The 72,089-nt window shown below is 39.7% G+C and overlaps 2 protein-coding genes and 2 long non-coding RNA genes across 4 annotated transcripts; all 4 read left to right on the top strand.

Moving 5' to 3' along the window:
* The first annotated feature begins 11,974 nt into the window (after window positions 1-11,974).
* LOC119903583 lies at window positions 11,975-13,137 on the top strand. Its single transcript, XR_005444542.1, has 2 exons — window positions 11,975-12,106; window positions 12,421-13,137. It is a non-coding gene; the product is annotated as an uncharacterized LOC119903583 (long non-coding RNA).
* Window positions 13,138-38,885: 25,748 nt separating this feature from the next.
* LOC119903582 lies at window positions 38,886-40,019 on the top strand. The gene is made up of 2 exons (XR_005444541.1): window positions 38,886-39,053; window positions 39,382-40,019. It is a non-coding gene; the product is annotated as an uncharacterized LOC119903582 (long non-coding RNA).
* Window positions 40,020-48,956: 8,937 nt separating this feature from the next.
* On the top strand, window positions 48,957-59,003 carry cops8 (COP9 signalosome subunit 8). Its single transcript, XM_038719631.1, has 7 exons — window positions 48,957-49,091; window positions 49,811-49,881; window positions 50,099-50,147; window positions 51,179-51,311; window positions 57,078-57,185; window positions 57,414-57,476; window positions 58,358-59,003. The coding sequence occupies exons 1-7, from the start codon at window positions 48,999-49,001 to the stop codon at window positions 58,435-58,437; spliced, it is 597 nt and encodes a 198-aa protein (XP_038575559.1). The 5' UTR covers window positions 48,957-48,998; the 3' UTR covers window positions 58,438-59,003.
* trim63b (tripartite motif containing 63b) lies at window positions 51,319-54,695 on the top strand. Its single transcript, XM_038719630.1, has one exon. The coding sequence runs from the start codon at window positions 53,062-53,064 to the stop codon at window positions 54,103-54,105; it is 1,044 nt and encodes a 347-aa protein (XP_038575558.1). The 5' UTR covers window positions 51,319-53,061; the 3' UTR covers window positions 54,106-54,695.
* Window positions 59,004-72,089: the final 13,086 nt, after the last annotated feature.

Raw genomic sequence — 72,089 nt, 5'->3', positions numbered from 1 at the left:
CTGTGAGCCTCCCATCAGACAAAGCTTGGAAAAAGCTCCCACCCCTCTTACTTTACTTTCCTAGTTTCTCTCAAATCCTGGATGTCCATAGGATCATGATTATGTCATTTGATCCAAGAAACTCAACAATTGAGACAAGCTAACCTAATATTGCTGTTTCACTTAACTTTAGACTACACCAAATATATAAAAAGGTCTGTCGTGAGGCATTTATAAGATTTTGGATGTAAGAGGGTAGAAAAAACTGCTGTATCGCTGATCTCTTTAATGAAATCACACACATTTGGGCTATTGATCTCCTTATTAATGTATTTTGACTTGCATTCACTGAGCCTCCACTCCACAACTTCTACTCTACAACATCCAATCTATTGCAAGCAAAGCCCCTCCAGTCAATGACTTCATCACAGATGACAACTGGATTATTAATGTCTCATGGAAACCTGGCGGCAAAGAATGATGTTCTACAGCTAAATTCAGCAGATCTACTGGGATTTGGTACACACGTGAACTATGTCAGCTCAAGGCCTCACGTCGGAACCTGCAGAGGCTATGCACCAAGATGCAACTTGCTGGTCATGAACAAATCTATTTTTATATACCCCACTACAAACATTTTCTCTTAATAACTTAAACCTCAAATTATTAGGACAGATGAAGGGAATACTAGAATTTTCTTTTTCTTTTCTTTAATTTTTGTTGTTGTTTTCAGTCTATCTTTCTATTTGTTTTATTGTATTTGATGGTCATTATTTTTATTTTTAAATCTATAAACTGTCCTCATCCATATTCCAACTGAAAATCAAATTTTTGAACTAATTACTGAGTCCAATATCTCCACATGCCATCTAGAGCCAATCCCTCAATCATTAGTTAAAGCAGTTTGTACAGAATCAGAAAAAAACAGTAGGAAAGATCCATAGTTTCATAGAGTTCCACAGGGTTTAGTGTTGGTGCCACTTTTGTTCATTACTTACCTCCTCCCTCTTGGCAAGATCTTTCGGTACTATGTTGTGTGTCCACTAAGCCCAGTTCTACTCTCCCCTCCAGGACCCTCACTGCTTGTCTCCATGATTCAGAGATATGGATGAGAAACAACTACCTAAAACTCAACAGTAGTAAAACGGAACTACTCCTCATTGGCTCTTAATCTAAACTCTAAAAAACTAATATTTGTTCACCCATTGCTCAAGCCCCCCTACCTGTTTCCACACAGGTTAAGAGCCTTGGTATTATTTTTGACAGTACCCTTTCTTTCTCCAGTCATATAAACAATGTCTCCCAGATTGCCGCTTTCTGTCTGCAAAGCATGTCCAGACTGTGCACGATTATAACACGTTTAAAGTCCACTGAACATGTCACTGCCCTGCTGATTCAATTACACTGGCTCCCTCTGTCACAACGGATTAACTTTAAAATGTTATTACCATTTAAAGCTCTTCATAATCTATCCCCTGCTTATCTCACAGACCTTCTGACTGACACACCCTCTCGCTCCATGTGGTCTTCATCAGCAGGTCTTCTGGCACTGCCAGCCTTCATCCTCAGCACAATGGCTTTGAAACTTTTCTTAAAATCCATCTGTTTAAACTAGCATATTTGCTTTAACTTTATCAAATGCATCTTATTTTATACTGCACAGCTGATTGTAACTCATTGCTGAACTATGCTCTGTTGCTCTTTTTGCATATTGTTGATTGTTCTGTTGTTACTGGTGCTTTGTTGTTTATTGTTTTGTTTTTTTAACAGATCTTATATGATGTAAGGTGACCTTTGAGTGCCATGAAAGGCGACATTAAATAAATAAATATGTTATTATTATTATAAGCTTTTTCTGAGATTCAACTTTAGCCAATGGGCAACAGTGTGTATTCCCTCTCTGAACCTCTAGAGATCTGCTGAACAGCACTAGCATTTTATACCAAATTGTATTACCATTGCACATTTAGCATGTAAATGTACTTTGTCGCATACATGTTGCCACTGTGCAGCGCCCGGGGACCAACTCCAAATCTTATGTCAATGTCTGGTCAATACACTGACTGAAGAAACCTAACATGTTTTTGATGGTTGAGGAAACTCACACAGACACGGGGAGAACATGCAAACTACACACAGAAGGCCGCCAGGGTTTGAACCCACGACCTTCTTGCTGTATGGCCACAGTGCCGCCAATTGCAGTTGTTTACTTTAGTTATTTAGTAATTTGCACCATTTACTTTCAGAATTTGAGGGTGAAGTTTGGGGGGAAAAAACAGGATAATCATTGGCCAGATGTGTCTACTACTGCCCTGGCCAGTGCTACATCTTCAGAGGTCACAAGCAATTTTCTAGGTGTTTTCCTGCTTGTCCTTTATAGTAAAAGTCTTGGTACTATATTTACCTTATTGCTTAAGGCAGTCTTATACTATTATTTCACTACAAGGTTTGATGTCAGTAGTTTAATCTGAACATCAGTGTTGCTATTACATGCAGGCAGCCAGCCTGAAGCATCGGCACATGCAAATAATCTGCAAGCAATGTTTGACAGCAGTGACATTTTAAGATGATTAACTTGAAACATGCTTGGAAGAGATCCTACACTCTTTGATAGAGATAGGAAATGTGTGACAGAGGCGTAGTGACTGTTATACCGTGTTCTGATATGTTACACAGGGATGGATCAGTAAACTATCCAACTGCATGCAGCCAGAGTTTGTCCACGCAGCCTGGTGAATCTCAACATCAATAAGTAAAGTCCTGCTCTTCTGTTAGCTCACTTTGAAGGCTACTGCCTGCCTTCACTTGAAAGCGAGTATCCAGATTTAGAGAGAGGGAGACGTGACCTTTTGATGCATGAAAGGTCGAGGTGTGATAGGAAATGAGTCCCTGTCCAACAATCCAACACCAACATGTCACTAGGAAGTATGGGTCTGTACAGTGGAAGACAGTAACAACATAGAACAAGGCTGAGCTGGTGTGAGCTGAACATTTTGAATACTATAGTTTTAGCCACAGAATGTGCCAGCAAAGGCAGTGAAGAAGAAGACTGCAAGTAAGTAAACACAGATGGAGACAATGTAGGTTTCAAGAAAGAGAAAAATGGATTTGTGGATGTTTTATAGGAAAGGAAATTCCTTCAAAACATTTGTTAGACCCCAAACATATATATAATACATTTTGGTGAGTAACACTGAATATAAACATAACATTTGTTTGTTTACAACAAAGCTCCACAGTGCACCTTAACATTTTAACATATTTTTTCCCAGTTTATGTGTCTGCCAAGTCACTCACTCACCTGTCATTATTCACCAAACCAGCAGCAGCCTTCGGTTCCATTAGGTGTCTCAATAAGCCATGACTGTGAGCCAGCATATACAATCCCTGGACCCTGAAACTAGCTCACCTAAATAGAATGCAATCATTATTTTGACCCATTGACCCATCCAGTACAGTAAGGTTACTTCCTGCAGTCTAACTGTTATACTAAAGAGTAGCAACAATCTCATTTATAATATTCAGTCTAGCTCACTAACTGTTTTCGTTATCATCCAATAAATTCGGCTCACTTAAAAGAGCTGGCTCATAGTGCATGTGTGTGTGCGTGTGTGTTTGTATCTGTCCGCAGCCAATCTTGCATACTTCTGGACCCATCAGTCATCAATATTTTTGCATATTTGTAGTGCAATAGTCTGATCTTGAGCCTAGGCATAAGCATTTATACTCAAGGATCTCTTGAGATTGCAATTTTTGGAAAAACTATTTTAGTGACTGCCATTGACTGCTGACTCCTCACAAGTAGGCTTTAGGGCTGAACAACTAATTGTTTTCAAATCGAAATTGCGATTTGAAAGAACACAATTAGCTAATCGTGAATACAGCAATGTAGGTTAATTATACAGTACATCTGACCCATTTTAAACAGTCGTGCAGTTACAAATTCATTCCACAGACAGAACAGACAGTGTTGCAGTTTCGTCCAGCGTCAACTCACATTGAAGTGTTTCAGCAGCAGAGAGTTTAGATGCCCTACGTTGTTGACGTGTTGTTAATTTGTCATTTTGTGTGCTTCAACTATGGACAACAGCTCTCTATGAACTTGTTCTGTTCCGCTCTCCGCAGGCTACATTTCCCACATGTAGCATTTCAGAATAGTGTTTTCAGAAGAGTATTTTTCCTGCCTAATTTTACCGACTTGTTCAGATTTGTTGTCTGTTTTACAGTGCTTATTGTTGATAAACCATCGGGAGTCTGCACAGGGTGTTTTATTTTGAAAATCGACCAGATTCTCTATGCCGTTCTGTGTCTAACTTCCTGCCTGGTTCAGCTGCTCTGTGCTGCTTGATGTGGCTTCTGTCAAAAGTAGACTTTTATAATAGAATTATCTGAACTTTTTCTTAAAGATAATCACAAATTGAGTCGTAATCGCAATATGTGGCAAAAACATCGCAAATTAGATTTTTTCCCCAAATCGTTCAGCCCTAGTAGGCATACTTAGTAACCCTAGTTACATCAGTTTAGTTATGTACGTACATACATAAGTAAGTTACATTACCTACATGACATACATTGAATACACAATGTTACTATTGTATGGAAGTAAAAATAAATCAGTAGTGACTTTTGGATTCACATGGGACATGAACAGCCGCCTCCTGGGTGAAAGTTCTGTGTGCCTACACCCTGATCTCATCAATAAGCAGACTTTGTCACATACTATGTCACCTGACTTTGCACATTCGCACGTACAGTGACATGCCTTCTTTGCACAATTTAGGTCATGAGAGACTATGGCATAAAATGACATGCGAAAAGCAGAAAATGTGTTGTGATAGCACATGAAATGACTTAAGAGTGTCTCTCATACACCATTTGATGATACCAGGCCTGTCTTCAGGAAAATAAAGGAAACTCCTTTTCAGATCAGTGCGCCTCCCTAACCAATAGTGTTTGAGCCTTTTTGCTTGTTCTCTGCCTTTCTATGGGATAAATATCCTGCCATGTATCAAAACTGAAAATAAATTTCTGAAAGTTTGAAACTAAGTGTTTGAAAACTCAAAATCTTACAAAAAAAAGTTCTGCAAGAGTAAAGATTTGTGTAAAAAAAAAAAAAATTCTGCAAACATTGTGTTGTTTTTGAGTTTTCCTTCTTCAGAACTGAAACATTTTTTTACGTTGTTGCACAAACAATTTTTAAGAGTTTCAAATTAAAAAATCTAAAACATAAAGACACCTTAAGATTCAACTTTTCAAACCTAAATTTTAAGAGTTTCAAAACTTTTTTAACACACCAGTTTTCAGATCACCATTTACAAGGTTTCAAACCTGGAAAACAAACTAATACACTTGGAGAACAGTGACAAATTAGAAACTGAAAAATTGTTTGCGCAACATTGTAAAAAAACAACATTGTAGTTCTGAAGAAAACTCGGAAACAACATAATTTTTGCTGAGATTTTTTTAAAACATTTTACAAGCCTGCAATCTTAGTTTTCAATCTTGCAAAACTTTTTTTTGTAAGATTTTGAGTTTTCAAACACTGCCCGTGCCCACTGATCCCTCTGACTCTTTATAATCTGTGGCCCACGCATAATGCGCCTGATGTTATGTAACACAGATAACCGTTTTTCTTTAAAACCTGTTCTTATTTTAGTCACTTGTAGCCACTCTATTTTTGCCTCTTTTGATTGAGGTATATTAATACACTCTTTCCTCTGCACTGCATCTGTTTTTTTCCACTCTGATTTATATTTGATCATTTTTAGACACCAAATAAAGTCTAAATTTGTAGTTAGAGAGCAACAAATTCATGCAGGCTTCTAAAATCATTGCCCCGATGATGTGTACGATATTCCACTACAGTGACAGCAAAGCACTCTGACTTTGTCCACTCAGAAATTCCTTTTAATCTGTCTCATCTATTCCTCTGTGCTACTCTGCTCTCATTCATATGCAGCCTGTGTATTCTTTTACAGTATGATGATCGATTCCTCTTTGATCTATATGACAGAATTACTCCCTGCTGATGCAGCCAAAGCTTTGCGGAGCATGTTGGGGAGTAAATGCACAATGTCTTGGTCAGAGAGCAGTGCTATGTCAGTCCATACTTGACCTCCTGATGTCACAATCTGTCCATCAGTTTGCCGGGCTGAGTGCTGTGTTGTCTCTACCTTCCTTCAATCAGCTACAGGAAATACAAGAGCAAGGTGCATCTCTCCTTCAATTTGCCTTCGATCATCACTCATCTTTTCATCTATTCCCAGAGAAAGTCTGCATGTTTATTTGTACGTTCAGCAACTGTCACAGCTTCATTTCTTTTTTTCATTCTCTGCATTTCAATCCCTAGCTGAGGAAATGCTATTTACACACACGTTTGATGTGTTACACTTGAGCCAGCCAGCTTGACAGCCGCTCACAATCATTAAATACATCTCCACCTCCACTCCCCACGATGATACCAGACGGTGTTATTTGCCTCCAAAGCTTTCTTCAGTGACCACACCAACTGATGTGTTTTCTTGTTACCTCCCATACAGAAGATGGATATTAGTGTGAGATAGATGCAACTGTTCTCCTGTACAGATGTAAAGTGCTCGTCTTCCTTCATTGAAAGATTCCCAGGGCTGTCTGTGCTCCTGGTGGATGCTAATCACTGAATTTTTATTTATTCATGTAATATTGCCTTGAGTTTCCCTGAATAGAAAAGTATTATTGTAGTGAGTGTCCTTGTTTAAAAAGGAAAAAAAAGATTTCTAGACCATCTGTGTACACGAGTTACATCCAGCTTTGGCTGTACAGTAACAATAAACAGAATAACAGACACTCTCAATGTGAATTTTCCCCACACCTAATTAGTTAAATCAGACTACTTTGTGAATAACATAAGTGTAAGATTTAAGTTATTATTTCCCTTTCCTTTAAGATAATTGTAGAGTGATTGCAGGTCCATGATTCAACTTTATTGTCATTGTGCATGTCACTGGTACAAAGCAACGAAATGCAGACATCATCTAACCACAAGTGATTAAGCAGTAATTAAATAGAATATGAAACATTATTATACAAGTGCAAGGTATGAATGATATAATTATATGTATATATGAATATCTATTGCTACGGGAAAATACAGCCTATGAACAGGTTATGACAATGGCAGTACGGTATGAATAACTATACAATATGTACAATAGTGTAAATGTGATTATTGTGGGGATTATACAGTATACATACTGTACTGTACATGTACAGTAGGAATGTCTATGTCTAGGGAATGATTTACAGTAGTGCAATGGTTTGCTTAGATGAAAGGTGCGGTTAATAGTGCAGTGGTGTCAAAGTCCATCATCAGAATCAGAATCAGAAGGAGCTGTAGTGTTTAAGTAGTGTTTTACACATACGAGGAAGATGATGGCAGTGAAATTGTAGCTAGTGCAGTCCAGGGGAGGATGGAGAGTTTGAATGAATTTAGAGACTGTAACCCAAATGAAAAGACAGTAATGTACACATGCTCATCATCCTAAAATAATGAACGGTGACCTAAATTGTTATCATGAAAATACGTGATAGTTAAAAATATGAACATCATTTATTATTACTCAAGATGGCAAGATAACTAAGTTGTGTTCTTAGTGTTCTTACATCCCAGTCCCCTTATTTTTATATAATTACACATTTGTATTGCCAAATACATTTGTACATCTGTGCTTCACAACAGTTGACTTTCATTTTGTTACTGGTGTAACACCAGGAGATTGACCTGTTAACCTCCCAGCGATCCCAGAATGCAACATGCTGTTTACATGTGATGTCACAACACGGTCAAATTGCTAAAGACTAAAAATGAAGAAGACTGAAGTGGTGGGCGGATGTAGACACCAAAGATCAGGGTTCTCTCTTAATTAAGGTTCAGGCAACCTGTTCTCACACCCCGACTCGTCATATATGGACGCATGATCAAGACCCATCGGCGTCAGTTTGTAATGCACTGTGGATCCCTATAGCGTCATAGTTTAACGCACTGGGGGAATATATGATATTTAAAATAAAATGACATGGTTGGGTTGGATGGAGGGCCAGAGTCCCAACTTTGAACCAGGAGACTGGGGTTGAAACAAAAAGTCAATATTACATATTTTTATTAAAGTTACGCGAGTTATGTAAATTGTGTAAGTTACGCAAGTAACATCAGTTAACTTACATGTTAACTGATGTATGTAGTTCAACCCAAACCGTGATCTTTTCCTAACCAAGTACTTTTTGTGCGTAAATCTAACCAAATCGCAACATTTCACAAAAAAAAAAGCCAACGCTTTATTTTGAAAGTCTAACCGGACGTTGCATATCTTTTTCCTTTTGTTGCTAAGCATTGCTAACTTGACCGAAGAGCCTTAAATATCTATAATTGACACTAAAGGGGTACCCAGAGCGTTAGAAAGCAACACCAAAGGGCCTTGACCAAGTGTCAATATGTGATGAGTCAGAAGTAGGAATGTGTCTGTTCAGGAAAGACTAGTTTCAGTTAAATGTTGATTAACCACCACATGCCGCTTGCTTCAAGTCATCGCAGACCTTTTCTGAATTAAACCAGGACCATGATCTTTCCCTAAGTGTCTATACATAACCATAAAAAGTTAAATAATGCTTTAGTGGTTATGAACAGATTTTACATTGCAAAAGCAAATATTGTAGAGAACTGAACAGATTTTGAAAATAATCTAATTGGGATTTTTTTTTTACCAATATTGCGATTACGATTTAATATGCGATTCATTTTTAAGCTCTTTACCTTCTGTATTATTCAAAACAGACAAGCAGTAAACCAGTGTATAGTATGACCAACACAATATTAGATAGATTAAACATAAACTGTTCTTTCTTGTGGGTCAGACCTGTGTTATGATGAAATTATTGAATTATTATTATGAGCAATGGTGGAGAAGAAGTAATAATATTAGAAAGATCATTTGAGAGGCAAGTCATGGCACCAAATAATATGATATAATATCATCAGGTCGGCCTGCCGACAGACCACAAGAAAAACTAAGTTCACCACAGTGTCTTATACAGTAAGCACACAATACAAACCCCACAGTTCAAGCACCAATTAATGAATCCTTATCCCAGTTCAGATCTCCTAGGAGTCCATCTTTCTGTATCCCTGCAAGTAAGCAAACAAAAAATACTAGTTCAATTCAAAAATTGGCCAACGAAAATAAAACTAAATGACGCCTCTCATGTTTAATAGACAAGTAATTCTCTGACAATACCGGAGTTCCCCACGCAGCCTGCGATGCTTATAAGCGGCGCACTGGCTGTAACCAGACTGTAACTCAGGACAGACCGGGCCTCTTTCGAACTGGTGGCTGTTTGTGTGACACAAGTGCCGAGTACCACAATACGCTTACCTTACTACACTTGTGTTTCTGTTTTTTCCTGTCAGCGGATAGCCCAACACTCACCACCACCAAGTTACCGGTGGGTGGCGGGTGCTACTTTCATTCCCTGTTTGACACAAAAGTTTATGTAGTGCCACCTTCTGTCAAGCTTAAGGCCGTTGTACAACAAGATGGCAAGGTACAGCGTAACGTGTAGACGAAGCAACAACTTCGTCAGACTGCTTTCCCCCTGGGTGTCATGTAGTGTCGAGACCGAGACAAGACTAAGACTTTCAGGGGCTGAGACCAAGTCAAGACCAAGAACAGTTCCCCACATTACATGACACACAATAAAATGTGAAACGAGATCATAGGTACTTCTCAAAGTGATCTGGAAGATCCACATTCCTATTCCTAAGACATCCACATACAAACACCAAGAGCTGAAATCTACGTAAGCGTCTTTATTCAACATTTCTTTTCCATGCTTACCATCACAGGAAGGAGGGACAGTCATTAACGGGAACAATACGTTTAATTAGTGTTATTGGTTGCTTTCAAAGCAAAACATTTCCATCAAAGTTAGGATGTAAACAAATAAATCAGACAATGCAAAAGCAATTTATTCCCAAAGTTATCGTCTTGACTGGTCTTGAAATAAAATCCTGAGACCAAGACAAGACTAAGTACAAATGTGGTCGAGTCGAGACCATCAAAAAGTGGTCTTAAGAGTACTACAAGACTAGTAAGTTACAAGAGTGTAATCGCAGCCTTTGTTTTATTACATCGCGATAATATCGCAAATGCAATTAATCGTTCAGACCTACTTTTTACTGATACATTCAGTATCAATATTTTGCAACTTGCTCGACACATTAATTAACAAGCCTTTTAAAACATGTTTGCAGGTTGGTTGTCAAAAACAAATCTGTAATCATTGCTGCTCTCAACCTCTGTAATAAACACACATGAACCAAGATAATAATAATTGCTATAAACAAGGCAATTCCTCTTTCCTCTCTGCACAGAAACACTTAAACAGTTTTGTACATCATCATATGAGCATTTACTTTAGCGGACAAGGACGGGTGGGACCATTCGCTCTCTGGTAACAGGGAGTTGAGTGGGTTGACCTTCCTGCCTCCATTCTGATTACCTTTCATTCTTGAAGTGGAAGCTGATCTAATCAGAATCTAGCCCATGCAGCACCACGGTCTAATTCTCTTTTCATACCTTTCTCACATTACGAGTCTGTCTCACCATGCAACTCTTCAAACCTGTTTTAAGCTCACTCTCTGGGGCTGCTTTCCCTTACCTTTTTATACATCGCCCATTAATTTTGAATGAAGCAGAAGTCTCTGAAGATGGTTGGAGGAGCAGTGATGGTATAGGGCCACGGGTAGGGTGGTACATTGGGGATTGTGCACCTCCTTGAAAAGGAAATAGAGAGAAGGTCGTGTTGTGCTGCATATCCAAGTGTTCTCCTTGCAAACCAGAGATGAGTCACAAAGAGCTATGTGATAAACCCATTCTAATTCCTGAGGAAGTAATGCAATTATACCTTGCTCCACTTTGTGGAGATTTAAGTAAAATGCCAAAGCTGTATTTTTACTGCATTGAATATTTAATGAAATCACTCATGTTATGTGGACAGTATGTGACAGAGAAGTTACAGATTCAACCTTGAACCTCACAGCGAGGACCGAAATCACATTTCCACTTTTCTGTGGATTCTCTGCTGCGTTTGGGACTGGTGCCATGACACACTTCACTGTACAGTATGGGTGCATGGCTGACAGAAAATGATTAATGAAAGGGTTTATTTAAGACTTTTTGTAATTACGGAGAGAATAGGGGTAGAGAAACTAAATCCACTGAGGGAATAACCCTCGCAGTAAGACATCTGTGATGAATTGAGAACTGAGCCTCCGACACGTGTACCATAGAGAAATGATATAAAATTTAATGATGTTTGACCTAGTATTTGAGAACTTTCTGTATAATAAGAACAGCTATGGAAACATGATAACCATAGTGATTATATGAAAATAAAAGAACACCCAAGTGGGAGTATTTGGTAATACATTAGTCATTTTCATTTTATATTGATAAAATGTATTAAACCGCAGTGCCTCCCGTTGTTGAAACAGCCATGACTATGAAATGAATTTCAGAACTGTCAAATTGTAACAGCATACTTTAGTTTAAGATTCAGAAATGTATTTGAATAAAGCTAGCCTTTTAGAGAAGTTGAAACCCATTTGGTCTTTTACACGAATCACCTCCTAAAACTGACAGGTGGGATCCATCCACAGATCCACCCCTCAGTAATGTTCTCTATCTGATGTGATATTTTGTAAGATACATTTTAAACTGTCTTCCATAATCTGTCTGCCTCAGTGTCAAAATAATGTAACTCTGTGATACTGTGGTGGGGAAAGATTCCCCATGTGCAGGTTAATGTGTGGTGGTGGTGAATGCAGCCTTGACTTAACTCCTCCCCTGGCCAACCTCCTGATTAGGCTTAGGCTATATAAGACACCTGTGTTTGCTTGCATGCTGATCCCTGATCTGTCCCTGCTGTGCGTGTGGTTGGTGTTTGTGGCCCAAGTATGTGAGAGGGATAGTTTCATGCACATTTATTTCTCCTTAACAGTTGATTATGTTGCTTGCCTGTTCTTTTAGGAACCTCCTTTTCTCCTGACCTGTGACCAGTGATTGTTGTATGTTCATGAGCCATCTCAGAGGTGGTGAGTAGATGCATGGTTTTAAATGTATCTTTAATGCAATAAGGTTCAGCCTGGCTAATTGTTTCCCTTGCTTTTCCAGCTTCCTCCTTGTTTTAGACCACTGCTGTTTTGCCTAGTTTAATGTTTGGTTTAGTTCCACCTTTTTCCTTTTGTCTTGTATGTTATTTGTATTACTTTAGTTTAGATGTGATTTGTTGTATATTCTTGTGGGTTTTAGGCAATATAGGCTGCCCTTGTTCAGCCAACTGGGTTACTTGGTTATTTTAGGTTACTTGGTTACTAAAGTAAATTTTTTTTTTTTCTTTTGTATTCAGTTTGTTTTGAGCAGGGTGTCATCTTGTTGGGAGGCTTGGCACCCATGGCAGGATCCCTTAACTCTTCTGCATGTGAGTAATTGCATGGGGGTACTATATAGACTGCACCATTTTTTGAGGTTTTAGTGCTGCACTGGTTCACATTTCCTTTTCAGTAGTTCTAGTCCCAGATAGTGGTGGGTTTTTTTTTCGTTTTTTTTTTTTGCTTAGTATATACACTATTTTTAATGAATCACATCTCTGCCTCATAAGTAATGTTCCTGTGTGCCTTTCTCTTTATTCTCCAACTAATCAAGGTTTAAATGGTGTTTCCTGGGGTGCAATTCCCTAGGTGGTGTAGTTTGGTTTTAATTCAGTTGCCCCTTCCTGGTCCACTGTACTGTAATACCAATTTTTTGGTAACTAATTCTTAAAAACAAAGGAAACATTCACAAGGGTCAGTGAGTAATTTAAAGGGGCCCTGTGTGGCTTTGAGCAGAAATTGTAATGAGTTACTAGTATTACTCAAAAGCAACAATATTACTGGGTGCTAAAAGTAACTAGTTGTGTTACTCATTACATTATTGTATTACTTTCAATACCCCCACAAAGAAGTCTCTCTCAACTTTAGATGTGATTTGTTTAGTTGTATATTCTTTCATAACAGCAGCAAGATGATAGAAAAACTTTGTCTCAATGTTACCAGCTCAATAAAACAAGTCAATTCTGACTTTTAAACTACTGTTTTTCTGCACATGCAATAGGAAGAGCTGAATTCAGTGTTTTTACAAAACCTTAAATGTTGCTTAAAACCACACTCTCCTGATGAGTTTCTTTAAGTTTCACACTCTGCTGCTTCAGCAGACGGTTCAATAAATTAAATGTAGAATTACTGGGAAAAGTAGTAAAATTACATTAACATGCCTGACTCTGGTTTTGAGTGGCCTCTATTGGTGAGGTTTCAGATTGCACCTATCTTTCCAAGCGTGTGCCTGTATGCATGCTCGAAGTCATGAGCAAGCATTCTGGGGCAGCAATGTCAGCGTACAGTAGCTAAATTTATTGAATGATGTGTTAAGTGGTTAGTGAGCAAGACTAAATATTACAAATGAGATTACTGAAGAAAAATACTACAATATTTAGAATGCCTGAAAATGACTGTTCTCTTTTTTTTTTTTTTTAACCTTTGGCTCCATTCATTTTATCACACACATATGTTCAGCTACATACTATCACCATCAATTCTTCACTGTTCTGAACTGTCTTCAACTGCATTGTTACCCTGCACCTCTATTTTGTTACTGTGTATTATATGGCGACTGAAACGGCGAAGAAGCTGTATACCTGAGCAAAAGTATAAAGGCAATAAATGTGAATTGACTGTTAAGAAAATGATGCCAGATCAGCCAACTAAAACACAGAATATACTTTGTATATATAATTTTTGTTGGCAGTAATGTTAGCTTACCTGTCCATAAGATGAAATCCAATTCAGGGTTGGTTTTGATCTTCTGTTGACCTGTTTTTGCCCGGAGTACATCTGATTCTCGTTTGGCCTGCAAAGGTTCAGCACATAACTTTTTAGTTACTTTTACCCTTATGTGGAGTTTATCTTGGACTCTGTATTGTGCTGGGAGCTGATTGTTGTGGTTTTTTTTAGACACTCATTTTGTTAGCTGCACTGTTGTAAGTAGGGTACAGAATCACTTGGCAAGTCACTAAGAAGAGTATAAACATCACAGCCTACATAAATGGCTCAGATAGAAAGCTATATACATGTTATAGGCAACTGAGAAAGTCAGTAAATGGTTCATTTTTATTTTGTCCACTTTGTTCTCGCATTTGAGAAACTTGCAAGCATGAAATGCACACCGAATAGAAAGCTAACCGCAGCAGATTTATTTTTGAGTTGCTACAACGGGTCCTGTTTGGCAAGTCCAAAGCTAGCAGGACCCATTGAGCAACATTCATGGGAATTTTTTTTATGGTTTTACAATAGGTCTTACAGCAATTTGTGAACAAGACAAATCAAATCACTGACAGGATGCAACCCTGAGACCCAGTCGGAGAATCATTGACTCAAAGTCTCAGGTGAAATGAATACCTGTTGTAAGTGTTCAGTAAAGTAGTAAAAACATGTTCATATTTTACAACAGACTATGTACAAGGAAGTGGGGCTGAATAAAATTAAAGCCAATAAAGAGGCAAGGTTTAGCTCACCTGGCACACACTACATACAAGTTCTTACTGGTTTGAATCTAACCAGCAGCCCCCATTGGAGTTTTTGGAGCCATTTCACAACGTCGGACTTGCTTTATCATTTTCACATTCAGCCTGCAGTGCACATGGACACAAACACAATGTACTGCCAACTCATTTTGTTTATTTTTACTTCTAATTTAAGCTACCTTTCACAGCATTGTACTGTTCACAGATGATTACTTGTCTTGATTGTAGTTATTCTACTCTGGAAATGTGATGTTTACTCCTTAAGGGGAGCCACACAATAGGCCTCCTCTGCTATGCCTTCTGGCTCAGCTTGCACATCTGTTGTTGGTGTATGATTCTGTGTGTTTTGCTCTTGATACTTTTCATCATTTCCTCCAGGGGTGCTTAAAACCTAAACAGTTCAAAAGGAAATATAGCTGCCCCATGTTGTCTTTGCTTCACCTATTTAATTTTGCACTTATACACATCTTTATACAAATCGGCCTAGGTCTTTGGGTATCTTTCTAAAGCTTTACCTGTGCCCCTAGGTGGCTCATCAAAAGTCCTGAGACACAACCCATATCTTTAATCAATGGGTTTTCATCATCTCTTCACTTGTTTGTGCAAATACACTGAAATCAAATCAGCAATTAATTGTGAAGATTGCTTCCAGTGCAAACAAGTCCTTAAAAAGCTAACATGTTGAAGTATGCAGCAAAACAGGTGACAGACTGATCTTCTAAGCTTGGCTGATTTTAAATCCATTCCATTAAGATTTCAAATCCAAATGCAATGCGTTAAATTATTTACCAAACTAAGTGAATACTGGAAGATTAAAAAAGTAGAATTGCAGAATAGCAACACTACCATGTTAGCAGAATGCTCAAAATAATCAATTGGCTATGCAGTTTAACACACTTTGGAAAAAAAACAAAGCTAATGGAAGTGGACTCTTATTTTATGTTTATCCAATACAATATATCATTCTATTTAGCTGGGTGACATGCACATATATCTTTTGGCAAACAGTTGGATTTTTTTCCTTGGTACCTAGACCCTCTTCTGCTAATTGATTAGCACCCTGCCTGCAAATGGATCATGTATAAAGATGTCTGCTGCCCGGTTTGACACACTTCATTACTCAGTAGTAGTTCTACAGTACAATATGCTGAGTAAGAGCAGTTGACTGTGCAGCTCAAGAGCATAAAACATCCAGTGAATTAGAAAGGACTGTCACATATGCCATGGTTACTGACTACCGTCGTTGCTTGTGTGTGGGTGATGAAGTGGATGATCTTGTCGTTACTACAAAAACTTTACAATATTGAACACTTTGGGTCTTATCTTGGATCTTATCATGTCAACAACTTGAGGAAAACCCACAATCAGGTGAATCCATGCAAAGCTTGATACAGGTGACTAGAAGGTTTTACTAGTGGGCTGCTTGTAGTTCAATGCCATTCATCCCCAGACATCATCTGATGAGTCTCTGCTGTGCAGCCTTGCTAAGTTAAACAGTGGCCATCCATCATGATGACAGCTCGTTTGTTTCACTTGAGTGAATTAACGTTAATTCCATCCGTCCACTGGTAGACTGATAAACAAGGGTTTAAATGCTTCTTTCAATCCAGTTTGTGTAAAGATTTCGAATTCATGTAAAAATTAGGTACTCCTATATACTTTATAGGAGTGTCTATAAGAGCATCATCCTAACATTTACTTGTAAAAATCAATTGACCATGTGTTTACTTTCTATGCTGAGACAGATGAAAATGAAAACAATCAATCAAAGCTCAGATGTGGAAAGGGAAGATATACAGGACAAGACCAAAACAGAGAGGGGGAGAGGAAAAGCAGGTACTGCCCACTGTGCCCAGGATAGATTTAGCATTATGTCCCTGGGCTGTTCAATATAAACTGACCTGATTCAATTCAAACTGGAATTGCCACAGAGGTGTGTGTGTGTGTGTGTGTGTGTGTGTGTGTGTGTGTGTATGTGTATGTTTTGTGGTAATTACAGAGGAACTTCAAGGCTCAATTTAACAACTAGACAAAAAACTAGCATAATTAATGTCCTAATTGTATAAATATATTATACAACACATTTTTCTCATGTTTATGTAGTCATTGAGATGCATTTCTATCACTTTTACAAAATAACTGTAATACACTGTGAGCACAAGTGAGCAGTGACTGAGATGGAGACAGGCAGTGAAAACAGAGTGAGAGAACAAAGAGTAGATGGTGTCTACTTGGGAGGCCATGGCCCCAAACAATCTTTTTTTGAAAAAGGGGGAAAAAATACAGTTTAAATCTGGGCATGAAGCTACCCTGGGACTGGAACTGTTAAAGGCTTGTTTTTCGACTTGAGATTCATCAAGTTGTTCTATGGAGTCCTGTTCTACATGTCATAGTTATAATGCTGTCAGCAGACATTCTACAGAGATTCATTTTGGAGAATTCATATGGAGAAAAGGACACGTTTTTGGAAACAAAATATATATATTTGCTTTTGACTGTGCAGTGTGACATGATGGTTGAACTAGTTGAATTCTTCACACAGCAGCCAGCATTGCATGATGGTTCAAGTTATAGGATGACGCAACCTTGTTTTTATTTTTCAACTGTTTTAATGGTTAGATATCTGCACCTTTCTGACTCAAATGAATTCTAAAGCTTCAAATCCCCAACTTACTCAGTCTTCCCTGCAGCTACTGTTGTTCTGAATTTTTGTAGCTATTTCAGCGTGTTATGTTTACTTCCACATCCCACAGTCATGGAATGCAAATAAATTAGCAATATGCACCAGAGTAAATTTATGCAGTGCTAATATTCAACTGTGTTGCTATTTTGGGCTAAGTTCGTCTTCAGTGTTAGTATGGCTCTTCCTTTGAAGACAAACTCGGCACTGTGAAAACAGGTTGTCTTTCTAAGATGTGACATACAGGTTTAAAAGAAGTTTCTTAAAGATGGTATATTAGATTCTGTATGTCAGTTTGAATATTTTATTAATTTCAACTTAATTTATATAGTGCCAGTTCATTACAGAAGTTATCTCATTTCATTTTGATTATTTAGAAGGGACAAGTCCACTCCAGTGATTGCGTCCAGTACTGGACTGTGCATCTGAACTCGCACAACTACTGTGCTGTTACATTTCAGTGGTCTGTGCCAACTCAGAGAAATATTAACACACTTTCATTACAGTGAACTCAAAAGTGAGTGTGTGTGTGTGGGTGTGTGTGGGTGTGTGTGGGTGGCATGCACAAAATCAATCCTTTTAAATTTTAGGTAAAGCTGAAATAAAATTTGAATCCAGGATGTAACAAATTAAAAGTCCCTCCCCTGCCCATGAGTGTCGCTTTAAAATGAGTGTTCACAGACAAGATGCCTTAACGTTATTGTTTACTACTCAATGGATTGTGGCACTGTGTTAACCGTGTTCTGTGTTTGTTTGCTTCCAACAGATCTGTAACATATTATGGTGATTTATCTACCTTGTACGATATGAAATACCATAAGACAAAAGCATTGAGACTGCTTTGGGTTTCTTGCAGCATACATATACAGTAGTGATGTACCGGGGGTAGTGATTGTCCAGTGTATGAGACACATGCCTTTGGTGTGGAGACCCGTGTTCAATTCCGGCGCCATCTTTAAACATGGTTATAGAGCAGTGTTCCCCAACCCTCTCCTTGGGCAGGCTACCCCTTGTCCTGCATGTTTTAGATCTCTCCCTGCTCCCACACAGATTTTTGATTTAAGCAGCTTCAGCAGCTCATAATGCGTTGATCATTTGAATCAGCTGTTTGGGAGCAGGGAGAGATCTAAATGCAGGACAAGGGGTACTCCAGAGGGTTGGGAAACACTGGTAGAGACCTCCCCTCACCCCCACCCTCCCTACTTAACATTAGATACCCAGTAGAGACCTGCGCGGGACTGTTTTCATGATCCCGCTCTCGGGTGTTACTCTACCGCCCATTCCCTCAACATGTGTATGCACTCCCGCCCACACCCGCAAACAATAAAGTAAAAAAAAAAAAGGACACGAATGTTTGGGCTACGCTAAACGCCCGTGTGACGGAAACCAGCAAGGCTGTGCAGTGAGTAAACCTCAATAAATATCGATAAATTTGTTCCAAATTAATAACTTACTGAAAGTCTTAAAATAGTCTAGAGCTTTTCTGCTTGTGTTTTGGGATCAGACTCAAACATGTAGGCTACAGTTGAGCCTAAGCCATGGTTACCGACTGCAGTTTTTGATCACACTACCTTGCTTGTCAGGACCCGCCCTACTCTGCTTCTGATTGGCTAGTAGTCCTTAACTAGGTACTGCGCATGTGCAACTCCCAAACAAAGATCTTGCAAAGTGAGATGCATCACTCTATAGTGAAATCGGAGTGTTTACACACAGGGTAAAAAGAGGAGTTGCAGCAATGTACAACATGACAAAAATATGGTGGTGGGGTTTTTTTGTTTTTTATTAAACCATGTAAACGTGTTCTACCAAAAACCCTAAATAAAATTTATGAACCTGAAAATGAGCATATGACCTCATATTTCAAAATCGGTTCATATTTCTTTCTGTAAAGAAATGATTAACAACTCTGTATCACAACTGCACTGTAGGTGTTTTACCAAACACGTGATTGGAAGAAATGTTTTGGTATAAGATATCCATCTAGACCAACATTAAAATAAAGATGGCTGCAGTTTAGGCATTTGAAGCAGTTTTTCATGATTTGTCTTTATTCATACTTAACAGGAAACAGTACTGCAGCTCAGAGCCGGCCCGGAAAACTTGTACCTGCTTCCAGGTCCTTTTTTTCATATCACCTCCATCAAGGTTCTGTTAAGAATCGTGACTATTCACTGCATCATCATTGCGCGGCCAGACAGAGGCCATCGACAAAGGTTTATATTTTAGTTTTAATAGTTTAATGTAATTTCATCACTAAATCCACTTCTGACATGTTTTGAGTTGATAAATCAGCAGTGTAGATTTCGAATATTGACCGTTTCACAAAAGGTGATGGTGGAACAAAAATATGCTTGAAAGTTTTCGGAGATGAGGAGCCCCGCAAGTGGCAGCGGGGGAAGCCTGCGCCAACCCGCGGGAGGGACTCCGGAGGCCGGCCAGCCGCCCGCTCACAGAGCCCTCTGCTCCCACCGTCACACAGACTGCTGCAGCAACAACGGCAGAGGAAAACACAGCTGGAAGGTTTTCATCTGTCTTTACATTCTGAGTAAGGTGTTTTTTTGTTTTGTTTTTTTTATTTAACCTTTATTTAACCAGGAAGTCCCATTGAGATTCAGAATCTCTTTTACACGACAGACCTGGCCAAGGTAGCAGCCAAATCGCAACAAATGCATACATAATAAACACCAAGTTACATTTTCGTGATAAAAGAAGTACAAAATGTTAAACACAATGAGACTCTCAAGAAAAACAAGAATGTGATGTCTCCATCACAACATTCTTTACAACAGTTTTAAATTCATTAATGCACATAAGGGTTTCTAACTTTAGCTCTTTCTGTAGATTATTCCACCCCCAAGGTGCTGAATAAGAGAAAGCAGTTCTTCCCAATTCGGTTGCAACTCGTGGCACGTTAAAAAGCAACCACTTTGAGGAGCGTAGCTGATAGGTACCAGAGCAGACAGAGAGGAGGTTACAGAGGTACAGTGGAAGTTTGCCAAGTATAGCTTTATAACATTAACATGACACTGAAACGTTTTAAATAAAGAGAAAAGCTGTGTGGATCGCTGGGGTGTGTGTCGCATTGAATATTACGTCACGGCAGTTATGTGTGGCGTCGCTATGATGACCAGCTACATTGAGGGCTACTATCTCTGGGTACTATCTGCATTGGAAAACCAGAGCGCAGCCAAATCGATAAATGATTTACCCTGATCACAGCCTGATGGTCACAGAGCTCGACGACCAGCAAATCGGGCTTAAAATAGTTTAGTGTAAACTAGGCTTAAAATGGCAAATGTCACATTAACCCCTTTGAATCTTTCCTCTATTCTTGCAACAGTGCACCTCTGACACCTCACTCATCCTGAAAGTGCAAACCCTACCTGGCCGCCCAGCATTTATGTCCCAAAACTTGAATTTTTTGTCCACAGTGCCTTGCAGTATAATAGAATAATGACCCTTTGTAATGTAATAATCTGCTGGTGCATCATGGGGAGCTCTAATATTAATATGCTTTACATCAATAGCACCGGCTACTTGGGGAAATCTCCACTTGTCCCGAAAAACCATGGCTAATTAATTAGATTTCAGCTGCAGAGGGTGTTCTAATATACTGTGGCATCAGAACAGTGTTTATGGCCGTAGTAACTTCCTGTGTTATGAGAAAACAGGTGGACGCCAAGAGAGTGGTATTCCAGGTTTGTTGCCAGTCTCCAGATGCAGATCGCAACTCAAACCTCAACAGGCACTGGCTTTCTGAATCTGGTTGTGTTCTGGGTCACACAAATGTAAGAATGTTCTTTTTCACATCCTAAAGTTTGACAGCCATTCAAAGGGGGAAACGCCCCCTTGTGTCGGAACGTCTCCAATCGATCCAGGTGTGAAAGCACCCTTAGAGAATGGATTATTGTTAGTTATATTTATTACTGATGTTCTTGTCATGCATATATAGCTGTATAATCAGTAGGCTACAAGCAGAGTCAGGGTGCACCACAGCGGAAGCTGAGCCAGAGATGGGCTAACTCAGAGCTGAAGCTGAGGATATGTTATATTGTTATATTTAACTATTTTTGCACTCTGACTTTTTCATGCTTGCCTGACCTGGTGTTGTTCAGTGCGGTGGTGCCTTGCTTATACAAACTTAAGAGGCAGGTGTCATAAAAGGTTTCTTGAAGGTCTTTTCAAATTCCCGGGCTGAATTTTAGTTCTAAATGGCCAGTTTGATCACATGGAATACAATATCTGGGTCCGCCCTGGGACTGAAAACCTCCTCCACCCAGCAGTCCAAAGCCCCTGTGCTAGAGGTGTAAACACTCCCCTGGTGGTCCAAGATCCTAGTACGAGTAGGCTCCATCCCAATCTCCCCCCCTAAAGCCTAAACCCTCACAGACTTGGTTGACAGCAGCTAAGTTAGCAGCAGTTAGCAGTTACTTTATCAACAAGTAGCAAGGACATCAGAGGGAAAACCAGAAAATATCAGGGTAACTGCAAGCGTTACAGGAGTTTCGTTCTGTTGTACTGTCCGAATGTATTTATATATGTAAGGTTTTTTCCATTCTCATTCATTGTTAATTGGTAACTCCTGGTTCTGCAGAATCCAAATCCCTCATTATAAATATAATATCTTGGTACACAGCATCCAGCAAGTAGTATATTGTCAAGTCAAATTTCAACAGCTACAATGAAATAAGCTGAGTTCTTTTAATCACTGCACAAAAATAGCCCTAATGATATGCATGTTGCTCCCATTAGCACCATATTTAATGGATTAGCTATTGTATGCCAAGACAAACTGAACCCATGCAAACTAGAGCAAAGCTGCTACATACACTTTGAGCCTTAGACAACATTTGGGTCAGTTGCAAATCTGTTCTAAGCCATGGCTGATCTGGTGGCTTGGTTGGTTGTGTTGTCCTAAAATCCAGACAATACATCCAGCTGCCACAGCCAGTCTAAAATGTAAATGCATCTCAGTGAACTGAGGAGGTGGCTCCAAACAGTAAAACAAATGCAGATGCTCGGGCAGAACAGGTCAAAGAAAATGGAATTGACTAAACAATGTTCAAATTAAGAGGCTTACAGTTAGGCATGTAAAGAAAACAAATCCAGGACAAAGACAGGCAGGTCATAAACAGGCAGCAGGTCAAAACACAGGTATTGTATCAGGCGGAAAATCAGCAACAGGCACAGACAGCTGGAACACAAGTGCACAGCATAACAAACACATTCACATCACACTACTTCTGTGACTGTATTTATATAACTTGCATTATGTGCTCAAATGTTCTTATTTTTTTCACCTATTGTTATAGTAGGTGTAATATGCATTCATAGTGGACAGATGTTGCTCAGGATTTGTAAGTGTCACATGAAACATACTTTGCAACCAAAGTGTGGTTCAGTTTACTTGTCATGAAATGTACGACCCAGTTTGGAAAAAGCTGGTTCGTACAAAAGCACAGTCTGCAGCACAGGTTGCTGTTCCTGGAGAATGACCTTTAGGGCTGCTTTGACTGATTTTCTCCCAGGTAAACCCCCAAAATGTGGCTCCTTGGTGGATTGAACTGAAAGGAGATCTTCTGCTCAGCCAGCTGCTCCTTAAGATGAGAGGCCATAGAATGGAAGGCCTTACGCAGCTCTCACTTACCCCCAACAATGTTGGTGCCATTGTCCAGTTTGGATGGTTTACCACATTGGCCTATGAAGCATCTCAGTGCCATTAAGAAGGCTTCTGAATCCATGCTCTCAAGGAGATCAAGGTGCATTTGTGTTGTGGCTTTTTGAAATTGTGTTGTGGCATTTGTAATCGTGTTGTGGGATTTGTATTAGGCCTGAAACCCACGGGCCACCGTATTACAGACTACATGGAGATGAAATACAGGAAAAATATATTTCTAACTATTAGCTAAACATTATTTCTCTCCATATAACCACGTTCCAAATAACATAAAGCTTCCAAAGCATTGAAATATTGGTAAAAACAGTCAATATTCCTGTGACCTAAAGCAGTCCCATGCTTTAAGGCCACAGCTTGAGAACAGAACATCCTACAGCAAGTGGGCTGTACATATCCTGGATGTCTGTGTAGCTCCTACGGGTCGCCAGCATAGGCCGATAAAGACCGCCTCCGCCAAATCAAACTCCTCTTCTGTAGTTCAATCTGACGACAGAAATTAAACTTAGAGCTAAGGCGACGTCACCAAGATGGCGGCCCGCTGGCCTTTGTTGACACAAAGCGCCGCTGTTTTTGGACGGAAAACAGCTAGAACAGCAAAAATCAATTACATCCCGTGTATCGAGTCACTCCGTTTCCAGGTGGTTAAAAAAGTTTGACGTACTCACACTTTTAAATGTTGAACAATATGGTCATTAACAAGTGAGTACTGAGCATTAAATTTTAATTATTATTATTATTAAAAATTAGAGATCAATGTAGAGCCTTTTTCTAATGATGAATTTAAAAAAAAAATCCACAGAAATTAAACTGCTGTAACTGTATATATAAACTAGTGGTAAAATAATATACTATTATTATATGAAATTATAATGAATATAGTAATTAATATATTAACGTTATACTGACAGAACACTATTAACTATTAACAGTATAATTTCCTACATACATATAATTTAACCTACATACAGAAAACCCGAAGAGCAAACTACCCATTGCTGTAAAGCTAAGTGGTTGGGCTTTCAGCATTGATGCATTGAGAGGGAGACGGATCTGCCTACCTGTTTGGTGGGATCCGTTTTCTCTTTACTGCATGGTCTGTCGTGCTGCAGCTATCTCTCCTGTCACGGGGGGTTTGGTGACAGAACAGTCTTCACCCACCCCCTCTTGATACGCTTTCTGCAGGGTGTGAGAGGACAGCGACCAGTGTCGTGTTGCTCGGCGCCTCAGTAGGACTTGCTGCTTGTGCTGGTGGCTCTAATATCTGCACCTTATGAGCCCCTGGAGCAGTCTCCATTGAAAATGCTATCTCTCAAACAGCCCTGCGGCTGGCTCTCACCTCTGCTAAGAAGGCGAGTGAGCTTTGTACCTGTCCAAGAAGGGCCTGGCCAGCTGGCTTTGTGAGTGAATCTCCCAAGCCTGTACACGGGCGGGAACAGACCCATCCTAAGTGGTGCGTGCACATTCCACTCGAAGTGTGGAAGTGTCTACAACCCTTTTTCAGTGGGGTGTGTGTTGAAGAGATCTGCACAATGGCATCTTGGCCCTTACTGTGCCTGTTTGTGCGTTTCTATTGGATATGTCGGGTTCCTTCTCAGGATCCTGCACGCAAAGTGCGCCCTAGGATCTGAAAAGTGAGGATCTGGTGACTACTGGGTGTAGAGGGGGAACATACACTGGCAGTGCCTGATGTTCCAGTGAGTCACGGCAGTCCAGGTGTTAATGGTCCAGCAACCTTCTCAGGGGTGTCCCACCATTCTGTCACTAGGTGATGTGGTGGTCGGAGCTTTGGCCGGCCTGTGGCCGACCAGGATGGTGGTGGACTTTGGCTAGTCGCGGCTAGGGCGGACAGTCATTGGACTCCACCCACTGTACCCATAGAGTCCAGTAGAGGGCTCCGCCTGTGCTTATAGAACTAGGGTTATCATATTGTAACCTTTGTTCTATCTCAGCCCTCTAACGATGAGCTCTGCTGCTCTGCCGACATCTGCTGAAGAGGCAAACACTGCCTATACGCACAAAAAGGTTACGTACGCTGGTTTTCACGCACACGTGGGATGTTTAAAAATGAATGTCACGTGAGAATGTACATGCTATGGCACAAACCCTTGAGCTGCCATGAGAATGTGCAGACACTCTGCAAACTTTTGTCTGTCTCTGTCAGTGAACTTCAAAGTGCCAGAAGCCGCCAAATGTTTCAAAATTGTCAATCAAAAACCTAATTATGTAAAGAATAAAAGTTTGATCATGTATGTAGTGGTTTAATATCAACATAAAATTGAATGTGAGAGGAAAAGATAATAAGGGCCCTCACATATTTATTTTCACTTGCGACGACTTCCCCCAGTCTTCCTGCCTGTGTGTGTCTTCTCTGTTTTGCAGATGCTGGGTGTGGCTTGTAGGTGGACCTGGGAGAGTCCAATGCATGTACCTGCCCCTCTGGGTTGGGCTTCCTAGAGGGCATAAAAGGGCTGCCTTTCTGGGAATCAGTCTCTCTGCTGGCCTGCTGCTTCAACCCCAGCCTTTGTTCCTTTGTTTAATTTGCTGCACCTCATATCTACCCACGCCATCAACTTAGTTAAGTTGTTTGTTAGTCTGAGTTAAATAAACCACTTTTGTTCCTATTATCTATGTGAGGCCTCCCTTTTTGTTGCCAGCCTTGAGCCAGGCGGTAACACACTTCATATCACGTTATCACTTTATCATTTAAAAATTCAAACCAGCAGTGTTATTTGTGCTCGCGCTAGTAAGCCATAACTATTCCATGCAGCTTTCAATTGTAGAAATGCCAACTCAGATTTTAAATCAATGTCCGCTAAATATTTCATCACCCTCCCCAGAGCACAGAGGAGAGCAGGAGTATACGGACACTCACGGTCAGCTGTGGACCTGCCAGCCTAAAGCCAGGAGAGTGTCAGGATTCCGGCTGCCTTCTGAGTCCTTTTCAGACTTTAACTCGGCTGATGGAATTATCGTCATCATAAAAATACAAGATAACATTAAATGGCATTAAAGAATTGCGGAAGACAGCGTCGGTAGTTTTTAATCACAGCCTCTGTGCATATTTAGTTTTCGTGTGTGAACACGCTGCAGTGAACAGACTGTGCTGTCAGGCACACAGAGCGCACTGAGACGCCGCGGTGGCACACAAACAGATCTGTATTCTCACCTCAACTCACCCGGCACATCTTCAGCACCTGCACATATGGATTGTGTAAATTAAAAATATCTGGAAATAAAGCCAGGGACAGCTATCACAGAATCGCTATCATCAGTCCTCATGATGCAGGTCAAACATAACAAAACCAACATGTGGGAGATTACTGACTGAAGCCATCATTTTAGCGAGGTGTGAAGTACTGAGTCTGACTGCTATAAAAATATAAATACTGTGTGACACCAATGGAAGGATTAGAAAGTCTCCATTAAGATTTCCTGGCCCATGATGATGACTGGCTAATACTTCGATTTATATTCCCCAGTGTCGTGCACTTAGTGAATTTTCTCTTTTTCATGTGTTTTGCAACAGGATTGGCCGATGTTATTTGGACCTTAGGAGGTGACGCTGGCGTATTTCTGGTTATTTGCATAGTAATATATGGGAGGAGCCAAGGCGGAGTAGGTGGCTTGTGCATGTGCGCTCAATTTCACGTTGATTGGGATGAATAAAGGAAAGTTGCACAGGACCTGGCATACGCCTGGTTTTATACATGTGGATATTTCTGTACGTACATACTTTTCAAATTCTGTGAGTAAGTGATCATTTCAGTATGAAAGCTGCGCAGTCTTTTATACATGAAGCCCCAGGTCAGGCAAAGTATACAGGTGCTGGTCATATAATTTATTTCAGTAATTCCATTCAGAAAGTGAAACTTGTATAATGTATACATTCATTCCACACAGACTGATATATTTCAAGTGTTCATTTCTTTAAATTTTGATGATTATAACTGATAACTAATGAAAACCCCAAAATCAAGATCTCAGAAAATTTGCAAAGGTGTCAATCGGACAAAGGATCAGGAACAGGAGTCGGTCGTAGTACCGACAGTGAATCAGGTGCTCGTCAGACCACCGACGGAGGATCAGGTGCCAGTCGGACAACTGAAACAGGCAGGACAGGGACCACTGCAGTGGCACAACAGTCTCGGGTTAGCCAACTGTGGTGCTGTGGCTGACCGGGACTCAGGTAAGCAGAAGCTAGCTGTCTGAAGACTAGCTGACATAGTTGCAGGCCGGAGGTTTTACGGTTGTGGAGCCTTTGGAGAACTCTCTGTTGTGGCAGCACAGTTTGCCAGACAGTCCAACAAGGGAATGAAAGAAGAAAAATAAGTTATAATGATTCCCTTTTCTTTACTTGAGTCCCTGCCCTCACACTGTTTGTGCACGTCATTGCTTGAGATGTAAACAAACACAAACACTCCCCCGGTAAGTCTGGTTAGAGTCAGCTAATAGGACCACTAACTAGCTAATGGCAGCTAGAGTTACCAGCAATGCACTAGTAACTGCAAATTGTAAACGGTCAACAAACTTAATAACCATGCTGTATCTAACCTACCAATGTGTACATTTCAGTTGTAGAATAAATGTAGGGGTAAAAACCAGAGCAACAGACTGTGCGACTCAATATATGTAGCAACATACTAGTTAGAAAGCACTGACCTGGTTGTTACTTTAATTTTGTTGAGGAAGAAGCAGGTTTACTTCTGGCTATCAGAAGAAATCATTGTTCACAGGATTTAACGTTATCAACTTCTGTACAGTGACCATATATTTTATACCCACAATCCACATAATCAAGCTCTTTATTAAAGAAAGCTGTAGTGTTAACAGGTCGACAAGCATACAATCACTTACTTAGGTTTCGGCACACACCCGTGGAATTGGTAGGGTAAGGGGCTTTTTAAACACTAACATCTTTCTCCATCTAGATTTAGTGTTACGTTACACTTTAACGTAGCTAACGTTAGTAGCGTAGCTAATGTAGCATAGCTAACAATGTAGCTAGTATTAGTGACATAACTAATTCTTGCTAACGTTCATAACATCACTTAACTTCAATAAAAACTAGTGCTGGGCAACGATAAAAATTTTTAATCGCGATTAATCACCATTAATCGCATTGTTACACATAAAATTGAATAATGAATTCTAAAATAGTGTATTGCATGATTTTAATTTAAATGTACTGCTATATACACAAGTGTAATAACATTTGGTTTGCACACACCTTAAATAAATAAGGTGCTTTTTACCAGCAGTATTCCCTTTACACAGTAACAATATATTTCTTGTAAATCTCACCTTAAACATTTATGTAATCAAATGAAATATTAAACCAAAGCTATTTGGTCAGAGACCAATTTTTCTGGACAGGTATCTTTTATCAGGGAGCAGAAGACACAGTCAGCAGTTCAGTAGGGTTGGAACGATGTCTACAAAACTACATTGAAACATCAGGATGGACAATGGCATGGGGCGGGGGTGTAGCAGGGTCGGTGCGTGTGTTCACTCGCGGTTAAAAACTTGAAATGACGTTACAAGTTGCGGGGATATTTTACAAGCAAAGACTAGGTAACGTAAAGCAACATTGAACACAGGGTGCTGATGTTGGTTTTGGCTGTTTGAGTTGTTTGATAGGCTGCATCATTAACAAGCAAGCGGCTCACCTGCTGCAGTGATAATGGATCGCGGGTGGAAAAATATGGAAAAAAGATGACAGCATAGTCTGCCGAAGCCTCCCTCCACTGCTTGGAGATAATAACGCGTTAACGTGTCCAGCCCTAATAAAAACAAAATTCAATCTTGCCTTTTTATTACATTTTTCTTTCACATGGGAACCAAACACTGGCCCCACTGTGACAGTCAATTGGCATGCCATTTCTGCACAATATTGTACAGGCGGGACTTGATACCAGTTTGAACCATTGGCAGATTTTAAAAAAGTGGTGTTATTTTCTTACAGTATGGGTTTAAAAACTGTACCTGAATCAGTTGCAGTATGGTTAAATGGTTAAAAAAAAATTCTTTTAGGAAATATACACTTGATTGGTTTCAAATCAGGCTTCAAATGTTGATGTTACCATCAAGTGGTGGACAAATAGAAAATGCAATCAGTTTTAATGATCATTATTTTTGTTGCAGATCTCTGCACTGCCAAAATTATGCAGACCGGAATCATGAATCACTGATTTTTCTTAAGACTGTAGTCCAAAATCAGACAGTAATGAGAAACTCTTATTTTAGTTTCTTTTGTCTTAGATGCTATTTTTTAAAAGTCTCAAACCATGTCTACTATTTTTATAAACTATTTTTAACTAACACACACACACACACACACACACACGGAATGTGTTTTTGTGTGCAAGTTTCTTCGGTGCATGTCTCCAGGTCACATTTAAAAGGAAAAACATGGCTACCCTTCTGTAACATCTAGAAGCTTTACAGACTGTGTCTGCATGGGTTCTCTCCGGGTGCTCCGGCTTCCTCCCACCGTCCAAAGACATGCGGACTAGCCAGGACAGCCAGGAAATAACTATGACCTGGATGACTGAGAATCTTCATAGACACATGCGGACTAGGGCCCCATCCACACTACTGGATTTTCGAATTAAAACGGAGACCTTTTGCTACGTTTGCACCTCCTGTCCAGACTAAAACGACGAAAACTAAGAAGTTTGGAAACGCTGCTGACTTCGTTTTGCGTTTCCATACTCGTTTTAGTGAAGACGGGCCAAAACGGATGACTTTAGAAACGATGACGCAGCCTCTCACGCTCGGCTCTCTGATTGGGTCTTGCAAAGCAGAAACACAATGCTGCTGACCGGGTTTTTGACATCGTATTTTTATTATAATATTATGCACCGTGCAAATAACACTTATCTGCCTACACTTGTACTGTGCATGTCGCCGTTTCCTTTGTGACGACTCTCAGTCTGTTTTCCGCTGCCACACTCCCGTGTTATATACAGTCCCAGCTTTTTATTGGTGCATACCAAAAAAAAAAAAATGGTCTCATGCTTTCTCTGTATTTATTTATTCTTTCGCCAAATCTTCTGTAACTACAGAATAGACCATCTGCTTCATGTTTACACTGGCACGCGCATGCCCAGTGTACCTTAACGGGTCCTACTGTGCGTTTTCAGTGGTTTTAATGTAGACGGAGATCAACTCCAAAACACAGCGAAAACGCTGGTGTGGACGGAGATCGTATTCGTTTTAATTCTCCGTTTGTAAACTAAAACGGAGTACTGTGGATGGGCCTAGGTTGATTGGTGACCCTAAATTGTCTTTAGGTGTGAGTGTGAGTGTGACTGGTTGTTTGTCTATGTGTGGCCCTGCGATGGATTGGCGACCTGTCCAGGGTGTACCCCGCTTTTTGCCTGATGTCAGCTGGGTTTGGCTCCAGCCCCCCGCGACCCTGTATGCAGGATAAGCAGTTGACGATGGATGGGTGGATGGAATGATGATGAATGATGAATTTATTAGCCTATATTTTTTTTTAGGTGAACTTCTGATTTTGCAAAATTGTTTACCTAAACATTCATGCCAATAAAGCTAATTGAAATGAGAAATGAAAAGGAGAAATTAGAGAGAGACGCTCCGTTTCTATATTGTCATAGATAGGCTAATTCATACAGGAAGTTATTTAGGAGCCCAAATAGTCGAAAATTCAATGATTCAATAGTCGGAGCCTGATTCAACTCCCAATCTCACAGTCCAATCTTCGCAGAGTTAAACAGAATAATGCAATTTTGGCTATATGGGGGTGTTCAACGCCATATTTTCATAGAACTACCGGTTTTCTCCCAATAAGTTAATATGCAGCCTATTATAATATAAATATCAACATATTATGCTGTAAATAAAAATGTGAAAAGAAAGAAGCTTTTAATAAATCTTTTTAAAGTATATGAATAAAATCCAAAATTGTAACTAGGGTTGCCACCCATCCCTTAAAATACGGAATTGTCCCATATTTGAGAACTAAATAGTGTGTCGCATTTCGAATCAATACGGGACGTGGTTTGTCCCGTATTTCCAAGTTTTCTAATGCAGCATCCCATGCAAATCATCCCAGCCACAGTCTGTGAAGATTTTTTTCTTTTCTACCCCTGATTGGGTAGAATTAGGATCCACATCTGAGCAAACATTGTTGGTTTGATTAATACCGTCAGGTTCAGGGTCAATTGAAGTTAGATAAGGGCAGGTCTCTTGGCAGGAGATAAAACTCAAATCAAATAGCCTACTTGATGATCAAGCCAAACTGCACAATTTGTCCAGTGCCAGTGTTCTGTGTGGTGCACGCAGTGTAATGATTTATTAAAACTTACTCATTTTCTGATTGAGTAGTCTGGATTTCATAAGCTGCATATTTGTTAAGAAATACTGTTACATTGCAAATGACGCACATGTCTACATTATGGTATGATTTGTTTTTTAAGGTTGAGGTATACAGTCAGACACATAAGTAGCAATTTAATAAGAAATAAGAGAGAGAGATTGTTAGGAATGTGGTTTTTGTGTTCATGTCTTTCCTGTTTAAGTCTGTTTTGGTTCTGTGTTTCTCTGTGTAGTGTGGTTTAGTTAGTTCTTAGTCCTATACATTAGTTCATGTCTTATATACTCCTGGTCTTCTGTTCTGTTTAGCCTTGTGTATTCCCTTGTTCATTCACTGGTTCTGTTCAGCCCTCTTTGTACCGGTCTGTCATGTGTTATAGATTGTTCCCTGCATCTCAGTTCTGTGCCTTAGTTATGTTTTAGTATTTACTAGAGTTGCCTTTTGCAGAGTACGAGTAATACGAGTCAATATCTGTGCTCGGATTGAATAAAAATCCTCATTGGGTAGCTGACTGTGTCTGCGTTCTGTGATAGTAGTCACAGCGCCCCTCCCCTACACACATTTAGATTTATTGTGTTGCTGTGTCCCGCTCTGCTCACGAACGAGGATTAAACTTTAACACTTCAGAAATACAACAGTAGCACGCCCACATCTGACACATGCAGGGAGACAGAAAGTCGCTGACAGTGTGAATGTCTAAATGAACAGGCATAGTCTATAATAATGCGTTGATAAAAAGTGTTCTCATGAGCTGTATGAAATTATCAGCCTTATTCTTTCAGCTCGGCTGTGTGCCGGCGTTTCCACATTAAAAGACTCGGGCCGTTCTCCCTCACTTTAAAAAAACTTGTCGCCACTTCAAAAATGAGATTAACACACTCAAAAGTGTTCCAAACATTGTTCTAAATTAACTTCATAAAGCAATGAAACGAAAACTCCATTCATGCCATAAAATGTGCTCAAAAAGTAGTTAAAAGACTGAATCTGAACATTTAGGCTGCTGAAAACTCACCGTCCCACCTTTTGCACCCACATCACAAAAGGTGGGCAGAACATGACTACAGTCTCTATAGTAGGCCTTAGAAAGCTATACTAACCTAAATAGATAGCCTACGTTCATATTAAAATTTAGTATTTCAAGATCCCTACCAAACTGCTCATAATATTCAGCCTCATAACAAAACTAAAACCCATTTATTTTAACGGCTGTGTCAGGGTGTGTGAAACGGACTGGGAGCAAATAAAAAATATTAAACACATTTCAAAGCAGTAAGTAAAAACCTGTAGGCAACATTAGCCTAAGGCTTTTAATCAGTCTCTGTAGGATCGCCATAGTCAAGAGTTTCTCCACATCACAAACATAAAGCAGCCTATTGGCTAAAACAGTCTGTGGGATTTCCTACAGATGGTGATGTCATTTTCCAAGAGAGCTGATTGGTCAGTAGGCGGCGTTTTCACAGAGTTAATCTCTTTTCTGGAACATAACCTGCTCCGGAGCAGGTTAGCCTTCAGCATAAATTACCATGGAGATCTACCCCCATAAGTGAACCACTCGTGGTACTGAAAACCCAGGGTTAACCCCGAAGTTACCTGGATAAGCTCAAATCCTGCTTCGTGATACAGGCCTCTGGTGCGAAAAAAAAAAAAAAAAGAACCAAAAAAAAAATCACACTGTTCATAAAAAAAATTAAAAGTTAAAAATAGAAAGTTATGTTGAGTATGAAAACTCTTGTTCATTGCATTTTACTTCATAATTGCAACCGCATGTGTTGTATTCATTGTTGCATTGTTCTCTATATAGTTCATTTGTTATCGTGATCAAAACCATTGATCTGAAACTCAGTGCTGATGCTGTCATGTAAATAGTTTTCTAATCAGCAATAAATATAACAATTTCTGATCAACCCATTTCAATTGCATGCTTAAAATAACATACCGGTTAAAGCCCCGCCCATTTCAAAACAACCCGAACCACTTCCTGGTTAAATCCCGCCCCCTTCTGGGTTAGGCCCCGCCCAGTCCGAGTACAGGTACAGATACTTCAATAATAATACTTAGATATTTCATATGGTTAACACAGGTACAGATACAGATAATGCTGTACTCGCTCATCCCCAGTATTTACCTCTTGTTCCTCGTCTGCATTATTTTAGTTTATTCTGCTCTGTATTCTGTGTTCTCATCTAGGTTCTGTCTGTTGTGATCCCTGTGTTTTAGTTAGTCGGTGTACTTCTGTGTTTTACCCATGTCTGCTCTAAGTTCTGTTTCTTCCCAGCCTCCGTCTGTTTTCCCTGTTGCTGTTAGTTTTGTTGTGGTCTGTCTGCTCGTATCTGAGTTTGTTATTTTCTATTCTGTTATGGCACGTGTTTAGTGTTCAGTAACCTGTGTTCCGTCTGTTCCCCTGGTTGTTACTCTATCTGCCTGCCTCTCTCTGTTTTCCCTGCTGTCTCTCTGCCTGCCTCGTTAGCCTCATGTCTGTCACGTGTGTTGCTCCCGCCCTGCTCGTTAGCCCCTGTATATATACCTTGTGTTTCTGTCTTGTCTTTGTCGGGTCATTACCTTGTGGTTATACATTGTGTTACAGTGTCTTGGTGTGTGTCGTCCTGTGTAGCCTGCTCTGCTCATCGTTCTTGTCTTGGTTTTTGGTTTCTTGTTTGGATTCCTTGTTTTTGGACTTGTTTATCAGCCACTCCGCCTGTAAGTGCTCGCCTTTGTTTATTAAACTTTTGAACTATACCTGCTCCACTCAACGTGTCCTGCATTTGGGTCCTCCAACCTGCTCACCACACACGGACCGTAACAGATATAGGCTAGTTAATACACGTTTAATAATCAAAATGTAGGCCCTTGTGCCTATGTGAAGAATATAAACAACTATGTGTTATGCTTCACCAATCTATAGAATTGCATCCTTCAATATTGTAGAATTAACAATATGCTAAATAAAAACTGAAAAAATAAAAACAAAAATATATTTACTGACCAATCGTAAAAACTGTTTATATTTTTATAAACTTAGAAATGTTTGTAGATGTCTGTGTTCACACCCCCCTTTATAATTACTTATAATTATTATCCTGTCCGTCAACGGCCACATCATAAGCGTCGCAGCATCCACTGGTTATGTGGAAAGGATATTTTCCAGAATGACCAACAAAGTGACAGCAGAAACAGGTGCTCTGTGGAACTCATGAGGAGTGAGCTTTTGATCACTCTTAACTTTGAGCAGTCCTATTAATAGTTTTATTCTAGCTGTTTGAAATACAAACAGCTACTCAGTGCACAAGCACAGTGCATGAGTAGTGTGCTTCTGACAAGCAAATGTTTATAGAAGAAACATGCTCCAATACTGCCCACAAAGCCTACTACTTCTGGTCCACTGATGTTCATGATCCTTTGCAACAGTGTTTCCAATCGAATCGTATCAAAGCATTTGTTTTAGCTTATTTATAGTTCATAAACATGGTTCACCATTGATGAACCACACAAAGAATATTATATCGTTTTGAAACAGAACTAGGTATGCGAAGAACCACAATGTGCATGCAGTTTTCAGCAAGTCGGCGGGCACAACCTTCGACTATTCAGGGTCAGCCTTAGATCCAAGATGTTGTGACCACTGCAGGGCATGTGATGTCACTAGCCACAGTAGGCTCTCACCATGTGTGGCATGTATTAAGCATTCTTCATACTCGCATGTATGTGCAACAAAAGTAATAAGTAATAAACGAACACATTTCAATTTATTTTTCATGCTAAAAACAAAAACTACCAAACTAAAAAGCCGTATTTGTCACAGACCCAAAATTTCTTTTAGTAGGCGCTTGGCATCCGGTTCAGGAAGCTGTAGGAAAAATGTGTTTAGGTAGCTCTAGAAAGTTATATATATTTTTGTTTACCTGTGTCTCCTTGTAAATTTCTTCCAGCCTTTGGAATCATGCAGTCAACTGGATTTGGTTCCTGGTTTTGCTTTCTCTTCTGTTTCTCCTGTGGTGATGTCCTGTGTGGGCTGGGAGGAGGAGGGAGCCTTGCCACATCAGAGTACCATAGTGTCAGGGACGGACTGGCACAATACCAAAACTACCAGACTGCCAATTTTGTAGACTAACTCTAATTGTTGATGTAACGGGTGCCAAACTAGGTATAGATTTGGCCACCATGTTTATCTGGGAAGAAAGTTATCCACATTACAAAATAGAATCATTTGGGACTGCACACTGAGGTTTCAAGATATGCTAGGGCTTTGGGTGCACCCGCAAAAATACCTTAAAATACACCAATCTTTTCTGTTCACATAAGGAATGCAGTGCGACCCTGCGGACCCCAAGCTAGGCCTTGAGACTTGCCTGATGGGTGGATTCTCCTGCTTGTTATTATATAAAAAAAACTTGCTACGTTATCTCTGCAACCAATGGTCAGACAATTAACGGCAGGCCAACGCTCGTCAGGCCTTTCTCTCCCAGTGACCAGTCCGCTAGAGGATGGTGTATCTAAGCTTGATGCAGGTGAAGAATGATGAAGTGTGGGTAAATTTGAAATACCTCCCTATCATCTTCTGGTGGCTAGAACAACAAAATATACACACGCAGAGCATTAGCATCAATAGTTGGTGAATCCAAGTGCCAAGTCATTTTCCATTAATTTCATAAATATTCAATAACAATATGAATAATTTATTATCAGCTGGGTGATCTGTCGTCATCTGGTTTGGGATTTGTTGCACTCCTCTCTTTTTCTCTTTGTCACCTGTGTCTGTTTGGTTTTTAGTAGATATTTCTATGAAGCTTAAATCAAAGGTGGACAAAACATAACAAAAAGTAAACTTCTTTCAAAGAATAAACACAGGATGTACAGTTTTTTTGTTTAGTGCACTGATAATTCAAAATAAAAGTTATCCATCCACCCATTGTAATCAGCATAGCATATGGTGCCATACTGAAGAAACATCCAGCTATTTTCCACATACCACTATGTTAAATAAGGTACTTACAATGTCATTATTTGGGTATTTGGTCTCCTTTTTACTCAGTGATTTATATATACCTTCAGATACCTCTGACGCAGAAGAATTAGAGGAGAGAGAATTAACATTAAAAAGTATTTCTGATTATCTCAAGAAGATTATACCCACTGCCAGCACCCATGTCTCTATGGCACAATGACAGAAAACGTAAGTTGTTTCGGTTCTAGTCTTTCATAAGAAAATAGGTTATTAGACATAAATACGGGTACGCCAAAATAATTATGTACCTCACTGCATTGTTTACACAGCCCTTCTGGAGCTGTCCATTTGTTTGGAATTCCATCAAGGGTCCGCAGTGATAGAGGGGAGAATGTTCATGATTAAGCATCCCAACGAGGTCCAGGTTTATTAATACTACTTAAAGTAATTTTGAATTGAGTAATGTAGTAAGTGAAAAATAGACTTTCTAAATAATGTAATGTGCATTTCTATTGTCATTTCTGTTTTCCTATCGCAGTCTATCAAGTTTCAAAACGGTATTCTTAATCAGGGAATCAAGAGGCTATAGAGATAGGTTTGGTGTGCTGTGAACATGAACTACCATACAACATTTGAACATCGGAGTGCTCCTGCAACCACACCACAACACTGCAGGAAATTTGCTGTGGTGTTGTGGCAAATTGCGGTCGTATTGTGCTGATTTCCTGTAGTGTTGTGGTGATTTCCTGTAGTGTTGTGCGAATTGCTTTTGTGGTTTGCACTTCAGGGCCACCATGCATATGCGTGTCCATGAAATGAAACTCGCACATTCCAGCAAAAAACATCTGTGCAGACCAGTCCAGACACAGATGTGAGGGCACTCCTTATACATCATTTGAAATCAAGACAGTGATTATCTGTCTCTCAGTTCAGGTTCAGTTACAACTTTAGACTAATGCAAGATGGGCAGTAAGGAATTCACATTAAAATGTTGTTTAGCTGGACAGACTGGGCAATAATGATGCACATCTCAGTAAATAATAATCACATATACAGCCAAGCCATTTTATAAATAGTATTTTATATTTGAAAATGTATTGAAGAAAACCTGGAGGAGCCAGTTTGAATGGTGCTGATGCAGCTGATAACATTAATATATAGAAAATATATATAATTTACAAGGGCTATGCTTAAGTTTGTCATTAGAGATGCTGGATCATCAGCCAGTACAAGCACAGCTGATCCACATCTAGCCTCAGCCAGTACCAGCACAGCCAGAGATGTAGGCCAGCATCAGATATAAGCAGCTCAGACCCTAATGGAACAATTGCTGCTCCACCAAATGACCCAGCAGATTGGCCCCCAAGATCGGTACGAGGCGGTGAGAAACTTTTTGATTGTTGCTGTGACGTACTTTTATAATGAAAAAAAATATAATTCATATAAATTTTTTATTTAAATCACTTTAATTCTCCTCATATGCCTGCTTTAGGTGTAGCGTGACATTTGTCTCTGATGGGCACATCATGAAATCTGTCCATGCAAATGGAAATAAAAATTACATTTGCTTGAAATGAAAGGAAATTGAAATTAAGGAACAATTAAGGATGTGTGTGTGTGTGTGTGTGTGTGTGTGTGTGTGTGTGTGTGTGTGTGTGCACGCATGTGGGGTGCTCATTATGACCTACTGTACTTGTACTTATAATTTATAGTAGTCTGTTCTGATAGAAATTTCTTTCATAATAGAATGAGCTACCATATGTTTCACATTTATACGGCTAGTACTTCTTTCTGATAGATATTTTGTACATGACAGAAGGAGATAATCTACCTTAACTGCATTTCTAGAGGTAGTAGTATATTCTAATAGATAATTCATACATCGACAGAATGAGAAACTCTATTTTAAATCCCATTTTTAGGGGTTGCACTGTATGTCTGCTTGTCACACATATCTGAGCTCAGGAGCTACTTTACAATGTTTTTTGCTCAATTAGGTCATTAGGAGAAAGAGGCTTAGTTCATCAGGTTAGTGGATAGCAAAAACTGTCAGAACACTGGAGACTTTTCTGGGAAAATTAATCATTTAATTATAGAAAATAAACCAATGTGCCACTGTCTCTGCTTTATGGGCCAGTCTCAATAACAAAAACATAGTTTTACAGTATATGCATTAAAATTTTAAATGAAAATTATATTGGTCTTAAAGAACATCCACACTGGGAAAATACCTGATATGCCAGTTTATCAGCATACAGGGCATTAAAACAGGCACACATGCTTAAAGAAATCTGTCCTCATTTGAGCAAATTCTACTAAAGATCCTCCAAACAGAAATTTACTGTGGAGTAAGTTAATATAACTGAATTGTGAAGTAATTAAGAAGGAATTATTCAGATGTTTGCGTGTGTTTGGAGTGTGTTTGCCTAAACACATACATTAAACAACTGAAGAAGTTCAAGGAGCAGTTCAAGGGGGAATTACATACAGATCAAACATTTCATTTTGAATCGCACACAGTAAAATCATAAATATTGCATGGTTTCATCCCCTATGGGAATATCAGAAATGTGTTGACATGCACCCACCTACCATCTGTGATTTTTCCCCCTTAGAAAGAAGATGAATGGTGATGAACTACACTGTTCTTGGCGGGAGAACATAACAAACTGGAGGATCAAAGGGGTTTGGGACTGTGCCAAGATGAAATATGATGTTGCTGTGCTGAAGTGCTTCATGTTGGATGTAATTCACCGCAAGCCCAGGGAAAACCACCAGTTATTGAGCAGTAAGCATTAAGGAAAAAAAAAAACTTTTCTACCCCTTAAATATTACCTAAAGAGTTATCACTACCCTTTCTGGCTGAAGGTCAGATTCACCTCTAAACACACAGCATGACAGATGTTTGTTTTTGGGTGTGGTTTGGAAGTGCACTTGTAACCACCATAGACTGTATATTAAAAGGTAACCACACTCAGTAGTTATGTCACAATGTACTCACACATCCTAAAGTACACAGCCCTGCTGCAAGGTGAGACATGAAACCATTAGAGGTCAGCAAAAACAACATTTTCAAGTTACTCTTAAATGACTTCACCAATATTTGGTCTTTGCAGCTGAGCAGTTGAGAAGAGTCCTGGCGAAGTAGGATGAGGCGATGGAACTCACGGGGGATTATGGCGGATTGCATCCTTTGTGTTGGCGAAAGTTTGCTGCCCAACTCAACTTGCTTGTCATGCTGGTCCACACAATGTGCTGTTGTGATTTGGGAGGTTTGCCCGTCAGCTCCTCTGCAAGCCTCTGTGACTTTACCCATAACAACATTTTCTGCTTAGATTCACAGAGACAGACAGAGTTTTTTGGTGAAGCATAATACCAGTTTTGGGGACTAGGTGAGAAGGAGTAAGACGTCCAGAGGAAACTAGGAGAAGACGCACCTTAAAATCGAAAAGGTGACCAGGACTAAAAATAGCAACTTGAGGATTGTTTAATTTAAAATAATTGTTTTTTTTCATCTTGACATATTGAACTTTGCATTTTTTCACTGCACTGAATTGAGAATGTCTACTGAATAACCAAGGCAATGATACCTTTTTCCTCATAAAGGAAATGTTTTTCCATGATAATTAGGTCATCCTATGTTACTGTTTAGAAGCTGCATCCAGACGCGCTGTAACCTTTTGTAAGGATGTTTATTCAAATAGCTCCGCGGTAGATATTGTAAAATCAAGATTAAATTGTTCAGTTTAACACACTGCTCGCCTCAATAACATCTGTTAGACTGAAAATGTATATTAATAACCTTGGTGAATAATAATAAAGAAGTGAACAGCATCCCCCCAAAACTACTAGTGTGTTGGAGCAGGCATGTAACAGAGATATGGTGTCGTGGTCTAGCGCACACATTTTTGCGTTGTTTAGGCTCGTCACCTCTTCCGTTCCTCTAAGACAGCGATTCCCAAAGTGTGGGGGTGTGCGAGCTGCCTCTAGGGGGTGCGCCGCAGGAAAAATGTAATGGTGGTGTAGTAGTGTAATAACCATTTATTATTATATATTATAATTATTTTGTGTGCAACTTTTCATGAAATTAAAATCTGAATAGAAAAGTTTACTTAAAATTACTTAAATTTAATTATTTATTTAATTTAATTTAATTAAAAACATTTTTATTTTTATTTTTATTATTAAGAGTTAGCTCACAGGAAATGGCTACTCACACACCGCTATATGAACCGCTGCTTTAAGCCATTTTTATTGCTAATGTTCTGCCTCCTGATGGAGCTTGCTACAGTTATGCTACATTTAGATATTGGGCAACAAGACATGTGTTTTACAATTTAAGCACATTTTGTCATCTGAAAGAGTGTAATCATGTGGTGGTGAATAAAATTTCAACAATTCAATAGGAAAATATTACAAATTGAATTAATATCAGAGAGGACAGAAGCAGCGCCTGTAAACACCAAAACAAAGCAGCATAGTTTTTTCTGTTTGTTTGGCTTAAGCGCTGTGGGCTGTGAACGTATTAGTTAAAAAACTGATTCACTGATTTGAATGACTTTGGGCTGACCTACAGTCAGCGATTCCACGTTTCCTGCAGATGAAGCCCTGACAAATTATTTACAATTAAATATTTACCAAAAAAATGACCCAGTTTGGTGGAAAAATGGTTAATATTTAAAAAATAAAGGAGCACAGATAAGATGATGGTCTACTTTGGAGGATGTCCACTCATAGCAATATGACATACCAATACAGAATAATTTGAAAAAAGGAGAAGAAATTTAGGCACACAGTACTTAGTTAAAGTTAGACAAAGTTCATGGTCTTGGTTGCATATTGAACAATTCAACAGCAGGATAGATTTTTATATTGGCACATTGTGCAGAATGGAGTGTTTCACCAACAAAATGTTATTTCCTGGAACTCAGGTTATTTCCTCGACTGCTTATTTGGGGGCTATCTTGGTGAATCACTGAGCGTCCCTGTGTGAGGAGGGGCATGGTAGAGGATGTGGCAATGCCAATAAAGAGGGATTCTGTAGTCTTGTTGCCAAGAATAAGTGTGTCTTGCAGTCCGCACACAAAGGCATTTTATGTTCAACATGTTGTTTGATGCAGTATTCTCCAAAACACCAGGGGGCATACAAACAATACATTCAGTGAATAAGCAAGAAGCCAAATAGTGTTACCAGAAGGACATCCACCCTGTCCTACAGCTCATCAATGCTGAGGAAGAACTGATCTGTTTATGGCTATTAAAAAGCAAAAGAGTAGATGTTCTATATAGCCACTTTTATAGACAAAGAATGCACTTAATTTACTTCTGTATGTCCTCATCCTGTTTTGATGAGATGCTGCATCGCATCAAGAGCTGTAAAGTGTTTGAAAAAAATGACTTTGCAAATGTTGACTGAATAAATAATATGTGCAATGTGCAGAGATAAGCTACAGACCCAAACATTGTGAATAAAAAATACTTTTTGCATAATTTTGAATATTGTTGACACACATATAAATCTAATATTAAACAAAATACACTGCTCAAAAAAATAAAGGGAACACTAAAATAACACATCCTAGATCTGAATGAATGAAATAATCTCATTAAATACTCCTTTCTTTACATAGTTGAATGTGCCGACAACAAAATCACACAAAAATGATCAATGGAAATCAAATTTATCAACCCATGGAGGTCTGGATTTGGAGTCACACTCAAAATCAAAGTGGAAAACCAAACTACAGGCCGATCCAACTTTGATGTAATGTCCTTAAAACAAGTCAAAATGAGGCTCAGTAGTGTGTGTGGCCTCCACGTGCCTGTATGACCTCCCTACAACGCCTGGGCATGCTCCTGATGAGGTGGCGGACGGTCTCCTGAGGGATCTCCTCCCAGACCTGGACTGAAGCATCTGTGGTGCAACGTGGCGTTGGTGGATGGAACGAGACATGATGTCCCAGATGTGCTCAATTGGATTCAGGTCTGGGGAACCGGCGGGCCGGTCCATAGCATCAATGCCTTCCTCTTGCAGGAACTGCTGACACACTCCAGCCACATGAGGTCTGGCATTGTCTTGCATTAGGAGGAACCCAGGGCCAAACGCACCAGCATATGGTCTCACAAGGGGTCTGAGGATCTCATCTCGGTACCTAATGGCAGTCAGGCTACCTCTGGTGAGCACATGGAGGGCTGTGCGGCACCCCAAAGAAATGCCACCCCACACCATTACTGACCCACCGTCAAACCGGTCATGCTGGAGGATGTTGCAGGCAGCAGAACGTTCTCCACGGCGTCTCCAGACTCTGTCACGTCTGTCACATGTGCTCAGTGTGAACCTGCTTTCATCTGTGAAGAGCACAGGGCGCCAGTGGCGAATTTGCCAATCTTGGTGTTCTCTGGCAAATGCCAAACGTCCTGCACGGTGTTGGGCTGTAAGCACAACCCCCACCTGTGGATGTCGGGCCCTCATACCACCCTCATGGAGTCTGTTTCTGACCGTTTGAGCAGACACATGCACATTTGTGGCCTGCTGGAGGTCATTTTGCAGGGCTCTGGCAGTGCTCCTCCTGCTCCTTCTTGCACAAAGGCGGAGGTAGCGGTCCTGCTGCTGGGTTGTTGCCCTCCTACGGCCTCCTCCACGTCTCCTGATGTTCTGGCCTGTCTCCTGGTAGCGCCTCCGTGCTCTGGACACTACGCTGACAGACACAGCAAACCTTCTTGCCACAGCTCGCATTGATGTGCCATCCTGGATGATCTGCACTACCTGAGCCACTTGTGTGGGTTGTAGACTCCGTCTCATGCTACCACTAGAGTGAAAGCACCGCCAGCATTCAAAAGTGACCAAAACATCAGCCAGGAAGCATAGGAACTGAGAAGTGGTCTGTGGTCACCACCTGCAGAACCACTCCTTTATTGGGGGTGTCTTGTTAATTGCCTATAATTTCCACCTGTTGTCTATTCCATTTGCACAACAGCATGTGAAATTGATTGTCAATCAGTGTTGCTTCCTAAGTGGACAGTTTGATTTCACAGGAGTGTGATTGACTTGGAGTTACATTGTGTCGTTTAAGTGTTCCCTTTCTTTTTTTGAGCAGTGTATATAAAAAAGAGCAGCTGTCTTTTATTTAAGATTGTTCGGGAACACCACTCACCTGGTGTATTTTTAGCTTAAACTCGGTTTTATGCTTCGGGTTTCTTAGAGCCAACACGTCTGCAACTACTGTCCTCATTGTGAATGGTGAAATACAAAGCTCAGCGTGCACAGTGGGTGCCTGGTCACACAAATTCAGAGGTGCGTGGCCATGTGCGGCACGACTCTCCCACCTTGTAACAAATACAATTGAGATGACCTCAATGCTGGATGCAAAGTGACAACACACTGCTGGAACTGATTTTACACAAACAAATGTCTCACTTTGTTTTAGAGAGAGAGCAGGTTTCTCCTCGGCTGGGAAAAGCAGTCAGGGTGAATGATTTATTCAGCCGTGCAATGTTACAGTTGAATGAGTTAAAAAGAGCGGAATTATACCCAACGCAATTCGATGAATCAATAATATCTGTTAACATGGAGTCCAAATCTAAGCTTCCCCAGTATTTGGTTGAAAAGTCAATGGATGCAAGTGAATGATCACACTAGACTGTGGGGGGAAAGTAAAAAAGGGTGAAAAGGAGGCTATGTCTAGTTTAAGTAAAGATAGATGGATTACCTGGGAAAGTGTTTTTGTTGTGTTCTGGCTCAATTTAGAATCAGTATTCTGTTCATTTGAAATGAATGGGTTGGGCCAAGAAAAATATGGGGAGCAATTACAAAAATGTGCTGCGGTTCTTTATTCAATAAAACATATTGTCATTATAAATGGTCACAAGAACAGAGAAATAGAATCTTCTATGTATCAATCTTTGTATATTGTATGTTTGAGCATCCTGAATTGAACAATACTGAATACTTCAAGTTAAAACTATCTACTAATTAGCTTTCATAAGGCAATTTCCATGAAACATTGCTACAGGATCGTGGACTTGTTAGCATCTGTGACTGTGTTTGTATGCTGAAGACCATCAACAGAAATAACTCTGACATATCAAAACCTTCCACAACCTTACCCTACCACATAAACAGTAGTGGAAGTACATTTACTTAAGTACTGTACTTGAATACAATTTAGAGCATATGGTATTTCCATTTTTTTTTATAATTTCTGCTTCTACTCCAATACAATTCATCAATTTGAGGCGATGGAACTCATGGGGGATTGTGGTGGATTGCATCCTTTGTGTTGGCCAAAGGTTGCTTCCCCAAGTGTAGGAGTTCAAGCATCTTGTCACTACTGTAAGGGTATGCTTATGTCATCACTTGGTTTAACATTTTTGTGTCTGTTACAACACTCAGTACAAACAGGACTGAAACGGGGCATTCTGCATGATGAGTATTTTGATGTTTTACACTTTAAGTCACTTTTGATGCTAATACTTTAGTGCTTTTATTCTGCACTGTGTTACTGCTATTTTTACTTAATTGAGTGAAAGATGAAACAATACTATGTTATGTGGAAAAAGGTAACACCTCAGTTTACTTTATTTGCCAGTTAAGTAAAAGTGAAGCAAACCAGCAATGGCTCTCAGCACATCTTCTCTTCTGTAAACTCAGGCATGCATTCAGTGTCACTGAAAGCTATTTACGATTCAAAGATCAAAGCTGTAAAGTAAAGCATAACAGTTTTCAAGGTGAAATAAAATCATTCCATATTGCCCGTAATAACTACTTCACTTTGTCTTCTTTTCTATGTTAGGCTATTAGAGACTTTAAATTAGGCAGCATTTTCCCTCACCACTCCCTGAAAGTCTGTTTTTGTGAACTGCTCTCTACATTTCAACATTTGGTTCGTTGTTCCAATTAACCATCTCTGAAACACACACAGAGATGTACACAAAGTGAACAGCAACTGAAAGCATTTTATATGAAGAATAAGGAACACACTAGTCATTATGAATTCCACTGATACTGCAGAGGTTGGTTCACAAAGCAAAACACTGAGATACATTTTAAGCAGAGAAGCCAAGAAAAAACTGTATATTAGAACTATTGTATTTAATTATTATTATTTACAACTGACTTTATTCTGTCATCTCTAACTCTACTTTACAAACAGGTATCAACACATCTGTGAAGAACATGAAAGTAAACCTGACTGAAATGGCTCTTTATAAAATTGTGATTAAGCCTCCATTGTAGAAATAGTCTGACAACCTGGTCATGACTAGTTTGCCGTTTTAGAATCCACTCTTTAGAGAGGAAAGATGTTCTAGTATTTTTCTTGTGGTAATATTTGATTTCTTCATGTGTCGGCGGGATTCTCTTTAAGGACTTTTAAACTGTTACACCACTACTTTGCATTCCTCTGATCCTCTCCATTAGTCTGTCACTACAGGGATTCTGGTCTCAAGAAACTTAAATTATTAAGGATGTGACCAAAGCAACAATTGTCTGGGTTTGTCATAGACGGATTGTTTAATTCAAGTATGAGACAAAGGTTTGGCAAGGCAGGAACAGACTAGACAGCACAACAAGCAACAATGAACCAATGTAGAAAGAACGAACAGAACACAGGCATTAAATACTAAGGCAAATCATCAAGGTAAAAACAGAACAGGAAACAAAACTAGACACAGACAGCAAACACAGACATCTTCAAACTGAAACAGGAAACAAGGCAAGACACAGACACATGGGGTAAACAGACGGCACACACAGACAAACTGTTACATGACGGGAGACGAAAACTTGAACATACAAAGGCCGAAATGCATAAACAGATGAGGACATAGACAAAACAGACTGATAAGTGTACTAAAACTAGAACAAATGGCAACGGACCAGGATGAATGAAACAGAACATATAATACACGGAAAACAACAAACTAGTAAAAGTATCTAAGACATGAACTAAGACATGAGGACAGGGGATGAGCAGTGTGAAAACAGAAGTTGACCAAACATAAAATCTACACAAGAATAAACAAGGCTGGACAGTAGAAACACAAGACGTGGAACCAAAACCCCCAAACCATGGCAAAAGTGGCAACGCTGGGGACAGTAAGCAGATCTGTCTTAGACTGGGAGTGGTCTGGATGGTTCTTAATGTGGCAGCAGATCAGAAACAGTATATTGTACCTTTACCTGCAAACAAAAAGTATTACAAATCAATGCTCTGACACACAAGAACTGCAGTGCCTTTTTAAAACCCTGTTAATTTGTAAAACTGAGCAATGCTGCTTGCAAGTGGTGACTTTAGTAACTGCATAATTATGCACTATAGCGCTGCAGTTCCACTTACAATGTAATCCACTCCTCTCATAAAGAACATGTGTGTGCATGGTGTGCCAGCGTTTATGCAAATGTTAAAGTCATTGAAATCATGCCTGATCACATGCATTATTTTCAAATCTCACAAAAGGACTTATCACACAATCTTGGATTCACAAGACTACTATGTTCCAAAGATGCCTCAAAACCTGAATCTGGCAACCTGAGATTCTTCTGAATGTCCAGATTTTGCAGTTTATTAAGGAGTTTTTGAAAGATGCGCCAAAGCTTCAGTACTTGTTTTTGTCGTAGCAAAAGCCAGGCAGTAGCCAACAGTAAGTTTTTTCTCATGTGGATTGACTCCTTTTCAGGTACAGAAAGTAAATAATAGACTACTGAAATGTTTGTGCTTGAATTAGCTGTTCAGTAAAGGACACCCTGACATAGTGTAATAGAATACTGAAATTAAACTGACATTTGTTTGTTTATTCCATTTGTGGGTAAAGATCATGTGATATGACTCAAAGTTCCAAAGGTTTCACTGAATAAACCTTGTGGTGAGATAGTTTTGTCAACTAATATCACAGCATTGTTTGTAGTGATGCAGTCCTCTGAGAACCACGTATCTCTAGAAAGTCAGTTTCATGAGCTCAGTTTTCAGCTGTGTGACGATTCACTTTCCAGCTAATCCATACATACATTAATACATGGTTTTCACTGGACAGGAAGGGTATAAAATATAATCTGAGAAGTAACTAGTATAGATTTCAGACAAATGTGGTGGAGTACAATATTTGCCTCTGAGATGTAGTGGAGTAGAAGTGTAAATGCACTTACATTACATTAGTTGCATTCCACCTCTGGAATTACTGCAACATCTTTATATTGTTGCAATTGGACATTAAAACTAGATTATGAAGGTTAAGAATAACTGAATGAATGCAAAAGCTCCACAAAACAAATATTGTAGTTGTTACCTGGAGGAAACAGGTCTTTAATCTGAAGCATCATAAAAGAGATGTGAATTTAAAATAAGTTTCAAACAGTAGGTGTAACATCATTTGGAAGAGACGTTTGAAGTGAGACTGTAGCAAACCACAAAGTTTTGAAAGACATTTAGGAAAATCATGCCCTTAATGCCGGTGACAACCTAAAGCCTTGGAACAGAAAGAAAGATGAATTGAGATTGCACATGTTTTATCCAATAACTTTTCTCTCCTGGATTTTATTCTCTATACTCACTGGGCCATGGTTTAATCTTTGGCTTTGAGATTTCTATCTCTTAGTGAGATAACTGAATCAAGAACAAAGAGGTAGTAACCATAAAACAAAACAAAACCCTCAATTCATTTGTAGGCAGGTCAGTGGGTAGGAGCACACATGGCATTTATTGTAGTAGTTTCATGTCTGTTTACTAAGTATACTTAGACATCACACAAAATGTACTTCCATCCATCCATCTTCACCCGCTTATCTGGGGTTGTGTCTCAGGGGCAGCAGCTCCAGCAGGGCACCCCAAACCTTCCTTTCCCGAGCCACATTAACCAGCTCTGACTGGGAGAGGCGTTCCCAGGCCAGTGTGGAGATACTGCATAATCTCCACCTAGTCTTGGGTCTTCCCATGCCCTCCTTCCAGCTGGACATGCCTGTAACACCTCCCTAGGGAGGCGCCCAGGAGGCATCCTTACCTGATGCCCGAGACATCTCAACCGGCTCCTTTCAACGAAAGGAGCAGCAGCTCTACTCTGAGTTCTTCACGTATGACTTGGCTTCTCACTAAAGGAGACGCCAGCCATCCTCCTAAGAAACGCATTTTGGCCATTTGTACCCGTGATGTAGTTCTTTCTGTCATGACCCAGCCTTCATGACCATAGGTGAGGGCAGGAATGAAAATTGACAAAAAGTACTTTTTCAGGAAAAAATATCAAAATATTTCTTGGTGGATTTGTTCTTCTTTCTTTCTTTCTTTCTGTCAGAGGTGATGTGTAACATCACCGCCGGTTCGAGTCCAGCTTGGAGCAGATACAGCCTATTCAATGTGGACGAGTACCTGGGGAGGTACCAGTTCACCACTGCCAAAGATGCCCTTGAGCAAGGAACCTCTAACCACTCAGGAAGCCTGACTACCTGGCAGCCCCCTCACTCTGACATCTCTCCATCTGTTTTAGCATATCTATAGGTCCTGTTTGTGCATGTGTTTGTATGTTGGACCTGTGTGTGCGCATAATAATAATAATATTAATAATAACAACAACTGAGTTTTTTAAAAAAACAAAAAAAACATGGACTTTTCCACTTGCGGTATAAATAATCTTATTTCTTCCATTTCTTTCTAGATCCTGTCGTATGTGCTTCATCCAGTGGAGGGCAGCAACACCCCTGACGTGCTGCTAATCTACTGCTATTATACAGAGGAAGAAGTTTCCGATGCAACAGCTAGGCATCACCATGCCTACTGCTGTGATTATGGAGGAAAATTATGATAAATTATTAGAGCAGTGTGAAGCTCAAGAGCTCGAGGTAAGTAAAGTACTGACTCGTGATATTCCGTATTTTTTTCTGCCAACAATAAATGTTGTTTTATATGCTTTCTGCCTCTAAAGGCTTGGTAGTGGTGTTTCTGACAGTTAGCTCATGACCGGTTTAGGCTAACGTTATGGCTAAGAAGCTAACGTGTGTTTCCACTAATGTCTCTCTAATTTTACTTTTAACTCACGCTGCGAGGTGTACATGTATAAGTGCAAGCAATGCCAACACAATCTGTCTTCATTAAAACTGAAGTGGCAGGTTTAGCGTTACTCCCTGGTTTTACTTTTAGCACTACTAGTAGCCAGTTAGCTAACTTTGATAGCCACAGATCTCCTCGTTATGTTGGTAAACATCGCTACAGCTAATACTCAGTATTGTTTAGACTCTCATAACGTGAGTCATAATGTTTTCTGGGTGGCGCATGGACACCTTAGGAGAGACCATGCACATTCATAAATATAGACGTTGTGAGGTAAGTGACCAATGCTATAACGTTAGTAGAAGATAAGGAAAATAATAACACAGCTGACTGGACGGCTTACTTAGTTCTGGCTGTCGGAGGCAGTCGCTGCTAACGGTACATTAGTTAGCTAATGTCTATTAGCGAATATACTTCGAGATATACAGCATGGATTGTTTGTGGAAGTCACAATAGCTTGTTTTTTTACATATTGTTAGCTTCAGTCTTTAACTGCATTTATGTTTTACAGGCTCCAGGGGGCATTGCAACACCTCAAGTCTACGCTCAGTTGCTCTCGCTCTATTTACTTCATAATGACATGTAAGTCACCTGTGTCTGTCCTCACTGGCTGACAGGGGGTTCTCTCTGTCTCTGGCAGGGCTTTCTGGAGCTGCTGAAAAAATAATAACCTGAGTGGGTGCCCTGTAGCTACCTGAAGGCTGTTCAGTTATATCACTGCTAACCCTGTGTTCTATTGCTGCTTGCACCTGCAACTTTATCCTGTGTGTTGTTTAACTTGGTGATGTTGGTCCAACAGGAATAATGCCAGGTATCTGTGGAAACGGACTCCCCAAGCAATAAAATCGGTAAGCATGTTAAAACATGTAGACACGCTAAGAAGTACTACTGAAACCTATTTCAGTATACATCAGAATCAGTTTTATTGCCAGGTATGTTCACACATACGAGGAATTTGACTCAGGATTGTACATTGCTCACGATGTGCTTACTTATACAATAATAAAATAATAATATAATAATAAAATAAAATCAGACACAAACTACAGAATAGACAACACTAATATACACGCTATGAACAAAACAATATAGACATATTGACAAATGCAGTAATCAGAGTGCAAAGGATGCAGGAGTAAACTATTCTCATTATGTACATGTTGAAGGTGGATATGATATATAGGTACACATACATGCATACATGTACACAGTGTGATACATGTGATGGTTCAGCTTGTGCTGCTTTATATGGAAAGCATTACCATATTTGCCAATTTCCAATTGTAAATACCAATTAGTAATTACAGAACCATGTGCTTTTTTTACTCTGAAATACCTCACTTGACAGTAAATAAAGTGTCTGAAAAGCAAAGAAATGTGGACATCTGACATCAGCTGAAGTTTGTTAGTCAAGTTGAACACAGAAAATGTAATACTTGTTTACGTGTTTAATTCACTCCTCTCCATGACCAACTCTGCTCTTTATAGAACATATCTCCGTTGTATGTTAATTAACTCGCTGTTAGTTACAAATGGGAACATTTAGCATCGCTGTCTCCTGACAGGTAACCAGAGCTGCTTTTGTTTTGCTTATGACTGTCAACTGTACAATAAGAAATGCAATAATATTGTTGCCAGTCAGCTCAGAACTCCTTGTCAGATGTTGACGTTATCCGGTTGTATTAGAAAAAACATGCCTCATCTTGCATAAAAACTATACAGTTTGATGTTTTAAATGGACAGAACAGTTATAAAATGTAACCACTGTGATTTAGTATCCTAAGTATTTGGGTGTGACTGCTCTTTATAGTAGCATGAAAACCAATGCCTTGTAGCATGCTGAATGTTTTTGAATTGCTTGTCTGCTTGTTGTATGCAGGCAAACCCTGAATTAACAGCTATTTGGGCTGTTGGCCAACGCATTTGGCAGCGAGACTTTCCAGGGATCTACACAGCCATCGCAGCTTTCCAGTGGTCAGAGAATATCCTTCCGGTCATGGAGGCCCTGCGAGGTAACAACAGCAACAGTTTAAAAAACATGTCTTATGTGACCTTTCACAGCTTTTTAGATTATAAAAACACTTCTAAATTATTTTTATATGCTTTACACATTTAGCTCTCTCATTGAAGTGAATAAAATATTTACATCTCATCTGCTTGATGTAGAATAACAATCAGCAGGGGGCACCAGCTGAACACAGTTTTGGCTATGATGCAACCCAGGGGAAATAACAAGTTGGGGATTTTTACTCTTTATAACATTTCCAGAAGTGTGACATATCAGTTTCCTGAAGGCTGGTTCAAGTAGTTACAAGACAACACTCTGAATAAGATATTGTTTACATGCTCACATACTTCAACGGATACTCATAATGTAACTACTGTAAATATTTCTGTTGTCTTGATTTCAAACATCACCTTCTAGCAACATATGCATAATTTTGAGAAATGTCCCATTTGAAATTATTGCCATCAAGCTGACAATTGTTGGGAAACAGACCGACATTTTACTGTTACTTTACTGAAATTTGTTTCCACAGCCTGTACATACGCATCTGCATCATGTGATGGTTCTGTTGTGCAAGACTTTAAGAATAGCTTCTCCCTCATGTTTACGGTACTTTGTGTTCATCTGCCAAGGATGCTGACATACAGTATGTCATAAAACACTTGGTCAACTATTGATTAGAATCAACGTGGAAAATTCCGTGTTTGAATCTAAATGCTCGCATTTTACTGTTTTAAAAAGGTTTAAATAAAGCTGTTTTAAATTATGAATCATTTCTTTAGATACCCATGAAGAAGTTAGACATTTTTACAAAATGAATTGGTACATTCTGTGTGTTACACTTTCAATTGACTAAGTTAAGACAACCATCTTTCCATTGTTGCTAAAATAACATTTTCATCTAAATAACCACTGTACTTGCCATAAACACAAGGCTCTAAATTAGAAAAATAACACAAAGTGGGCATCACAAATGGCTAGAGCCCAAGTGATGACTTAGTTTTTCACAAAGAAAAACAATTAAATCTTCATATTTGAAAAGCATTTACAAGGAAACGGTCGGTATAGAAAGACTTAATGTAATCAGTGATTCTGTGAAACAGAAAATAATCATCAACATTGCCATTTAATGTAGTTTGTTGATTTCAATGTAGACATTAATGTCAAAAGTATATGAAGAAAAATCTAAAAGATAAAAAGTTACAGTTGGTGTAAAAGTTACAGTATTTTTCTGTAGTAAACAAAACAGGACATAGCAAACTACGTATATGACAACAAATCAAAAGAGATAAACTAGTCAAAACAACTGAGACACGGGATGTTGACACGGACTTGTTTACCATTTAGATTGAGCTCCCTCTCTCAGACGGAGCTCCTCTGAGCCAGTCACATGGACCCTGGTCTCTGCCCATTCTGCCACTTCTGTCACTGTTAGAGGGGACACAGTGCCCACTGGGACATGTGACACATGCTCTGGGTAGGAGGGGGGGCATTTCTGTGAAAAGATCCGAAGGCAGCAAGCAGGCAGGAATGTGTGCTCTGGATGGTGGAAAGGATCGGATGTCATCAGCTGTGAGGGGCTGGTATAAAGGACAGAGCTGCTAGCTCTCAACCAGAATAGATATCGGCATTTCACAAGTGACAGTGCACACTAAGGATAAGATCATAGAGCCTTTATTTTAGTTACATTTTGAAACCAACAGAGAGCAAGTGAAGCTCTTAGTTTGTGTAGCTGTAAGCTGAACTTTTCCATTATGGACGTCCAGAGGACAGGATCTATGGTTCGGCCCCCGAGCCCCATGGATAGCCTCGAGAAGCAGCTGAGCTGCCCCATCTGCCTAGACATGTTCACCAAGCCTGTGGTCATCCTGCCCTGCCAGCACAACTTGTGCCGTAGTTGTGCCAGCGACCTCTACGACTCGCGCAACCCATACCGCTTTTCTGGTGGGGTCTTTCGCTGTCCTACCTGCCGGTTTGAGGTTGTGCTTGACCGCCATGGTGTGCATGGGCTCCAGCGTAACCTGTTGGTAGAAAATATTATTGACATCTATAAGCAGCAGCAAGAAGGCAGTGGCAGTGGAAACACAGAAACCACCCTGAAGCCTAAAGAATCCAAAGAACCGATGTGCCAAGAACATGAGGATGAGAAAATCAACATCTATTGCGTGACCTGTCAGGTACCCACCTGCTCCATGTGCAAAGTGTTTGGCCAGCATAAGGACTGTGAGGTGGCACCTTTAGCAAGTGTTTACCAGGCCCAGAAGGGTGAACTGAGTAATGCTATTGATACCCTGGTGGCCAGCAATGGACGCCTTCAGGCCCTGCTCAACCAGATGGAAGATGCCTGCCGTGCTGTGCAAGAGAATGCTCAGCATGCTAAGCAAGGGCTAGCTGAACGCTTTGACCTGTTATATGCTGTACTGGAAGAGCGCAAGACCATTCTACTAGAGCAGATTGGTAAAGAGCAAGATGAAAAGGTGGCAGCTTTGCGGGCTCTGGCTCAGCGTTATGGGGAACGACTGCAGGCTAGCACAGAGCTCACAGATACAGCTGTGAGGGCACTGGAGCAGGGTAGCGCTGCCGAGTTTCTGGTAGCCTCCAAGGGCCTTATCACCCAGACCAAAGATGCAGCTAAATGCTCACTGGGGGAAGAGAGGCCAGAGCCCGGCTTCGAGAAGATGGACCACTTCACTTTGTCGACAGAGCATGTTGAAGCAGTCCTGGCAAAAATGGACTTTGGAGTGGTTGATGATGATGATTTTGAGGATGCAGAGGAGGAGGAAGAGGAGGAGGAATAATGACAATGGAAGTGGTTATGGACTAGTAGGAAATGCTGTAATTTGTGCTTTTGAAAGTTTTTTTTTTTTGACACGTGTTTATGGCAGGGACTCTGCATTTGATGTTGAAAGAAATATAAGGTAATGGGCATAAATGGCTTGCCCTTTCAGTGCAATATTTAATTTCAATGTCGTATTCGTACATTTTCTTAACTTCTTTTTATACTTTTGTACTTCTGAACCAGTTAAATGGAAAGATAGGTCTAGATAAATGTAAATGTCTGAAGACTGATCACACTTCATTTTCCTCATATGTAGGTTAGGGAAGTAGGTAGTTGTTTTTTCTCACTTTGTCTAACTGTGTGTTTAATTGGTGACCAGCTGATCTGCCTGTAATCACCAAATCTGTCTTTAATGGAATGTGGAATAAAGCTGCATGAAGTTAAGCATATATTTGCTTTATTACTAAAAACAACATGAGGTTTAATTTAAGGGAGTAAACAAAGGAAGAAAACATATGAAGATATTATTTTGGTCATAAACACATATCCCCAGTCTGTTGCTGCTCTTACTTGGCAATTGGCTGTATTTAAAAATAAAAGCCCTTGCCATGTCCTGTCTGCTTTGCCTTTGCTGGTGAAAAGTGGGGGCTATTTTTAAGAGGTGAGAGGGTGAGAAGTGATAGCGGACTTAGAATAGACTGTCAGGGAAGGACAGGCCAGGTCCTGTTTCTGCTCCATAAAACTCCTATCCTCCCACTCATGGACGTCTTGCTCAGCAGCTCCAGCCCAACTCCGGAGTGTCAGAAGGGCAAACTAAGAAAGGCTGGTCCAGTTGCCACAAAAGTCATCTCCCAACACGCCATGGTAAAAATAAATGCCTTGCTAGGGACTGGGTTACAAAAAGTACCTTTGAAATGACCTGCTTGGCTTTGTTGGGAGCATTTGCTCAGAGTCCTCATTTCTTTTCTAGTATGCAGCCAGTCAGGTGCAAGAAAGTTGTCCCAACAGATGAAGCAGTTTTACAAAGTGAGATATACTTCACTTCTAACAGATCAGAGTTTTATACTAGCTAGAGAGAGGAACAGTCATCCACATTTCTCTGTGACCCGTCCATTGAGATAATCTGTTTTAATCACAAGTGTGGATTACTCTACAAACAGAACTTTGATTAAAACCATAACAAAATAAAAATGAAGTACCTTCAAACACAATACATAAACACTTCTTGAAACAGTTTTTCAGATTAATACTGTCAGTCCTTCCACTTGTTTTTAGAAGAGTACAATAACAGGGTGAACAGGAAGCCCTTTGGACAGCAGGATGAGAAAGCACTTGAAAGATCTCCAGCCTTCCCCACACAGCTGTCTTTTCTCATCCCACTTGTTATTGTTACTGCTGCTAGCTGCTGCAGTAGACTGGGGACTGACTGTTGGTACACATACATCGTTGCTAGGCTATAAAACACGAAAGGCCACAACCCTGAGGCATTTACATGATAGCTGCAGGAGCAGCAGCAAATGCATGCCGCCGTCTCTCAAAGTTATCTCCACAAACTACAGCATCATGTCAAGTCAAGCTATATAAATAGGTCAGCTTTGGCATTTTAGAAGCCTAAGCCTGTGCCTGCTGATACAGACTTAGGTGTTTGTTGTGTATGCACAGCATATAATGTTGATGATTCATCTTAAGCATGCTTCATTTAATAAGATCTATTGTTAAATATGCTAGATTATGGAACATCTTAATTTCTTATTTAGGGCTCTATGATATCCGTTATAATTTTTCCAATATTACATTTTTTTTTGTCATCAGAAAGAGTGCATAATCATGTGGTGGATAAAAAAAAAAAAAAAGGTAAATTCATTAAGAAAATATAAAAAATATTGTATATATGCAGCAGTAGGATATTAAAATACTTTATTACTATTTAATGGGGTACAATTCACAATGAATGTATTGCAACAGCACTGTAAATAGGTTATTACTTGACCACTGACAATTTCTTCCCACGGGTCTTCTGCAGGACAGCTTCTATGCTGCTCGAACACACTGTAATAAGTGAGTCTGACGGTCTGACTCTCACGTTCAGGCAAAGCTTGACTGGGTGTAGCTTTTTCATTTTTTCTAACAGAATATCTGACTCCGCCCACACAGCCATAAAGTCTTGCATCTGCCGATGTGACATCAATACCTAGCAGCGTAGTTTTTTCTGTTTGTATAGCTTAAGTGCTGGGACGAATATTCTGCCTCCACATTTTGGCAGATTCCACAATATTCCCCATTTTACAGTTGATTCCATTATTAATTATCAAATTCCACAATTCCGTCTGCGTTTTCCACATTGGGCCCTACTTTTTCTTTTAGCTCATCGGTTCATCACTATCAAATCAAAGGTTTCCTAACAACAAAATGCACCATTTGATTTAAAATAAACCCAGGTGCTCAAAGCAGTTAAAGGCAGACCACCAAGGTTTTGTTCAGAATAGCTTCATTTTATTTGAATCCCAAACCAGCTCCTGTCAGTTGTTAAATTGTGTGTTTGTGTGTGTGTGTTTGGGGTGTCGAGGAGATGCAGTGGTGTAAGGAAGCACCTTCATGAACTCAAACACACAGAATTACCATAACCAGACCATAAGAGCATTCACATGACATTTTACCTAAACATACCCACCTGTGACTGCTAATGATCATAGCACAACACAGCCCCTGGCTTCCAAACCCTACATGTCAATCTTGATTGTTATTCACAGCGTAGAATCCCCAGTGCTGTTGCTAATTAGTAGATTTGTTTACAAGAATCATAACTCTCATAACAACTTATTGTTCTCGTGTCTGCAGGTCCGCAGTAAGTTGCTGTTGCCCGTGAACTGTACATACATGCACTGTCTGCACTTTAAATAGAACCAGAGCACCGTTTTAGCACATATGCACTTCCATACTCATATGTACCTATCTGGTAGTAATGCTCTGTGGTTAATGCATCCTTCACAGAGAGCACACGGCAAAGGGCGTACAGTCTAGTGGCACAGGCATACACTTCCATCACAGCAGAGGATTTCGCTGCCTTTGTGGGATACTCTGTGGAAGAGGCCGTAAAGGGTAAGATTGAATTTACACAACCTCCTAATAGGAAATTTTATATCATCACTGGTAATTGTGTATAAATAATTCAAAAGATAAATATTTTGTAATAAAACAGATGCATTGTTTTTTTGTTTTGTTTTTTACAGTTGTCTACAGTAATTTAATGCATGTCCATCACATAACCATTTATACATTTGCTGATGGGGGTATTTTCTTCTTCTTTCCACCTGTCTTTGTCCTTAGGTGTGGTGAGCCAGGGCTGGCAGGCAGACCCCACTACCAGGATGGTGATGCCCAAAAAGCCAGGTAGGTGGCAGTATTGTGCTTTTAATTTGTACCCGCCATCAGCCCACCGTTGTGTTGCCCAAACGGTTTTCTCGTCATGAGTAATCCGGCACCCACCTTCCTCCTCTAGATTTTATTACACATACATAAAAAATGTCGAGAGCTGAGATTTTGGAGCCATTTTAACTTCAATGAAAGACGAATGACATTGTCCTTTTTGCTATAATCTCTTGAAATTTGCTTACTTGTCTCATGTCCATATTTCCAAAACTTCCCTCATCCATTCCATTTTTCTTCTTCTCATGTGCTCCCTTATTTTGTCAAAATTTGTATCACATCATCACATGTCCTCAAGCCCAGAGAGCCACTGATTGATCCATCTTGGAAGAGAAACCTACTGATTTATGCAAACAGTAAAGGAGTAGGCTGCGGTCTGTCCTCTTCTCTGTAATCATTGGACATTGCTGCAGAAGCATCTGCTGCACACATGTCCAGCACAAAACGCTAACCCACTCACCATTAATCCTCACATGTCAGCCTGTTCCCCTTCCACACCGCCGCTAGGACTTAATATGGCTTGGTAATATTGGTGGTTGAGTGGATCTCACAGAGGAAATCTGGTTAGGATAGATGTGTTGTAATGATCTCCAGGCGGAGTGTCTCACACTCACATGGGGAGACGCTGTAGCGTTGTTAAACAGGTCATGGGGAAGCGGTGACCTCAGATGTTGAAAGTGTGGTTAACTTAGGCCTGCTGAGTCTGTCTGAGTTAAACCAGCACACGTGTTCCAGCCACCGAGTTAAAGCTGGGGAGATGCAAGAAGATCGATAGTACTTGGCACAGTGAGAGTTCCCCTCTGACTCAGCTTCTCCTCCTCTGTCTCTTTCGTCTCTCTCAACAGATCCTCCCCCCGTCTCATTGGTTCCAAATGAGCAGCAGTTGGCCAGACTCACTGACTACGTGGCTTTCCTCGAGAACTGATAACCCACCACCACTGCCACCCTTTTCCCCTTGCTTGGTACAGAGGGGGCATACAAGTTTGGATAGACTCTTCTTACTTCCTGCAAAGTCCCACTCCCCTGATTAAGATGTACCAAAAACACACCTACCATCTTGCATGAACGCTGCAAGCTCTTCTCCAAGACCTGTTTGTTGACTAATATAGCTTCCCCTGTTAATTCATGTTGAAAATTAGTTATCTTTCAGACACACTGCTATATTGTATTATTTTTGTCCTCTTGCTCTCTCCAGCCCACCTGTCATTTGGGTCTGATTTGAAAGGAGGTATTATAAGAAATATGTTTCCCATCACTGACAGTATGTTTTTATTGATAACCTGACAAACCCTGTACCACACAGTGGAAATACACAGACTAGTTTGTCCACTACATCCATTCTGTTGTAGCCCCTACAGCTTGCAGTGAAACTCATTATGTCAGGTAACAGAAGTCTTGGCATGCATGCATCACCGTGAGGATTTCGCTCCTCAGACCTCATGTTTTGAAGTTTATGTTTTGACTGGTGAATAAATCTTTTGCTGTTTCTAATTTAGTGTTCTTTTATTTCTTTTATTGATGGGTTTCATTTGAAGTTGGTCTTTACAGAGCAGGCTGGACTCAATCAAGGAGGAATATTTAATTATATTTGGCCTTCAGGGTTTACTGGTGTCACATTTGTCTCACATGAAAATAAGTTTGCCCTTTTCTGTGGCCTGGTATTAACAATTCATTTACATGAGGAAGAACATGTGTGAGGAAGCATATGACCAATGAAATACATTAGACCTTAGTGACTGGATATTAGAGCAAATAATCAGAATGGTTTGTATATCTCAAATGATACGACTTGCTTTGGAAAATGAAAGGAGAGAAGTAACACTAACCTTTTAAGTCCACAAACCCTCACATCTTGCATGAATTAACCCACCAGGTTACATTAACATGCACAGCAACTTTACTGTCAGTGGAAATATGGAGATATGGAGTTTCAGCTTGTTTCATAAATAGTTTCATCACTTCTTCAAAGTTTTAGTACAAGTCAGCGTTAAGTTGAATTAAATGAAGTAGTGACTTTTTCTTAGACATATCTGGCTGCCATCTGTTCATCGATGCTACAAAATAGATTTCTGGTGGTGATTTGATTTGTATTTAAGTTTTAGTCCCCTTTGCGTCCTGTTTTGAAGAATAGTTTGAAACACACTGGATTTGATCTATAGTGCAGCTTGACATAAAAGGAAGTAGCAGACATTTGATATGATTATAGTGAAACCACGTACACCAGGGCCATTCTTTCCATCTTCGTGGTGGTGAGAAACTAATTTATTTCCCTGACAGCGTTTGCTTTGTGTTAAAAATGGTACATTGAAGATGACTGCAAACATGGAAATTAACATTATGCTTACATTTGCTGTGTTGGTTCTTCGTTGCTCGCCTTGTTAAGTCTATTTCAGTAACAATGAAGACCACATCCTGTATGTAAATAAAAATCTTTTGTATTGTTTATTCTGTAATGTTCAGTGAACGTGGCTTTTTTGCTCATTCGATAATCAGTTGAATTCATCTTACTGGTTTATATTGTTCTCGCCTATATATAGAAATGTTACAGTCAGTGTTTGTGTATATGCTGTATAAACATGTGTTGATTCAAACCCACGTCCAGGCATGTGTTGAACCAGCATTGGCCTCATGACAGCGCAGCGTGCCAGAGTCAGTCAGCACAAGTGTGAGAAGAGAACTGATACTCTGTTCGCTCCTCTGTGTTCCTGCTGACCTCGAGTCTGTCACAACGGTACTAAATTTGTACACAGAGGCACATGCACCCACACAGATCTATTGGACGGCTGAAATGCTGAGCTGAGTTGCAAAGCCTGAGGTACGGAAGCACGGGTTGTGTTTCCAGTGTGAAAGTATTACAGAAAGAACTTGTTGCACGTTCTAACTTACTGTATTCCAAGTGACTTATGCTTATTCAATTGAAACTTTTGGAAAATGCAAAACTAAAGCAAAACATGAAATGACATGATGCAGGCCTCATATTCTGTAAAACGTGGATGCAGTCTTCTGTGTACCATATTAGGCATCGACAGGCATCTTTTCATGTAGAGAAACAGGTTATGTATTTCTGTGTCTGTTAATCACAGTGTTGGGCAGTTGGACACATTATTAACATTACAGTAATATGATTACTTTTTTAGCAAAGAGTAGCATAATTTAAAAGTGAGATGAACCATCACATTTTCTAGGGGGTCCTCAAACAAACACAATCACAAGTGATACATACAGGAGATATACATTCATACAAAAAAAGGCTCTCCTTTACCAACCCTCCCGCACAACATTCCCAGAAACCTGCGTCACCCACACAAAGTACATAGAAAGGTACATACAGAGGAACATAACATAGCTTTAACATAGCATAACGTAGCTGCATTGTGTTTTGAGAAAAAGTAATAATGAATTGTAAAAGAGGCGTAATGAATTTTTGTTCTTCTGTTAGAAGGGAGGTAGTTTCTGTCAGGAGAGCTTTATATTTAAAGGCACGTCTGCCAATTTCTTTTTTAGTTTTTAGGAACAAGAAAGAAAAAAAAGTTGCTGAGCGTGTCTAATAATAATAATAATCTTTATTTGTAGAGCACTTTTCAAAAACAAGTTACAAGGTGCTTTAACAAGTGTAAAGACAATAATACCCAAGAGACAATAATACAAAAACAATACAAGATAGCATGAAACAAGCATGAAAACATTGAAAAGACTAAAATACAGATAAATATAAAATTAGTAAAATACAATAAAATAAAAGGGATAAAATAAAGTCAAATAAGATTGGGAAAGGCTCTCCTATAAAAGTATGTTTTAAGAAGGGACTTAAAAGAGTTCACTGACTCAGCCGACCTGATTTCCTCGGGCAGGCTGTTCCAGAGCTCGGGGCCCTGACAGCAAACGCTCTGTCCCCTTTAGTTTTCAGTGAGACTCTGGAACAGACAGACAGACCCTGCCCGAGGATCTCAAGGTACGTGCTGGTGTGTATGGGACTAAAAGTTCAGAAATATAACAAGGCGAGAGGCCATGAAGAGCTTTAAAAGTGATCAATAGAATTTTAAAGTCAATTCTAAAACATACTGGGAGCCAGTGTAATGAAGCTAAAATAGGAGTAATCGATCAATAGATTTTTGGGTTAAACAGGTGAAAAGGCTGTTGCAATAATCCAGGCGTGATGAGATGAAGGCGTGTAAAATGGTCTCGGTGTCCTTAAGAGTTAACATAGATCGAATTTTTGCTATATTTCTAAGTTGATAAAAACATGATTGAACAAGCTTTGTGGTGTGCTGCTCGAAATTTAAATTATTATCAAACCAAACACCAAGGTTCTTTGCCACAGGCTTAATGTGTTTTACTAGGGAACCAGCAGATGGCAGTATTTGATTTGCCATCTGCTGGGACCCGATGACCAGGATTTCTGTTTTGTCTGAGTTCAGCTGGAGGAAATTATTTGACATCCATTTTTTAACTTCACAAAGGCAGTTGTTAAGTGAACTCAGCATTCCAGGGTCTGTGGATCTGACGGGCAAGTATATTTGTGTGTCATCAGCATAAATATGAAAAGAAATGCCATGTTTATGGATAATATGTCCAAGGGGAAGCAGATACAAGGAAAACAAAATGGGTCCTAAGACCGACCCCTGAGGCACACCATATTTAACTGGACAGAACGAAGAGACATAGTTGTTTACAGACACGCAAAACTTCCTATTTGACAGGTAGGATGAAAACCATTCTAGGGCAGTACCAGAGATCCCCACCCAGTGCCTCAGTCTGTCTAACATGATGTTGTGATCAATGGTGTCAAAAGCAGCGCTAAGGTCCAGGAGTACTAGGACTGAGCACATACCTTCATCAGCAGACATTAAAAGGTCATTGGTGACTTTAAGCAGGGCAGTCTCAGTGCTGTGGTACTTCCTAAAACCAGATTGAAACTTTTCAAATATTTTGATATTTTGTTTCTTTCTAGAATCTTTGAATTATGTGGGAGGGAGGGATCTAAACCAGGTTTCTTTAAAAGTGGGTTCACGCAAGCCGTTTTAAAATAATCAGGGACACAACCAGTAGATAGGGAGTTGTTGAAAACAGAGATCAAATGGGGCCCAACAGAATCTATTACTTTCAGTAAAAACTTTGAAGGTATTACATCAAGTGGGCTGGAGGACACTCATTTGTGATACTGTTTTTAAAAGCTCAGACAAGTCGATGGGATGAAACTGGTTAAAACTCTCTTGCTGGTGAGGAACCTCTGAGTAAAGGCCGCGGGGGTAATAGAGTCTAAAGGAGTATGATGAAGTGCATGGTAATAAATGTTATTTTAGGTAAGAGGGAAAGAAACACATCGGAGCCAATGGTAATGTCTTCTTACATTAAGAGGTAGCCAGTTCAGGATTTCATACGTGGAGCAGTGATGACTTGTAGTAATGTTGTAAATTACGTAAGGGGTTGAAGATCAGAGTCAAACGTATTCTGATAAACAATGTCAGCATAATCCAACAAAGCCAGTAGTAGCTGTGTGACAATTATTTTCCTCATCTGGAAATTGAAACAGTTTATGGAGCGATAAAGTATACTTACCTACTGTATTCCGGTAGCGCTCCATTTCTTCAACAATTTGGTGTGAATATGGGGACCATATATATACATAGTTTAGATATGTATTTATGAATAAGTCATTTTTGTCCTCCAATTCCTTCAGATGGTTAGCCAGTCCCTTGCATGGGTGAAGGCGTAGTAAATAGTAAAGTGCTTTGGATTAAAGCATTCCTCAGCACTTCCGCAGCACTTTGAATGCTCGGACTTTTGTATTTACACTGACAGGTTTCATACAGATCAGCCCTGTATGGCACAAAACTGTGGACAATCAAAATGGTTCATCTGAAGTCTTTACAGCAGAGTTTTGGTGCTCTTTAAAACTCTTTCAGACCATAAATACTGAGTAACTTGATGTGTGCGGATAAACAACACAGTTTTACAGGTTCTTATACTACATAAAATATGTCATGGCAATGTTGTGAACCAGCTGGGAGAATGCTTTGAAGTAAGGACACGAGGTCATACTGTATTTCCAGTATGTGGTGGTTCTTATACTGCTGCTGTGGGTCCAGCAGTTTAATAGTCAGTTGTTTGTTCAATGAAGAAGGCCAGTAAGGTTTTAGATTTATTTTAATAGGGATCTTTTCTGTTTGTTCCATGCATGCACGGCCTGTATTTCAGCCTGAAAGCAGTGTGTGCCCCACAGAGGCAAACGGCAGTAACTTTAGTAAAAGTTAAAGATTGGACAAAAGTGCAATTTTTTCAGTTTCACTGGCCACTGCTGTTTGTACCAAGACATACCAAAAACAGAATGTGCTGGTCAACACAAGTAATAACACATTGTAATAAAATACAGCCGTTGTTATAAAAGTAGTAGTCAGCACTTCAGATCAGTCTTGCCTTTGTAGATTTTCCTACAGCTCTATACAAATGTTCTCCACATTGTAGAAGTCTTTGTCCTTCACATGTTTCCACGCCAAGTTGCTGTGGCTGAGATCACTGTTTTGTATTATTTGTACGATCATCCTATTTTTGTTTGCAGTGAGCCTCCAGAAAGATTTTAGAAACACAGAATGTTGTTTTTCCCTTTATCCTTCTTTTTTTTTTTAAATGTTGGTATGTTTGAGTGAAAAAAAGAAACCTCGTGGGACCTTAGCTGAGTCAATGGCCTTGGGTCGTTTGAGCAGGTGCTCACCAAAAACCAGGGGCTCTTGTTCATGAGGTAATTTTTTCCAGGGGTCAGTGGTGACCCCTGCCTCGCATCATAGCACATGCCACTAACATGTTGTTATAGAGGGCTGCAAGGGTGGTATACCACGGAGTCAGTTAGCTAGCTGTGGGCTACATCTTGAGTCCAGTATTTCCTAGCCTACAATACATTTGTTTACATTTTCAAATTGGCACCATTAAAGGTATAATATGTAACATTTCCAAGTTAAAATATCTAAAAACACTAGGCATATGTTATATATTTTGTTGAGTTGTGTACTTATTATCCCAAATGTTTCCAACAATGTTCAAACCCTGAGAAATACGTAATTTTATTCAATATATCAGTGCGTTTTATATGGTCGCTTGTCAATGGTGTCATATCCCCTTTACCCACTCTAGTTGCTATAACACAGGAAACATTTAAGCGTGCTGTTTGCAGTATATCCATGGATTATCACTGGATTACTTTTATAATGAAGGAAGGCGTGCCTCCCAGTTTGAATCTCTGCTAAAGTAAAGTAAAGCAAATTTTATGACTCTTAATATTTAAGTTTTGTTAGGGACTTTTACAGGCCTTTTCATTCAGTAGTTAAATCATGCTCCAAAAGAAGAGTTTCATGGCAAATAAATGAATTGGCACATTAGAGTATGGATATACGTATACATCACATATCCATAATCTGTTTTTCTGGATCTTAATGGATATGTTTGTGCTTGGAAATACTCTTAGGTATTTTGATGACATATGTAGCTCAGAACTTCTGGTCTCATTTAAATCAGGTGGAGATGATATGTTCAGCACTCCTGATAGCTAGAGAGGATGTACAGTTAGGTGGCCAAAAGTGATATTGCTAAGAAACACTTCTGGGTAAAAGCAGGCAACCTATCCTGTATATATATTTAACCCCTTTACATGTGTTCTAGCCATGTTGTCATCTTAGAAAATTAGTTTTGGGGGATTTTATCATTGTATACTTAAAGCTGGTGAAATTGAACTTTACTGCCAGGTTATTTTAAATTTGTTGCCGTAATTTTGAGCAAATTTGCAATATCATGCATCTCACTTGCAAGTGTGATCTTAAAGGACCAGTGTGTAGGATTACTGGCATCTAGCGGTGAAATTGCATATTGCGATCAGCTGAATACCCTTCGCTTCATCCTCCCTTTCCAAGCACGTAGGAGAACCTACGATGGTCGCGAAAAACGCAAAAGGTCCTCTTTCGAGTCAGTGTTGGGCTGGGCTACAGTGGATGTAGTGCTCAGTACCAACATAACTCCATAAAGGGTGAAAAAAGAAGTAAACACAGTGGCATCAGCTGATGTCTCTCACCTACAGGCTGCATTACATTTACATACATGTACTCATTTGGCAGATGCTTTTATCCAAAGCAACTTACTTGAGGAACAACATACACGCAACAATAAGGGCAGCGATAAATATTAGTAAGAGCTAATAGCACATATGGCTGCACATGAAGAAGCTGATATTGCATACTTTTACATACAGTTGATGCAACAACCAAAAGGTATCAGAGGCACAGGGACACAGATGTGCCGGTGTGTACACCAACTGAGCCAAGAAATTTGGAACAGCCCAGACCACGCTGCATCAAAGCTCATGATATCCAAATGCCAAATGAGATGCTTAATGGTCTGATGGGATTTCATGCTATTACTGGATATGACACTACAAACTAGCAGTTCACCAGAATAGGGAAAATACAGCCCCCTCCAAAAGTATTGGAACGGTAAGGCAAACTCCTTTGTTTTGTTGTTCACTGAAGACATTTGGGTTTAAGATCAAAAGAAGATTTCAGCTCTCATTTCCTGGTATTCACATCTAGATGTGTTAAACAACTCAGGACATACCACCCTTTGTATGAACCCACCCATTTTTCAAGTGAGGAAAACTATTGGAACATGTGACTGACAGATGTTTCTTGTTGCCCAGGTGTTGCCTTTTAGATTGATTGTCCAAACATTAAATAGCTCTAAAATGACTAGTCTAAGTTTCCATCCTTGGTTCAAACCTATAAAGACTGCATTTCCTGTTAAAGAGGATAAACCAACATGAAGACCAGAGATGGAGAAATGCATTGAAACTAACGGGGAGGAAGTTGATCATGCAGCAGGACAATGAGCCAAAGCACACTGCCAACAAAACAAAGGACTTCATCAGGAGGAAAAAGTGGAAGGTTTTAGACTGACCAAGTCAGTCAGCTGACCTTAACCCAATAGAGCTGCATTTCAGCTCCTTAAGAGGAGACTGAAGGGAGAAACACCCCGAAACAAACAAGAACTGGAAGAAGCTGCGGTAAAAGCCTGGAATAGCATCACAAATGAAGAATGCAACAGTTTGGTGATGTCGATGGGTCGCAGGCTTGAGGCAGTTATTGCAAGAAAGGGTTATGCCACCAAATATTAAATGGTATTTATTTGTTCCATTACTTTTGCTCACCTAAGAATGCTGTGGTCTAATACAAACGGTGGTTTGTCCTGAGTTGTTTAACACATCTAGATGTGAATACCAGGAAATGAGAGCTGAAATTCTGAACTCTTGTCTCATCCTCATCTTGATCTTAAACCTAAATGTCTTCAGTGAACAACAAAAACAAAGACATTTGCCTTACAGTTCCTTTTGGAGGAGACTGTAACTGCATGGAAAGTGTCCTCATCTTCTCCACAACTTTGGTGAGGATCGAGTACCAAGCCCAGCTACCCTATCCTTGGCAGAACAGTTTGTATGCTAAACTGTATGACCCCAAACCAACCAGCAACTCAATCCAAATAGTTTACTGTTTGCTGTGCCCTGTTTTGGACACTTGACCTTAATCAGGATTAGTGCCCCCCACAGTTTTGTGTTAAATGGACACCCAATTGTATTGGTATATTTTTCACATTATATCTATTTGTATTGTTTTAGCCTATTTAGCATGATGATGTTCTGAATGTTCATATTATCAGTCTTGCCTATGTTTTCCCTTTTGGTGTGACACATGTTTTGCATTGTGTAGGTTAATACAAAAAAACCCAGAGTAAAAAATCTTTTTATGTCAAAAACACCCCTAAAAAAAGTGGCTCAAATGTACATTTTACCATGTTTACAAAAATATTAATATAGCAAATAAAATAACACCTTTACTGATCTTTTATCTATTTCATTTAATAAAAATAAAAACCTATTTCTAAGTAAAAAAAATAAAGCACAAGCATGTTATATTGAATTGGACCATTTGACCATTTAGCATGAAATGAGTGTTCAAATCTTAAAGGCCTTCTAAAAGCAACCAGGAAGAACATGGCAACCACCCCAGATCTTCTTCTATGGGCAAAAAAAATATGTTGTTTCTTCCCAAACATGTCAGCAAAAGTCATATCTACACTTTTCAGAATTGACCTCCGGACTATTAACCTAACGGAGAAGGTCGATAAGGGAAGACCTTACATAAGAGAGCACATGAGCCAGTAGGGGGCATTCTTCACTTACAGTTGGTGTAGTTTCACAGAGCATGCACATACTGCTCCCTATTACCAGATGCTAAAATGCATCATAGACAAGTTTATAAAGCATTCATCAAAAGTAGCAATATTTGGATAAAAGAAAAAGCAGATTACTTTTTTTCAGGTTTTCCTTTTGCATCAACATGGGGGAGGGGGCGTTGTTAAAATTTTCATTAACAGCAGTAAAAGCTCCCTCACATCCACAGAGAAAATGTTTCCATGTGAGACGATGAGTCATGAGCATGAGACCAAGAGAAGACTCCAAGAGGATGTGGGAAACTGAACAGAGGACGGTGATGAGAAAAAAAAAGGCAGAAGAGGAGATCAGAGGGAGTAGGAGGAGAAGAGAGATGGTGCGAGGGGCCGGTAGGAGCCAAGGCAAGAGAAGTGGTGGGAGGAAGAGTGAGGAGAAGGAGAGCGATGGAAACAATGCACAGGGAGCAAAGAGGACGAAAGGTTAAAAGTGAATTTTCCAGGATTATGTCACTGAGGTGATGGGGGTTTAGAGATTAATGCATGGCTACATTAAAAAGATCATGTAGCAGCTTTTCAACGTGTACTTCATTTTTTTATGTCATTACAAGCCACATCCAAACAGATTCCACAGCCTTGTGGATTCATAAAACTCTTTTTACCCTGGTCATGTTTTACTGTTTACATTTGTCTTATATACAGACACAAAAAAACAACACCTGAAGACTCCCCAAATCCAGGCAGCCCCAACAAGTCCGCCATCCCGAACAAGCTCATGAGAACCAACAGAAGGTGAAAATTCCTTCTCACGAAGGGAGAATTAGATTCAGTTTATCGATGCAGCTGTTTTCCTAGTTATTTGACCTCAGCACGAGTTCCCAGATAATGGCCGCAGGCTCTGGGCCCTCACATCTCTCATCCAGGAGATTTCCTAATTCTCTATTAAAAGTCAAGATATCCGGCAGGACTTGACTCTGGCTTAAACAGTCCTGCTGCCAGCCAAAACTGAATGGGTCTTTTATAAACCCACCATGTACACTACATTCATGTTGTGCTTCTGGGGACATCACCTTTAGACTTTGTATGATTAAAGAGGAAATGAAGTTAGAAAAATGAATACGGATCACTGGCAGAGCACAGTGAGGACACACAGAAGTATGTTTTCATTTTATTAAGTTTTACTCTTATTTGGAAAGGACACAAAGTTAAATATAAAGTCTCTCTTGCTTGCAAAAACATTTAGCAAATTAAGACTTCAGTGTTACATAATACTTTTTGGAAAACATTAGGCTGAGAGAATGACATTTTCAGGGGACAGAGTAAAGCAGTATGTAAGCCTCAGCCAGCTGGACTATCTACTTTGCTCTTCTACACCAACTGCCTATATTGTTACCAGCCATAATTCCTCATATATAATGTTTGCTCTTACTTGGAGATCAGTTAGATATAGAAAAAAGTCACAATTTAAGGATATGTCAGGCAGTATTACATTTTTATCAACAAATCAAATGAAACCAACAATGATTTGATCCCACATTTAAGAAGTATTGTTTGTTTATCAAAAGCCTTATAACTTCATCTTCAGTGCCGTTTTTGTCCAAAAACAAAAGAAAAAGGAAACATGTCAATGAGCTACATTGGGGGACATGTTCCTTCCTTACCATGAACACACACTGCTGCCACAAATACTCACTGGAGCACCAAATGTGGAATAGAAATAGTCCCCGAATGCAGTTTACTCCTCTTTGGATAAAGTTTGCTAAAACCTGATAGTGCCAAGCTGTTTTAGGACATGGACTTGAAGTCTTGTTTTAACATTAAAACTATGTATTTTTGAAGTTTTACATATTCAGCAGGAGTGAATGGTTGCCACAGACAGAGTATGAGAGTTGGAAAACAGAGTATTGAGAGGCAAAATAATACATAATACAACAAAAACAAAGAATACAACACCTTATTCTTCGACGAGCTGTAAATCTCTAATGGAACTATTAGAAGAAGCCATTTTAAAAAGGCTCATCTCTATATTACTGTACACTGTATCATACACTGTACCATCCTGCACTGTATGAATTCAGTCAAAGCGTCTCGGTGTGGTTTACAGTGAGCCACAGCCTCTCTGTCCCATGTTATTATTTTTCACTTTCTCTGAATTCTCTGGATATTTGGAGGTATGAGTCATGTAACATCACATTATACCCATCCAGCTTATACTCTGGATTGTTGTCACACAGGCAGTTATCTGTGCAAGGCTCTTTATCTGGACAGGTAGTCAGATTTTTTCTCCGTCTCCCTTCCCACACTTTGTTGGAAAAGATAAAACCCTTGAGGGAGATTGGAGATCTTTTTCTACTTTTTCTTACCACCACAGCATTCATGAGGTGCAAAGCTGTCTCCCCACTGCAAGACATCAACTCAAGTGCAATCAGTCTATTCTGTGTGCCACTTTAAATCATTTTATTGGTTTCTGGGGATGATGAGAGACATTTTTCAGACTTAATAAAATAAATAAAAAATAAAATAATAAAAATGATCAATGAAAAAGGGTCACTCAACTGATTTTTCACATTCAGTTTACTCATCACGGTTAGTTCCACGCCTGGTGGCATAATCCTGATGATGTCATCAGGATCATCCTTGCTTGGGTTTTGAGACAACAAATTTATTACGAAACCATGCATTGCAAACTTGGTGGGTTCAGTCTAATTTTATTGTGGAAAAAACTGAGCATTTTCGGAGCTCGACCCATATGATTTAAAGTCAGGATGTCACTGCTGCTTCGATTGGGAATATTATTTTCAATGTGTCATTTGCAAGTCCCCTGACTTTGTGGAATTGTTAATAAATAGCAGCAGTATGTCTTTAAATCAACTAAAATAAAGTGACTGCAATTTTACCAGATTAAAGTTCATGTTTTTCCAAATGGCTTTTGTAAAATCTTCACAATGTGCATTATGAACTGTGGTTAATAGAACCTGAATAAATGTGACAAGTACCATGTAGTTTGTCCCCAAGTCCTGAAATTAAATTGAGTTCAGGAGGCACAGCTGCACAAGATGTGAGCGTGCGTAATAATGTTGTGAAATTCCACACCTCAGAGAATTTGCTTTGGTAACAGTTTGTTTGAATCTCATCTGCATAAATTCGGTTTTAATAGATTGTAGGAATGTGTGACAGGATGAAAAAAACAAACTTAACAAAATGGTGTGGGAAGGTGCTGAGCTGGAATATGTTTAGACTCTCACTTCACACAGCAGAGGAGGCTGTTTTTTTCCCAACAAGGTCATGCACTTCAGAAGAAGGGTCTACTTAAAAGTTTAAAAATGTGCTGCGGTTTAGAAAAGATACAAACAGCTGCAAAACAGATTTTTATGTGATTATCATCTTTTTCCTTTTAATTAAGCTGTGGTTAGTGTGAGTTTCATTGGTAAACATGTCTCTGCTGTATTTAAGATCAGTCAAAGGCTAGTTACAGGACAAGGACTTGAGCATCATGTTGCCTAATTGGGTGATCTAACTTCAACTAAACCGCTGCTGCCTAATTAAAATAAATCAGATGTACATGAAAATTTAAATAACATTACTACAATGTCATTTTTCCCACAGAAAAATCTATAAATATGTAGGTGATTTTAATTTCATCCAAGTTGCTGCATAATGTTTGGTGCATTGCTTAATCCACTGAAGGAGCAAAAAAATAAAAGATAAAAGATGTATAAATAATTACTACAACAGAGGTGGGCAAGTTATAATAAGTTGCCAAACACTGCCAGTGACACTTTTAGAGTAACTTTACACCGGGCTGAAAAGCTGTGTTTCACTGTCCTCTTTGATTGAAAGATTCAAACTTATTTCCCCTCTCTGATCAGAGATATGATGGGTATGGTTTTGTGAGGGCAGAAATACGCTTCATCCCACCGGTAACCACACCCATAAGTAATGTCACAGGGTCCCAGAGTATATTTCTATTTCACTCCAGCCAGGTGAGAAGTTAATCCACTGGAGGTAAGCAAAAACAAGATTTTTTAGCATTACACCCCCACAACATTGAGGGATGGACGGAACTGCTGGCAGTTCAGTTGGAGATTCAGGTGTGTTTTGCTTGTAGTGGCTAATATAGGCTAGAGCCGCTACCCTCAGGCAGAAATGAGGAGCAGGCTACAGAGGTCTGGTAAGCTCACTTCTTTACAATTTCACACCCCCTGTTCATTTTCAAACTTGTAGTCTTCAGACACAACTGACGCTGACTCACATTTATGAGACCTCAGAAAAGACAACTTTTTTTTCACATAATTATGCAGTAATACTCCCAAACACATGTAGACATACTTTGATGTGTTTCATCTGTAAAACTACCTTTTAAGCCACTTTTTT

The sequence above is a fragment of the Micropterus salmoides genome, unplaced genomic scaffold (assembly GCF_014851395.1).
Source record: "Micropterus salmoides isolate LMB-PRFRI ecotype aquatic unplaced genomic scaffold, ASM1485139v1 Ms_hic_scaffold_15, whole genome shotgun sequence".
NCBI lineage: Eukaryota > Metazoa > Chordata > Actinopteri > Centrarchiformes > Centrarchidae > Micropterus > Micropterus salmoides.
Note: the sequence above shows the minus strand (reverse complement) of the source record. Positions and strands in the feature narration are given on the sequence as shown.

What these genes read in the sequence shown, in the direction of transcription:
- cops8 (XM_038719631.1), top strand. Translation starts at nt 48,999, where the DNA reads ATGCAACAGCTAGGCATCACCATGCCTACTGCTGTGATTATGGAGGAA. An exon ending in TATTTACTTCATAATGACAT is followed by an intron (nt 49,882 to 50,098) that starts GTAAGTCACCTG and finishes TTGGTCCAACAG; the next exon opens with GAATAATGCCAGGTATCTGT. An exon ending in GGTCATGGAGGCCCTGCGAG is followed by an intron (nt 51,312 to 57,077) that starts GTAACAACAGCA and finishes CATCCTTCACAG; the next exon opens with AGAGCACACGGCAAAGGGCG.
- trim63b (XM_038719630.1), top strand. Translation starts at nt 53,062, where the DNA reads ATGGACGTCCAGAGGACAGGATCTATGGTTCGGCCCCCGAGCCCCATG.